Source organism: Nycticebus coucang, chromosome 12 (assembly GCF_027406575.1).
Source record: "Nycticebus coucang isolate mNycCou1 chromosome 12, mNycCou1.pri, whole genome shotgun sequence".
Taxonomy (NCBI): domain Eukaryota; kingdom Metazoa; phylum Chordata; class Mammalia; order Primates; family Lorisidae; genus Nycticebus; species Nycticebus coucang.
In genome coordinates, this window is record NC_069791.1 from 90,648,039 (window position 1) to 90,708,986 (window position 60,948).

Sequence of the window (60,948 nt, forward strand, 5' to 3'; positions counted from 1 at the left end):
ACTGAGTGGGACAGAGGTGCAAGGTGGGGAAGGAGTCATCAAGCTTCCCAGACTAATCTATTTGCTGGGTGGGTCCTCATGACCTCATGGAGCACGGGAGCAAGTTATATTTGAGTTGTCAGCAGACCTGTGAGATCTAGTTACCAGAGACCTTGTCCCACCTGAGACAGGTGCTGACTGAGACAATTGATTTGGACCTTTTGAACTCAGCCAATCGCCCAAGAATGATCCAAGTGGTGCCCTGGGTGTGTGGTTGTAGGAAGGTTTGAATTTCCTTTTCCAATTGTTACCTGTGGTGGGCGGGGTGACTTAATTGCTGGTATTTCTCCACAGCTGAGACTTTAACCCAGAGTAACAGTTTCTAGGGTCAGACAGAGACCAGCTGAAAACTAGACAAAGCCACTTAGCCCCACCACACCAAACAAGTCCCCAGCTTCTTAGGCCGTAGCACTGTACAGGTCCTCGACAAACCTCCAGGGTAAAAGTCAAACGGTGTAAAAGAATTATGGGGCAGAATCAGCGTAAAAACTCTGGTAACATGAATAACCAGAATAGATCAACCCCCCCCCAACCCAAGGAAAGATATGGCAGATGTAACTGAAGATCCCATTCATAAACAGTTGGCCAGGAAGTCAGAAATCGAATTCAGAATTTGGATTGCAAACAAGATTAATAGAATGGAGGAAAATCTGGAATTAGAAATTCTAGGAGCAATTCAAAAGTTGGAATTAGAAATTCGAGGAGAAATTCAAAAATTGTCTCAAGAATTCAATGAATTTAAAGAAAAAACCACCAAAGATTTTGACACATAGAAGCAAGAATTTGCAACCCTCAAAGATCTGAAAAATACAGTAGAATCCCTCAGTAACAGAGTGGAGCAAGCAGAAGAAAGGATTTCTGACATTGAAGACAAAGCTTTTGAATGCTCTGAAACTCTCAAAGAGGAAGAGAAATGGAGGGCAAAAATGGATCATTCTCTCAGAGAGCTCTGGGATAATTCAAAGAAGGCTAATATCCATGTCATTGGAATCCCTGAAAGCAATGAAGTGGCTTCGCAAGGCTCAAAGGCACTTCTCCATGAAATTATGAAAGAGAATTTTCCAGACATGCCTAGAGATTCTGAAATTAAGATAGCAGACAATTTCAGAACCCCAGCATGATGCAACCCAAATAAGACATCCCCCAGGCACATCATAATTAACTTCAATAAAGTTAATATTAAGGAGAAAATTCTGAAAGCAGCCAGATGTAACAAAACCATAACCTACAAAGGGAAGAATATTAGAATGACTGCGGATGACTTTGCTGAAACCTTTTGAGCCAGAAGAGGGCGGTCATTGAATTTTAATCTCCTAAAACAAAATAACTGTCAACGAAGGATCCTGTATTCAGCTAAACTGAGTTTCATTTATGATGGAGAAATTAAATACTTTAATTCACATGTTGAAGAAATTTGCCATAACCAAACCAGCTCTTCAGGATATTCTCAGACCTATCCTCCATAATGACCAGCACAATCCTCTACCACAAAAGTAAACTCACTCAGAAACTTTTGATCAAACTCCAACTTCCACAGTGGCGAAAGGATTAAAAATGTCCACTGGACTTTCGAAAAACTCAATACCTAAAATTTTACCAGACTTATCATATTCTCCATTAATGTGAACGGCATAAACTGTCCTCTAAAGAGGCACAGGTTAGCTGACTGGATACAAAAACTCAGGCCAGACATTTGTTGCATACAAGAGTCACATCTTACCTTAAAAGATAAATATAGCCTCAGGGTGAAAGGATGGTCATCCATATTTCAGGCAAATGGTAATCAGAAAAAAGCAGGTGTTACAATTCTATTTGCAGACCCAATAGGCTTTAAACCAACAAAACGAAGGAAGGATAAGAATGGTCACTTCATATTTGTTAAGGGTAATACTCAATATGATGAGATTTCAATTATCAATATTTATGTACCCAACCAGAATGTGCCTTAATTTACAAGAGAAACTCTAAAAGACATGAGCAACTTGATTTCCTCCATCTCCATAATGGTAGGGGATTTCAACACTCCTGTGGCAGTGTTGGATAGATCCTCCAATAAGAAGTTCAGCAAAGAAATTTTAGATTTAAACCTAACCACCCAACATTTGGATTTAGCAGACATCTACAGAACATTTCATCCTAACAAAACTGAATACACATACTTCTCATCAGCCCACAGAACATACTCCAAAATCAATCACATCTTAGGTCACAAGTCTAACCTCAGTAAATTTAAAGGAATAGAAATTATTCCTTGCATCTTCTCGGACCACCATGGAATAAAAGTTGAACTCAGTAACAACAGGAATCTACATAATCATACAAAAACATGAAAGTTAAATAACCTTATGCTGAATGATAGCTGGGTCACAGATGAGATTAAGAAGAAAATTGCCAAATTTTTGTAACAAAATGATAAAGAAGACACGAATTAACAGAATCTCTGGGATACCGCAAGGGCGGTCCTAAGAGGGAAATTTATAGCACTGCAAGCCTTCCTCAAGAGAACGGAAAGAGAGGAAGTTAACAACTTAATGGGACATCTCAAGCAACTGGAAAAGGAAGAACATTCCAACCCCAAACCCAGTAGAAGAAAAGAAATAACCAAAATTAGAGCAGAATTAAATGAAATTGAAAACAAAAAAATTATACAACAGATCAATAAATCAGAAAGTTGGTTTTTTGAAAAGGTCAATAAAATAAACCTTTGCCTAACCTAACCAGGAAAAAAGAGCAAAATCTCTAATTTCATCAATTAGAAATGACAAAGAATAAATAACAACAGACTCTTCAGAAATTCAAAAAATCCTTAATGAATATTACAAGAAACTTTATTGTCAGAAATATGAAAATCTGAAGGAAATTGACCAATACTTGGAAGCACGTCACTTTCCAAGACTTAGCCAGAATCAAGTGGAAATGTTGAACAGGCCAATATCAAGTTCTGAAATAGCATCATCCATACAAAATCTCCCTAAAAAGAAAAGCCCAGGACCAGATAGAATCACATCAGAATTCTACCAAACCTTTAAAGAGGAATTAGTACCTATATTACTCAACCTGTTCCAAAATACAGAAAAAGAACAAAGACTACCCAACACGTTCTATGAAGCTAACATCACCCTTATCCCCAAACTAGGAAAAGACCCAACAAGGAAAGAAAATTATAGACCGATATCACTAATGAATATAGATGCAAAAATATTCAACAAGATCCTAACAAACAGAATCCAGCAACACATCAAACAAGTTATACATCATGACCAAGTCAGTTTTATTCCAGGGTCTCAAGGCTGGTTCAATATAGATAAATCTATAAGCATAATTCAGCACATAAACAAATTAGAAAACAAAGACCATATGATTCTCTCTATTGATGCAGAAAAAGCTTTTGATAATATCCAGCATCCCTTCATGATCAGAACACTCAAGAAAATTGGTATAGAAGGCACATTTCTTAAACTGATACAGGCCATCTACAGCAAACCCACAGTAAATATCATATTGAATAGAGTTAAATTGAAATCATTTCCACTCAGATCAGGAACCAGACAAGGTTGCCCATTGTCTCCACTGTCCTTTAACATTGCAATGGAAGTTTTAGCCATCACAATTAGGGAAGAAAAGGCGATCAAGGGTATCCATACAGGGTCACAAGAGATCAAACTTTCGCTCTTCGCAGATGATATGGTTGTATTTCTGGAAAACACCAGGGATTCTACTACAAAACTCTTAGAGGTGATCAAGGAATACAGCAGCATCTCAGGTTACAAAATCAACATTCATAAATCTTAGCCTTTATATATACCAACAATACTCAAGCTGAAAAAACAGTCAAGGACTCTATTCCATTCACAGTAGTGCCAAAGAAGATGAAATATTTGGGAGTTTATCTAACAGAGCCTTGAAAGATCTCTATAAGGAGAACTATGAAACTCTAAGAAAAGAGATAGCTGAAAATGTTAACAAATGGAAAAACATACCATGCTCATGGCTGGGAAGAATCAACATTGTTAAAATGTCCATACTACCCTAAGCAATATACAATTTTAATGCAATCCCTATTAAAGCTCCACTGTCATACTTTAAAGATCTTGAAAAAATAATACTTCGCTTTACATGGAATCAGAAAAAACCTCGAATAGCCAAGACATTACTCAGAAATAAAAACAAAGCAGGAGGAATCATGCTACCGGACCTCAGACTATACTGTAAATCAACAGTGATCAAAACAGCATGGTACTGGCACAAAAACAGAAAGGTAGATGTATGGAACAGAATAGAGAACCAAGAGATGAACCCAGCTACTTACCGTTATTTGATCTTTGACAAGCCAATTTAAAACATTCAGTGGGGAAAAGATTCCCTTTTTAACAAATGGTGCTGGGTGAACTGGCTGGCAACCTGCAGAAGACTGAAACTGGACCCACACTTTTCACCATTAACTAAGATAGACTCTCACTGGATTAAAGATTTAAACTTAAGACATGAAACTATAAAAATACTAGAAGAAACTGCAACAACAAAAAAAATAGCCGGGTGTTGTGGCGGGCGCTTGTAGTCCCAGCTACTCGGGAGGCTGAGGCAAGAGAATCGCTTAAGCCCAGGATTTGGAGGTTGCTGTGAACTGTGTGATGCCATGGCACTCTACGGAGGTCCATAAAATGAAACTCTGTCTCTACGAAAAAAAAAAAATACTAGAAGAGAGTGCATGGAAAACCCTTGAAGAAATTGGTCTGGGAGAGTATTTTATGAGGAGGAACCCTCCCCCAGGCAATTGAAGCAGCTTCAAAAATACAGTACTGGGACTTGATCAAACTAAAAAGCTTCTGCACAGCCAAGAACACAGTAAGTAAAGCAAGCAAACAGCCCTCAGAATGTGAGAAGATATTTGCAGGTTATGTCTCTGACAAAGATTTAATAACCAGAATCCACAGAGAACTCAAACATATAAGCAAGGAAAGGACAAGTGATCCCATCGCAGGCTGGACAAGGGACTTAAAGAGAAATTTCTCTGAAGAAGACAGGCGCACAGCCTACAGACATATGAAAAATGCTCATCATCCTTAATCATCAGAGAAATGCAAATCAAAACTACTTTGAGATATCATCTAACTCCAGTAAGATTAGCCCATATCACAAAATCCAAAGACCAGACATGTTAGCGTGGATGTGGAGAAAAGGGAACACTTATACACAGCTGGTGGGAATGCAAATTAATACATTCCTTTTGGAAAGATGTTTGGAGAACACTTAGAGATCTAAAAATAGATCTGCCATTCAATCCTATAATTCCTCTACTAGGTATATACCCAGAAGACCAAAAATCACATTATAACAAAGATATTTGTACCAGAATGTTTATTGCAGCCCAATTCATAATTGCTAATTCATGGGAAAAGCCCAAGTGCCCATTGATCCACGAATGGATTAATAAATTGTGGTATATGTACACCATGGAATATTATGCAGCCTTAAAGAAAGATGGAGACCTTACCTCTTTCATGTTTACATGGATAGAGCTGGATCATATTCTTCTTAGTAAAGTATCTCAACAATGGAAGAAAAAGTATCCAATGTACTCAGCCCTACTATGAAACTAATTTATGGTTTTCATATGAAAGCTATAACCCAGTTATAACCTAAGAATATGGGGAGAGGGAGGGAAGGGAGAGGGAAGGATGGGCGGAGGGAGGGTGATTGTTAGGATTATACCTGCGGTGCATCTTACAAGGGTACATGTGAAACTTAGTAAATGTAGAATATAAATGTCGTAACACAATAACTAAGAAAATGCCAGGAAGGCTATGTTAACCAGTGTGATGAAAATGTGTCAAATGGTCTATAAAACCAGTGTATGGTGCCCCATGATTGCATTAATGTACACAGCTATGATTTAATAATAAAAAAAAAATCTAGCACATCACCTTAAGAACTTTGATACTTAATACATATATTTTATATTCTATCAACCAAAAAGAGTATGCTACATTGCTAAGGAAACCTTTTCTCCCTAGCAACTTACCTACAGAGTTATTTGTGTTATCATTCATATATAAATGAGGTTTTATTTAGAACTTCTGTGCCTTCTCATGCATTTATCAAGTCATCCCGCTCTTACATTTATAGATTGATAAAACCTTTGCCCTAGTTATCTCTGAATGCATTACTATTAGAGGCTCATTCAACTGGACTGGTCTAAAGGTCCAAAGGAGAAAACACCATTAACATAGTATAGTTAGATTGTTAAAGGAACTATGGTATGATGTTCAAGAACATTCTCATTGACATCATCCTACCTTATTTTTCCAAGTTAAATTCATATTTGACATTTGAACACTATTTTAAGGCTGTATTAGCATAACTGGTAGACATTTTTCAATTTTTTATTTATCTTATACTGCTAAATTCTAATTAATGTCATCTGGTATTTTTAAAGCTAAGTGCACGGAATGAGAAATACAGTTTTAAAACACCCCCTCATGTGTGCAGCAAGCAAACACAGAGAAAATCAAATTGAATTAGAAAGGGCAGGTTGGAAGCAGGGAGTGCCATTAGGAGACAAAGTTTCTCAGTGAGCTCTGTCTGCTACTAACTTGGTAAATGACCTTAAACAAGTCACTAAGCCTCTTTAGACTTAATATCTTCATTTTTACAATAGGGAGTTGGACTTTGTTTGGAAGCCTAATGCTCAAAATGTGTAACACTTGGGTGTTATACATTTATACCATTGAGTTTTGATCCTTGAGTCTTTGATTCTATAGCTTATATAGATTACTTAGGAATCAGATTTGTTGTTGTCAATGTTATTACTGTAACAATTCAATCAAAATAGAAATGAATAAAGGCAAAAAAAGCAGGAATCATCCATTCTCCTGTAAGAATAAAGAGAGAAATCTCCCCTCTTCACCCTCTGAAGGTTTGCTGAAAATAAACTGACAAAAGACAGATTAATAAGAGAAAATGCATACAAATTTATTAATGTGCATAAAGGAAAGGAGGGAATCACTCTGATTCTTTCCCCTTCCCTCCCCTAGAGTGGTGCAGAAGCTTATATACCCTTTTTCATAAGGGAGGAAGAAGATGGGTATTGTAGACACTTCTCCTAAGGAGCAGTAAATGATTATTTGGGAGAATTAATTAACCTGGGAGACAGAAGTCACCTTGTAAATGATTCTCTCTTTGAAATTCAAATGAGCTAAAGGGGCAGACATTATCTTTTGAAAAAGTGCATCCAGGTGTGATTGAATTCCTCAGTGTGTTCTCTTCTGTGATAGGCAAGGAGATTTCAGTGCTAGGGAAATGACTGAACTCCAACACTTCTGTCTTCTCATTCCTATTTCCAGAGATAATTGAGAAGGAACACTAAGAAAAGGGCTTGAAAGAGACCTGGAGGAAAGTCCGGCCTACTGAACTAGGGAGTCTGGAGGGTTCCTAAGAATGAGGGTCTGAAATAACCTAGGTAACCAATGGCCAGTAGAAAAGGGCAATACTGCCTGTGTGCTATAGAGGCCAATGAAAGACCTGCAGCCTATTTCAGATGGAGAAAAAGAGTATTTACACCCCCGCAGATCTTTGTGTCTCAGTCTCTCTCACTGTCTCTCCTTCATGAGAGGGCCCCTTTGAAAGTGTTCTAAACTTTCTCTTTGTTACCCTGAAACTTGTGCAGGTTAATTTTGCTTTCTATCCACATTGCCCGTGCTGCTCCACTTTTATTTACAGTTTCTATTTATTTTTACTTTCAATTACCACCATTCCTCTGTTGAACTTTCCAGCTCAGTTGAATAATCAAACCAGGTCAACTGCATTCAGGAAACCGGGACCCATGACCCACAACAATAATATTAAATATATTTAATACCCATAAGGAACACAAATGAATTACAATGAACAATAGACTGCCTAGACACTGGTGCTCTGTCTTTCCCTGGGTGACACTGTTACCTCTCTGGGATATTCTTCTACATATGTAATGCAAATATACATTTGTATACCCACATGCAGACACAAATATATAGACACACACATACGTTTAAGAAAAAAAAAAACCTAAAGAATACAATTCTCTTTAAAATGTCAGGCATAGAGAGGCAATGAAATGTGATAGAGGTCAATTCTTATTCCCACCTTCAGCTTAGTAATTATTCTTGAGGCCACTTATATGTAAACTGTAGACTGACTGACTCTAAGCAGCCATAAAACTATCCCAACCATTCCAGACATTGTAACTTATACCCTATAATTCAACAATGTACAGCCCATTACTAATCAGTGGTAATTCTGTAAACCAATGAGAATTTGCCATTGTTTGAATGAGAATTCTAATAACTTTGTAGCCATTCACTCCTTGTTCGGTTTTGAAAGCCTGTTTGTAACAAAGGGTAAATGGAGCACTCCCCAAGGCAAAGTGGGGAGTGTTTCCCAGGCAGCTGTCCTCACTTTGACACCAGTAAACTCTTTAAAATTATATTCTGTGCCTCATCTTCTTCCTTTGGGTAAATGGGTTTTTCATTTTTCTTTCAAAGCAAAATATGAAAATATAGGAATTATACAGCTCTGAAATTCCAATTTTATTACATCTTTCACATCAGCATTCATGGATCTGAATGAATCCATACAATCCATACGCTGGTTTCCAGTCACTGAAGTCCTGTAGTTTGTCTAACCATCTTCAGATGATGATATTTAGGTTATCCTCAGTAAATATTTTTATAATTATATAAAAAGACAACATATTCTGAATTTAAGAGTTCTAAACTGTTGTTTATAGGAAGTACACTTCAAAGAGGAAGGCACCAGCCCAAATGAGGCAACAAGGGAACTACTGGGCTTTTTTTTAACACCTAAGAGCAACCTAAAATTCCCTTGAAGAATGGTCTTGCGATTAGCAGCAGAAAATTGGCCTCATGATACTCAGGTAGGAAGACCTGGATAGTGGAGAGGAGAGGAAACACCTTGTGCTCATAAACTAGCAAACTTAGAAAGGTGCATTGAAAAAAGTGTGGAAAACACACGTTTGCAAGAGCTTTCACTGTTTACTTAGTGAAATATTAAGACTGTCTTTTTTTTTTAAAGACTTTAGTTTTTTCTACCTCTTGATATAAAGCACTGTCCTAGTACTGAGTAGCCATTTCCTGTTTTTAAAGCCAGGTGCACTGAAAACATCTGTGTCCTTGTGCACTTACACTGAGCTTTTCTAGAGCAGAATCTGAGACATTGGTTCCTATTGGCCTGGAGCCGATTGTTTGGTAACTATTTCTCAAACACCATAGGCCTGGTTTAGGTGAGGCAAAGGAAATTAATCTCTGGGGCACTTACCACATTCATAAGGGACCTTCTTCTCTCCATGTCCCCTTAACTCCCCAGAAGGCTCCAATTTGGATCCAGTCTGACTCAAGTTGCTCTTTTAAGGCAAAACCTCCCACTCGAGTAAAAGGCACAGCCTGGGAGGAGGAGTGAGCCTGGGGAGGGGGTACCAGGGGTGGCTGAACAAACACATTAATCTATTATCTCTCTGACTACTCCCTTAGTAGGTCTCTGAATTTTGCATCCATGCTCCTTCCTCCAAAGTCCTCTCATCATAGTCTTAACCATTGTGGTAACAAATTACCTTCATATTTGTATAAAAGAAGGCCACTTTTTGGAAATACACGTAGAAGGAGAAACTATTGCTATCATGCTTCTGCTGTAAAATGAAATTTTTTACCATCTTACAAATTAAAAATAAAATCCTAAGGCCCCCTTTAAATGGAAGGGACCCCACCCTTGGCCCCAGAAAAATCTTAAAACTGAGTTTCTGACCTTGAGGAGAAGGAAGGTCAGACAGACTTCATTATACTCTCTCCTTTTTGGAGTTTAGATACAATTGACCAACATTAATGTTAAAACAGAAACCATAAAACTGACAATAGATTTTTGTGGCAATAAAGTACTAAGTTATTAACAAGACCTAAAGCCATGCAGGGCAAAAGTTAAATCACACCTACAGAGCATCAATTTGCTTAACACATCACTTGAATCTATGGTGTGTCTCTGATTAACAGACTTCCCTAACTTAAAACGTTCCAAACCTTTATACAAGGCTTTATTTCTTTAGCCAGTTACAATGCAAAGAATCTTTGAACCCACCTGTAAACTCCCACTATGACATCTCCCGCCTTTTCAGGCCAAACCAACATATATTTTCCATGTATTATTTTACTTTCACTTTCTGTCTCCCTAAAATGTATGAAACCAAAGTGTAAACCAACTTCTTTGGAGCCACTTACTCAAGTTTTGGGGGGTATGGCTCTCAGACTCATGGTCACTCCTGAAGTTCAGCTCAGAATAAACTTCTTTAAATTTTTTTATATAGTTTAGGTTTTTCCTGTTAACAATCACTATACCCCCCAAACCCGCTTATTTGTATTTATTCTCTCTCCCCAATTTCACTGGGACATAATCTAATTAATTAGGTCCGGTAAATCACCAGCAACCATTCATTTTCTTGCCTCCCTCCCTCCAGGTATTTGCCAAGTTTTCGTGATCATAAGAATCACATGTGGTGCTTGTTGAGCTGACATTACCCAGGTCCCTCCTCTAGAAAGTCTGAACCAGCAGCTCCTGGGTGAAACCCAGGAATCTGTGATATTAGCAAGAGCCCCATTTGATTCTTTTTGATGAAGAAAGTCAGGAAAATACTAACCTACAATAGTATTTCAGACACCTCAAGTTTCACCACAAAGGCAACATATAAATCAACACTATTTGTAAATGCCAACTGATGCTACTTGTGCAGAGTTTGAGCAGTATATTCACCTGTTATGGAACATGGACTGCAGATGTCTAGGTGTCTCAAATGCCCATGACAGAAAAGATACATTGATCAGGTCTCAGGAAATCTAAGTTCTCATCCTGGTCTTGACATTCACTTTTCAAAGCTCTGGCAAGTTGCTTTGCCTTTGTTTCCCCATAGGTAAACTCCCAAGTATGACAATATGACATTCTCATTTAGATCCGTACTCCATCTGACTCAGAAATTCTATTTCTAGAAATGTATTCTTTGTTAACCAAGAAAATGTATAAGAAATCTCATTATATGATCTTTTATACTGATAAAAAAATTAAAAGCTGCCTTAACGCCCATTATTAAGGAACAGTTAAATAGACACTGACTTATCTCAACATTGAATACTATGCCCCCTTAAAAATGAAGAGCTTTATGTTTGATATAGAAATGTCCATAACATGTAATAGAAGATTACAAAACAGACTTAAAACTTTGCTCTCAAAGTTTTTTTTCTTTTAATTGTATGTGGTATTTGTAGAAAATGTCTATAAAGTACCTAAATACTAATAGTGGCAAGATTATGGGTGAACTTTTAGCTTTTTTCTGTTATCTTTTTTTACTTGTCTGCATTTTTTTTTCTGCAGTAAGCTTAAACTTTTATTCTTGGGGTCAACAATTCTTCATTTATTTTTTTAGAAATACTTATGCACATTACTAGGACAACAGCCACAATAGCCAAGAGACTAGAGGTTACTGTATAAAAAGGTTTAATGATGTGAACAAGACATGTTCTTTTCTTAATAAAGCCCATCATCCACTTCACTCTACATTGGAGTTGTAAATAGTGTGTCCAAAAGAGCCTAATTTTTCCCAAAGTTATGGGAAAACACCAATTCCCTCACCTGGAGTCAATTTCAGGGAATGCTGATTTCATTCCTGGACCACAGAAGCAGCTGGCAGAACACCCAAGGCAGGTGTTAGGAAGGAGAGATGCTATTTCCTTCCCAAATCCCTCCCTCTCAGCTGGGAGGGTAGAAGATTCAGGTGCCCCTACGGGGAGAGGGTGAAGTCACAGCTGACTTCCTGCTATAAAAACATAGAACAGCCTACCTTCTACCCAGGTGGTTTGGTAGTCCCTTCTACCATGGTGTGCAGACAGAGAGGAGCTTCTGGGATTCCTTTAAGCTGGTTCAGTGCAGGCTGGAGGTACTTACCATTCTGGGACCGAAGGGGAGTGGACATGGTGGGTCATGTTCACTTAGTTTATTATTCTTTTTAACTGTTCCTTAATTATGGACATTAAGGTAGCTTTTAATTTTTCACCAGCATCTCCTGGTCAATTTCTCTCTTCTTCACCCTTGTGACTTCAGTGAACTCAGCAGATGTCTCTCAGTCGGTGGATCCTGTCTTCCCAGGTATGTCTCCTGGGTGCAAGAAGTCCCCTTAACTGAAAGAATGGGTTGTAATGAGAATGCCTAAATGGCTATGAAACATACTCCTGGCTCAGACAACCTCCAGTCACTCAACCTCCACTTATTTACCTTCATCAAGTCACTGGACAGTCCCAATGTCTGCCTATGGGCTTACTATGGCAGTTAAATGAAAGAATTAAAAAAGACAAACTGATTTGGGCTAGGATTACATACACTGTGGGAGGCTGAGATGGGCAGAATGCTTGCCTTCAGGAGTTTGAGACAAGCCTGAACAAAAGTGAGACCCTGTGTCTACTTTGGAAAAAAAAAAATTAGCTAGGTGTGGTGGTAGGCACCTGTAGTCCCAGCTATTCCCGAGGCTAAGGCAGAAGGATCACTTGAGCCCAGAAGTTCGAGGTTATGAGGAACTAAAATGATGCCACTGCACTCTACCCAGGGCAACAGAGTGAAACTTTTACTGAACAGCCAACCACAATAATAACCTCTCCCCCATCTCTAGGACTAGTAGTTTCTAATCACAAATTCATGACTTTTTAAAAAGGTATCAATGTAACAGGCAAAACTAGAACTACTGCTACCTGAGCTAGAGGCTGTGAAGTGTCAGATCATGTACAAAACTTGATCTGGGGCTTACCCAGGACTTTCAACTTTAACTTGCAACACCTGTTTCAAAGCTTTTGTTCCATTTTTCATAGACGTAACTTCATCAGTTCCACTGTCAAGGTTCTGAGCTGGTGTCTACAGATGTGCTTGTTTTGCCCTAATCTAGGCTTCTCCCTGGTGTGCTTCAGAAAGCCCTGAGTGCTTGGTACCTCCTTACAGTTCTTGGTATACTGCATGGTAGTTGTCTGCATTTCTCACCCATCTGTGGGATCCTGGAGGATAGGGAACAATTCTTGCCTTGTTCACTTGGCATCCTTCCCTGATACCCACTGGAGAGGAGAGGTCTCCTCTACCTCTCTAGGAGTTGCATCTCATGTCGCTCAAAGGCCCGACATGCTGCTTTTGCTCTCCAGGAACTATCATTTGTGATGAAAATGGAATAATAGTGAAGTTTTCACATGGTCTTGACACTGAGAAATGGAATGCATCTGTGGTGGGTAGGTAATGTGTATTATCTTAATTCTGACAAAGTAGACCACCCCTAGTTCAGGGCCAGTCCCATTTGCCTGGTAAGCAGAGCTCAACTCTGGCATCAACTGACATCCAATTCCCACAGCCCCATGGGAGCGGGTGGTCCCTGATTTGCATGATGCCACCAAGAGTGGGAGATCTGTTTCCTTGAAAGTGTATAAGGATCTCTGGGAAACTCACAGCTATAAGTCATGGCATCTTAAAGTTTGAGCCATATCACACAGTTGAATAAACTGAAGCGATAGAAGTGCCTTGGAAACAGATTGGCAGTCTTGGTGCTATGGCTGTCACAGGTGTGTGCATCTCAGCCATCCTGTCTAATCTGATCTGGTTTCTGTAGATCCCTTTGCTGTTGAAATGCTGAACTGTACTTATATCCTGGACCCAGAGAAGCTCACCCTGAGTGCCCCATATGATGACTGTACCATGAGAGTGGTAAGTAATTGCTTTGAGGAGTGCCCTGGGAAGCATATCGTAACCTAATAGTTACTTGTCTTAGTCCTGGTAGTTAAGAACTTACTCTTTGGATATAGCAGCATTTCTCAAATGGGGTGAAGGAGGGGTTTTTCTCCTCCTTAACCTGTCCAGAGGACATTTGATAAAGTCTGGAGCAACTTTTGGTTATCACAACTGAGAAGCGGGAACTACTACTGGCACCAGGGAACAAGCCAAGAGTGCTGCCAGAGAGCCACCATTGCCCAGGGCAACCCCATAACACGGAACTATCAGGATTGCAATGTCAGTGTTGATGTTAAACCCTCATGTTCAAATGCTTGAGCCCTGACTGCCAGTATGTATGTGTGAACTCAAACAAGTTAAGCTCTTTGAGCCTCTATTTGCTCATTGGGAAATGAGGATAATGGTACCCTCTCTACTGGGTAACTAAAGAAGAGTCTTACATGGATGAAGACTTGTGTCCAGTTTCTGTGCCAAGTGCCCAAACATAATTTGTAAACCCTATGTGAGATGTAAGACCATTTTGCTACCAGCAAATAGAAAATGTCCATCCTGCCTAAACAGCTGTTAGAAGGCAAATAGTAGCTAAGCAGTAATAGTAGTGCCCAATCAAGGTTATTAGGAACAATAAAAGCAACCTGCCTAAGCAAAAATTCACAGCCTTTACTGTGCCAAAGAATCACCTGAAAACTAAGTTTGGTTTTAACTAGTTGATAACATAGGTCTGGGGTGATCTCTGGGAACCTGCAGAGTTAACAGGCTACACCATATGATTCTGAAGCAAATCTATGGTCTGAGCTTTGAGAAAATACTTTCTACAGGGTCTACTGCTCTGCAAAGAGGTTTGAACTATAAGTGATATGGTCTGAGGCCGTCTGTGATTGACCAATGGAGTAATCACATGCCCTTTTTGATTCTTCAGTAATTAAACTCTCCCTTTCTAAAGACTTTCCCGATTCAAAGGGCTTTAGAGTTACATTCCCTTAGACTGAGGATCTGTATACCACAAGCTGTGGATGGTTAAATCCAGTTCATGCCCTCCTTTAATGGTCCTTGAATTATGAATGGCTTGTACACTTCTATAGTTGTCTTATAGAAATGTTACTAATACTTAATATAGAAAAACTGGCTGACCCCTGCTTTAGACTGAATTTCCTGAGGTAAGGTCGGAGGTAACAGTGAAGATGGCTCTAGCCAGCTCGATGGCGGTTACTCTAGTGCTCAGTAACTATTTGAATAACCTGGGTGGAAGCCCCATATTAACCCCCATTCAACCAGGACCATGATATCCAGACACAAAGTAGATATGAGATACAAACTAAACTCTAATTCCTGATGCTAGAATGGTTCTGTCAATACTAGTCTTTGCTATGTTTTCACAAAGGGCTATCTGGAGTCTCCCACTATAGGAATGAGGTACCTTTTAGCACTTAGTTACTTGAGTGGGTCGTATGGTATTCTGGCATCACCTTTCCCACCGAGGTGCCAGCACTTACTGTTCTTACTATGCTATTTACCCACAGCATGGTGGGCACCAGATGACCATCAGATTCATTAACAACAGTGCTGATCTAAAACCTGGGGCTAACATATACCAGTTCTTCTGCCCAGCTATGCAAGTAGAAGATACCCATGGGGCTGCAACGTCTATAATCTGCAAGAAGGACTCTATGTCTGTGAGTGCAATAGGCTGTTTACTTGGAGAATATGGCTACTATGGGGCAATATAGTACTCCAAACAGAGCTAGGCTTAAAAATCAGACCACAATGCAATCCTGTATTCACTATCTGCTCTATGGGTTAATTTCTTACTACCCTAAGGCTTTGTTTCCAAGTCCATAAGTGATGAAACAGTACTTCATAGGTGTCTCTAAGAATTGACTGTGAGGGTATATACTGTACTTAGCACATCATGCCTGGTAATAGAAAGGGTTCTGTTGGTAGCTACAATCACATTAATAATGGACAGACTGACTACCACATTCTAGGCCCCATTCCAGATGCCAAGTTCTAATTGAGCAAAACAGATCAATCACATCTTCATGAAATTTAGTTTAACACAGCTAATGTTGACATTAGATAACTAAAAGTAACAGATATCAAAATAACACCACACCAATGATGGAATTCCGTAGTTTTACATGTACTTCTATAGACATGGTAACATCATACATTTAAGAACCTACAACTAGAAGGGACATCAGAACTTCAAAGAGGTGAAATAACATCTAAAGGTATAGTTAAGATTCATGACTAGTGCTATGCTTTTCCTATTGAATCCACAACCAGCCTTCTTGGTGTCAGAACCACATAGCAACTTCTGTCTTCCACATATATAAGCAGGTGGCATGATTTTAGAAACTTTCTCCTTCAGATCATAAGCCTAACATCATGATTTACTTTTCTTCCAGTTTTCCTTGCCACGGATGTTCTCCAGTTTAGCTGATGACAGTGAGGTATAAAAGTAACTATTAAAGTTACATACCTTATTAATCTTTAATTCTGTTAAAGGTGATATTACCTTTAACCAATAAAACATTAGACTACAATAGACTTGATTGTATTTGCACTAGCCCTCTAATTAAAGCTTTTGACTTTAGGAGTCCAGTATGAAGATGGGATGGAGCATTGAGGTTGGTGATGGTCTAGAAGCCAAAACCCTCTCCTTATCAGAGGCCATGAATCAAGGCTTTAATCTCCTGATTGACAACCACAAGATGATCTTCCATGTGCCATTCAGTGGTACTGGAGTGACTCGCTATGTGGTAAGTGTAAAAGTGCTTTGTACCACCTACCACCAAGGCATGGGCCAATGTCCCTAAATCCAAACATGCTTTCAACTATGTCTCTAAACTCATGACTCAATATCTTAATGCTTACCATGTGCCAAGTACTTAAAAGGGTACTAAAGATATAATGGTAAACTAAGGTAAATTAAATAAACATGGTCTTCACCTCAACCTGTTCTTTTCCATAGACTTAAATCTATGCCATACAAAACAAGTATAATCTTAAAAATCTTAAGATGGTTGGGTCATTGTTCCATATTTTGCCTCACAGTAGATATTGGTGTTTTCCAGGTCAACAGTCAAGACACTACATCAAACTAATGTGTTAAAGTACTTAGGACAGGTCCTGGTACATAGGTGCTCAAACATCAGCCTCTTTAAGGATGGTTCTATTCCATGTTACTCAGATTAATTCTCATAAACATTCTCTATAACTATAAAATGTTATGGCATACAACCAACTATTTATGCTTAGAAATGATCAACTACAGGTGATATCCACAGACAACATTAGTCCTCCAAGTCTTACAGAACGGACAAGGTTGAGACTAGAACACCTCTAGGACCGTCTAGAACAAAATGGTTCTGCTTGCCAAAATGCTGGCCAATATTTGAATCTACACTTGCCTGAAAATTCTCAGTGGTTCAAGATTCAAGTAAATCAATGTCTCTGAAAATGCTTTCCCCCAGCAAGGTAACAGTCATCTTTACATGGTGTTTCTGAAGCTTACATTTGAATCTCCTGGGCAGAAGGTGGTCTTCTCATCACAAGGTATCTGTGTGTCAGGTAAGGCCCCAGGTAGCTGCATCTTCAGTTGTTGGAGATATTATTTAAGGTGTTTAATTAAGGCTGGTAATGGGTATTGTGTCAATCATTCCTTCCAGATCCTGTGACCTGTAATGCCACACACATGACTCTTACCATACCTCAGTTTCCTGGGAAGCTGAAGTCTGTGAGCTTGGAAAACAAGAACATTCCTGCGAGCAAGCTGCATGACAATGGGATTGATATAGAAGCAACAAATGGCTTGAGATTACATTTCAGCAAAACTCTTCTCAAAACAAAAGTAAGTGCCATTGTCGACCACTAAACTCTATAAAATCTTGACTTAAAGTATACTCTTGTGGGTAATCCTAATACAACTGGTGACTTGCTCATAAACACCAATCCTGGGGTAACAGATTCAAATTTTAGAAGGTCTCATTTGATCATCTTGCACAAGTGAATTTTTCAAGGAATGAAGTTTATTCTCAAACACTGAGCCTCTTTAACGTCTGCAATGGAAACTTAAGTTTTATTCACTGAAGTGTAATTGTCAAATACCTAGTGACGAACCTCTGTTGTACTCCAAAAACAAGACAGCTTGATCTAAACAAGAATCCTATACTATCCTCATTGAGGGTAATTCTTGATTGGAATTGCCAGGGACCCCAGAGTGTTGAGTGTTAAAATAGCATTTTATAATAACATCTGTAGAATCCTTTAGACTTCGATTTGGCTTGGCAGGATGTTCCACTATCCTTTGGAATTTGATCTGTTAACCCACACTGTAGTGCCTACAACAAACAGTATACAGTGCTGGGTACTTTAGGACATGAGTTTATAGCAATAAATTTCCTGCCTGGGGAGACATCCTGCTCCAGAGAAGTGATAGGAGCTCACTTGTCTGGTTTCTCTTTAAGCTAGAACAAGTCTGCAGTAAGCCCTCCAAGTGTTCAATAGACTTCCTTCCTGCCTCCTGTGACCAAGCCTCAGATAGGCTGTGGCTACTAATTGACATTCTTATTTCAGTTCTCTGAAAAATGCCTACTTGATAAGTTCTACTTAGCATCACTCATGCTGACCTTCTACCTTCGACTAGAGACCGTATCCATGGTGATCTCTCCTGAGTGTCTCTGTGAGTCACCAGTTTATATAGGTAAAGATATCTTATTAATCACTTTTTTTTCTACCTGGGGTCTTGCACATGTGGGAAAACAAGAGTTATGATTCTAATGTATTGCTTTGTGGCTTGAAGAAATTAAAGACTTTTCATATCAGAGCTCCGTAATACTTACAAAACAATCACTATAACTATTACACGTTCAAGTAACCTGGAAATATTGGGTTACGGGCCTGAGCCTATCACCTAAGAATGCTAAAACTGTTAATCAAAGGGAATATGAAAACTTCAAGGACTTCCCCCTCCCTAAACTCCTATGAATTTCCAAAAAGGAATAAGGAATAAGCATTTCTTCATTGCATCTCCCCTGTGTTACTGATTATTCTCTAATTTGCATCAAGTCAGACCAAATAAACATTACTTTCTACCTCAGTTTCCTCTCAAACCCCTCAGGATTTGTGAGTATTAAAACAAGGTAAATAATAATGCAGACACTATGCTTAAAACCACATTAAGTCTGATATTAAGTTACTTCAACCCCTCATCAATGTTTCTGACCAGGTTTTTACCCTATATGGCCCTTTTCATGTCTCCTAATTCTTCCTTGGGGAAGAAAAGTCCTTCTGTTCCCATACAGAGCAGCTTAACTGTTTCAGCTTCCCTTGTAACTCAAGCTATTTATCAGGGTATTTTCCCAAACAAAAACTTAAGACATATTTTAGTGCCTTTTTTAGAATTTTCCAACCTTCAAGGTTGACTGACAGTATCAGATGGCAGACAAATTTGTCTTAACCTTTACTGCTGTCTAGTTACAGATGAGCTGTGCACCCGAGATGGGTTTATGGACTTCGAGGTCTACAGCCACCAAACAAAACCAGCTCTCAACCTGAGCACCCTCAGGGTTGGAAATTCATCCTGCAGGCCTATCTTTAAGGCTCAGTCTCAAGAGCTGGTACGGTTTCACATACCTCTGAATGGATGTGGAACGAGACATAAGGTCAGTACTAGTAGGTGTTAAGAGTTTGAGACTCATCTTTAAAGTAATTGGCTGTTGACCAATTTTCTGATATTTTTTAGTTTGAAAATGACAGAGTTATCTATGAAAATGAAATACATGCTCTTTGGACAGATCTTCCTCCAAGCAAAATATCCAGGGATAGTGAGTTCAGGTGTGATACAACTGCTACTTAAATACTTAAGCTGTAGTTTAAATTCAAGCAATGTACCTAAAATTCTTTGCATTTCTCTTACAGAATGACAGTGAAGTGCTCGTATAGCAGGGATGACATGCTACTAAACTTCAGTGTCAAAAGTCTTCCTTATCCAGTGGCCTCAGTGAAGCCAGGTCCACTTACCTTAATCCTGCAGACCTACCCAGGTGAGATGTTGCAGCTTAAATAACTCTTGGAGAAGAGTTAAGTGTCTTCTTAGCCAGTGTCTTTCCCTGAAATGAGCTTTCTGATGCTACTAGACTAATGGAACAATAGCAACCTGTTAGCCATCAACTACATGAATACTAAAGAAGCATTCATTCCATTTCAGATAGCTCCTACCAACAACCTTATGGGAACGATGAATACCCTCTAGTGAAATACCTCCGCCAACCAATTTACATGGAAGTGAGAATTCTTAACAGGGATGACCCCAACATCAAGCTGGTCTTAGATGACTGCTGGGCAACATCTACTGCAGACCCAGAGTCTCTTCCCCAGTGGAATATTGTCATGGATGGGTAGGTATCTTCTATACTATAAGGTTGTCCAGTTAATACGTCAGAACCTGCCTATGATAGAAAAAATCCTCTTGGGCTTTAGAATATAGTCACACAAAAGCACTAAGTGGTAACACTGGTATTAGATGTTCACTTGAGCCATTTAACATAGAACCCAAGCACTATAAGGCTCTGAGATTAACTAAACACTTGTAGAAACTCAAGTGCCCAGCTCATCCATGAGGTCTATTCTGACCCTCCTTAGCCCTTAACCTAGTCCATCTTTTTTTTACCCTTGATACATACCACCCAGGCTATCTATGTTCTTCATAGCATCAACCCCCTTATGTCATATTAAACTAGAAAATGACAGGGAGTCTTCTTCTGTGACCAACAAATACTGCCTGAGACATAACAGGAACTCATGTAGAAAGAAGCCAGTGTCTTCTGTAGTGATACATAGAAGTTACATTTCCTTGACGAGTATAGTTGGCAAACAAATGGGTACTTTTCTACATCATACAAAAATACAAGTGTAGAACCTATGACTTTATGGGTATTAGATAAGTCAAGAAGTACAAAGTCAAAGAAAGGTACTAGAAGGTAGATATAGCAATAGTACAGAGGGTTTTACACGTGACTTGTATGTGTGTGTGGGGGGTCAATGTCAGTGCTTATCTCCAGAATGCATGTGACTGACATCCTTCTCTGATATCTGGTATGTGCCTTCTAGCTGTGTGTACAACATGGACAACTACCAAACCACCTTCCACCCTGTTGGTTCCACTGTGACCCATCCTGGTCTCTATCAAAGGTTTGATGTGAAGACCTTTGCCTTTGTCTCAGAAGCCCAGGAGCTCTTTAGCCTAGTAAGTGACTAAGAAGTCACCTGGGACAGGTTGAATTTTAGTACATAGGTTCCACCTAAGTCTTCTGTTTGTAGGTCTACTTCCACTGCAGTGCCTTAATCTGCAATCAACTCTCTGCTGACTCCTCTCTGTGTTCTGTGACTTGCCCTATATCTTCTAGGCACAGGCGAGGTAAAACCTTCAAATCCTTGAGTCTTAAAGCAAGATTCAACTTTTCAAAACTAAATATCTCATGGATAGGGTCAATTCTTCATCTCAAGAGCCCAAGAAACCCCTTGTTGGACCAGTCTGCCTTGCCCATACATATCTGAGGGATGGGCAGGTATTTTAGTGCCATAGACATGTTCTTTGATAATCCATCCCAGTTTTGTAGTAACACATGACCCCTCCTGCAAATGCAGGCAGAACTACATAAAAGAATGAGATAGCCCATGGAGCTTTTCCTTCTAAATATTCTATTGCCATACCTCTCAAACTCATATTCCAGAGGTCAAACAGAAACTTATGTCTCCAGCCACAGGGATCACTGAAGAGAAAGTTACAGTTAGCCTCCCAGGATCCATTCTCCTGTTATCAGATGGCTCTTCATTCAAAGGTATGGACTTTAAAGGCTGAGGTACTTCCTGAATTCAAATTCTTAGCTTTTTATGCCAACAGTTTAATGCTTACATATACTAATACATGCTTATGGTAAATCTGAATAAGAGTCTCCTCTCTGAGATGAGCTTCTGTCAAGTCTCCTATGCATCTTTCCAGAAATCACTAACATAACATCACATATTCCACCTACTGATCTGTTAACTTACTGTTTTAGCCACCTTATCTATACAAAGAGACCTACCTTACAGTTAACAGCTATGTGGGGTTCCACATGGCTCTGTCATGACCTTCATTTGTAGACATCTAGGTTACTTCTAGTTTTGTCCTTAATACCATAGTAGACGCCTCTAAAATATGACTATTCAAGAAATTCAGGAAGCATTTCTAACAGTATTCAGAAGACCTGTGCATCTAACTTGCTGTTGCCAAACTTAAATCTGCATTAGATCATATTCCTGTTATCCCACATTGTTAACCCAGATAGCCTTAATCTGAGATCACATGCTCAGATGGTTAACCATATCTGTTAGCATCAGAATGTTGCATTAAACAGGCTGAGATTAAGGTCCTTTTCAAATGCCAGCCTACTTGATCTTGAACAGGTAAAAGCAAGTGGCAATATTAAGGAAAAGAGTGGGAGGGAAAAAGGTTGGCCTATGAGGTGAGGCTATTCCCCGCAAACTAAGTTTGAGACTTAACTTCATCTCCTCTGGAGAGCCAATGTGTAAGACTTCAGCTTACCCTTATGATTTAAATGTCAGCTAATCCTAAGACTTAAATGTCTGTTTCCTTTCCAGATGTTGTAGACACCAAAGGCCATTGGGCTGCAGGAGATGTTATTTCTAAAGTAGTAGCTGCTATGGCCACATTAGCAGGTGTGGTGGCAACTGTTGGCTTCATCAGTTATATACTCAAGAGAACTGTGTCAAATCACTAAGAGGACTTCTAAATAAAGTCGTTGACATGAGCTTCTTGTCTGTTCTCATTAAGATTCGATGGCATGGAAGAACTGTTTCTCAGTCATTCTGTGGAGTAGATGCAATATCTATTCACAATCCTGGGCAGGCTTTGGTCTATATGGACACTGACACACACAGACAGGGAGATTTGATCTCATTGCTCCCTGTTACTTGGCCTCTTCTGACCCCCCTCACCCCTGTGCCTGAATCCTCTGGCGCTCACAATGAAGTAGTGAATGTAGTAGAGCTAGCTACAGCCTACCTCTGGAGGGACACTTAGATGAGTCTAATGTCTTTTATCCCTTTCACTCACACAGGATAGGGGCAGGAAGTTGGCTTCTGATCACTGGCATACTGTAATTTCCCTTATAGGAAGGGAAACCAAGTGTGTTCCCAAGAAAGTAATCTACCCTGCTTCAAAGTACAAGTAATTTTTAATTCAAATTATTCAAGTACACAACTTTCCTGAAAGCTTCAAAGAATTTAGTACTATTTTTTCTTTAGTGTTAATCTAATTAAAGGCCAGTTATCCTCTCTTGGGGAGGGAAAGGAATACCATCAGCCAGTTTCTTAAAGTACAATTATAACATTCCTAGTGTCAAGATTTCACAGTTGAAGCTGAACCTGGAGTTACTTTCCACTATCTGCACTTACTCATTACCACCTCCTAAGGCTCTTTCTGAGGGTGTCCAGTCTTACCTGAGGCTGCAATTACATCATAAGCATCATTCATGATATAATTACAGTCTCACACTGGACCACTAACAGACCATCTTTAAGACATCTAGTATAGAAACAAATTCGCTTATATTCATATTCTGTCTCCCATCTTGAAAGCATTTAACAGTCCACAAAATGGGAAAATTCCATTATTACCCTACGGCCATAAGCATACAGATTAGACCCAGACTTAATATACTGCTACATTCCCACCACAGCTTATTACGATAATTTTGTTTGTAAATTATTCAAAGTGAAGAATTTCAGATATGGATCTGAAATATATTTTTTGCAAGAAAAATGATTTTAAATCTCTATACATGGTGTGAGGTAGAGAACTATGAAAGTCTCCAGTGTTAGGACTTTCACCTCGCCTTGAAGCACAGGAGAGAACTACGGTGTCTACTTGATCGTGTTGGTATACTATCTTGTTGGTATACTACAGGTCTCTACTCTTGAGTTCAAACCTTTCACATAGCTCTTTCTAAATCCTGCTAGATTTTTATGCGGGTAAAACTCAACTCTGTGGGAAGAGAAACTGTACTTATGTTGTGTGGAAGGGAAGGTCTGGAATTTCTAGAATCAGGGTCAAGGCCATTCTTTAGATTTTGATTTATGAGGGTATAAGGCATTATTCTAATGAAATGAGAAATGGTCTCAGATTCAAACTTTTCTCTGTAATTTTATCATGTTGTTGGACATTAGAATTGTGAGTAAAACTCTGTACTATAGTACAGGTATTTTAAAAAATGGCTATTTAGATGACTTCCTGATCCTATGTAGTAGGCTGAATGATACCTATCCCTATGTCCATATATACATAATCCCTGTAGTCTATGAATATTGTTACCTTTACATGATTACATGAACTCTGTAAATGTGATTAAGGGTGAGATCATCCAAGTGGGCCCAATTACACGGGTCCTTATAAAGCAGGCAGGAAGGTCAGTCAGATTTATTGGTGGAAACAGAAATTGGTATAATATGTGTAGGGCCACAAGCCAAGGAACACAGGCGACCTCTGATAGAGGACCAGGCAAAGAAACCAATTCTTCCCTAGATCCTCCAGAAGAAACAGATCTGCTGCACCCATTTGGACTCTGAACTCCAGAATTATAAGATTATCTGTTTTATCATTAAGTTTGTATTAATTTTACAGTAGCAATAAGAAACGAATACACTAATGGGTCACTACTCACAATTTTAAAAACACTTTCCTCATCTATAAAGCAAGCATTTTTAACAACTCAAGCCCTAGAGAGGTTGTCCCAGGTATCAGAAGCCTTTGATCATGAACCTAAAATCTCTCATATGCAAGTTGGTCCATTTGTGTAGTCACAGGTCAAAATCAAAGTCACCTCAGCCTTGAGCCTGCCCCACAGTGTGGCTTGGTTTTGATGCGCTTGCCACAAATGCTAAAGCAGTGCTTTAAGATTAGAAAGCCAAACTGGCATGGAGCAGCTTCTGGGGTGAACACTTGTTGCCATGGTATCCTGGAACAAGTATAATAAGCAGTTGATTAAAGCCGTGTTTGAAACTTCCGAAAGTACACATCCACTTCTGTGGAGGAGGCAGCCTACTCAGGCAGGAACTGTGTGGGAACAGAGTTAAGCTCAAATCCTAAAGGGCTCTGCTTCATCAATACCGGTGCTTGTAATCTCACTTATCAGGTAGTGATGCACTGTAATTGTAACACAGGTATCAGGTGTAAACAAAAGGACTGTGGAATTCTAACACTCCTTTGAGCAGTCCTGATGGTGGAGGTTGTAAGAAATGGGAATGGATTTGTGTGCCCTGGAAGCCACCTATTCTTCCCTGCCCTGTTCTACTGCTTCAGCAGTTCTGTGGCATAGGTAGGGCTCTAGAACAAGAACTGGGTTGGATTCTGCATCTATACCCTCCTAGCTGTGTGACCTTGGCTAGACAGAACAACCTGAGCCTGTTCCCATGTCTGGAAAATGGGAATACAGCCTACTTCAGAAGCATGTGAGGCTTCAATGAGATAATCCTTATATTGCTGTATGTGCTTCATTGTAGCATGTAAACACTGAGGTAATAGCACCATTCTAAGAATTCTGTATAAAATCTCATAATATTATGAACAATAACTGGTTTTGGAACCTCTGGTATAGCACATATCATTATATTCATTAGGCACATAATTTGTAACATGCCCTGATCCCACCTACTAAACTAGAATCTTTAAGGAGTAGTGTCTAAGCATGTTTAGACTCTGTGAGAAGCCAAATTATGTCCCAAAAGATATTCATGTGCTAATCCCTGGGACCTGTGTATGTTTTCTGTATGGCAAAAGGGTCTTGGAAGACATGTTTAAGTTAAGGATGTTGAGATGGGGAGATTACCTAGAGCATACAGAAGGACCATAAATATAATCACGCATCTTCTTGTAAAAGGGAGTTTGGACTATATGGAGGAGAAGGCAGTGTGATGATGGACGCAGAGATGGAAATGATGTACTTTCATAGTTCTCTTCTATAGTTCTGGAAGAAAGGACATAAGCCATGGATTGTAGGAGATACTAGAAGCTTGCTATAGTTTGGTTATTTGACTCTCCAAACCTCAGGTTGAAATTTGATTCCCAAATGGAGGTGGGGCGTAATGAGAGGTATTTGAGTCATGGGGGCAGATCCCTTATGAATGGCTTGGTGTGACCCTCTGAGCAATGAGTGAATTCTTGTTCTATTAGTTCCCATGAGAGCTGGTTGTCAAAAAGAGCCTGGCACCTCCTCGCCTCACCAAGCGATTTACATATGCTGACTCTCCTTTGCCTTCTGCCATAAGTGAAAGCAGCCTGACGCCCTCATCACAAGCAGATGCTGATGCCTGGCTCTTTGTATAGCCTGTACAACATGAGCAAATAAACCTACTTTTATAAATTACCCAGCCTGAGGTGTTGAAAAAGGCAAAAAAAAAAAAAAAAGCATTCTCTCCCAGATCCTCCAGAAGAAGACATTCCCACTGATACCTTGACCTTGGCCCAGTGAAAGTGATTTTCAACTTCTGACCTCTAGTCTCAAAGACTGAAAGAGAATGAACTCCAAGGAGTTCTGTTTCTGGTTTCAAGGTGGTGGTACATGATGTGGGAAGGAAACTCATCCTAGACAGGGCAGGGGACAGTGGCAATGCAGTACCTGGGTTTGTCATATCTAAGGTGTTATGAGCTGCTTTGTGCCCCCCCACTTCAAAATTGAAGTTTTACCCTCATTGTGATATACTTGGAGATGGGGCTTTTTGGCAGCAATGAGATCGTAAGGGTGACCTTAGGAAAGGCATAAGTGTCCTTATAAGAAGGAATAGAGATTAGGCATGGCAGCTCACACCTGTAATCCTAGCACTTTGGGAGGCTGAGGTGGGAGGATCACTTGGTTCCAGAAATTTGAGACTGGCCTGAGCAAGAGTATCATCTCTACAAAATAATTGAAAAATTGTCCAGGCATAGTGGCACGATCCTATTGTCCTAGCTACTCAGGAGGCTTTGGCAGGAGGGTTGCTTTAGCCCAGAAACTTGATGTTGCAGTGTGAGCTATTATGATGCCACTGCACTTCAGCCCAGTGATAGAGCAAGACCTTGTCTCCAAAACAAAGACATTAGAGAGCTCTCTGCCTTCTTGCTGTGTGAGGATGTAAGGAAGCTCTAAGATGGCCATCTGTGAACCAGCAAGTAGGCATTTTCTCTGAATTATCTGTTTATATCCTTTGTCTAATTTATACCAAATTTTAAAAATCCTTTTAATTTTTAGGACCTCTATATAATCTGAGTTCTGACTCAGGACTGTTAAATAACTAGAAATCTATCAATATATTACATCACAGAAATAGATCAAAAAATATCCCCTATAATTATATCAATAGATACCAAAAAGACATTAGATAGAACCTGTGATCACTCCTGATAAAAAGCTCTTGCAAATTTAGGACTAGAAGCATGCTAAAAGTACCTCTTTTAAGACAAGGTAGGTACACATTAGACTTGCAGATGAAATGTCAGCTACATTCCTAGAGACTGAAATAGAGGACTAAATTTTGTCTCCCCCCACCTCTAATTAATATGTTGAAGTCTTAATATCCAGTACCTTGGAATGTGACTATTGATAGTGTCTTTTAGGAAGTCATTTAGTTAAAATGAGGTGGTTAGGATGGGCCCTAACCCACTCTGACTTACATCCTTAAAAGAAGAGGAAATTCAGACACAGAAGAGAGCCATCTAGGGGCCTCAGGAGAAACCAAAACACACTGACTCCTGGATTTTGAACTTCTTAGCTTCCAAAATTGTGAGAAAATAAATTTCCCTTGTTTAAGCCACCCAGTCTATAGTACTTCATAGGGCAGGCCTGGAAAATGACATCTAGGTTATAGCAAGTTCCATCTGATGAGTCAATGGACTCTGGTGTGCATACACTGGGCTTTTAGCCTCCTAACCGAGGTTCCAGATTTAAGTAAATCCTCCTTGGCCCTGCCCTTTGCTCACGCAGAACATAAAGATACTTATTTTGTGAACCAACACAACTAAAACACAAGTGCACTGGATAGATAGTATAGGGCTTAATCAAAAGAGATCTCCTTGCCGTTCCCCTCCCCCCCTATCCCTTTCTTTGCTGTCTAGAGAAGAAGACAAGCATACCCCTAGGGGATGTACCCTGATTTGCCTAAGATAATCGAGATGAATCCCTATTTTTCTTACCTAAATTTTGTCAAAAGGTGGCCATGTGATATAGTTCTGTTCGATGAGATTTAAGTGGAAATTAGAAGGAGGAACTGCTTTTTCTTCATTTCAAAAAAAAAGTATCTACAACCATCCTCTTTTCTACCTGCTTTTGGATGAGGTTACATGACATAGTGATTTCTCAACCTGTGGCTGCCACTTTGTGACTGTGAGGAAACAAACCTAAATATACCATGAGAAAGATGGAGCAAAATAATGGAAAGCATAAATCCTTGGTGATTTCATTGTGTTCCCTGAGTCAGGCCCGGAACCACTTGGCTCTGGATTTCATATTTAGTGAGAGGATAAAGGCATTTTATTTCTTGTACGTGAAAGCATCCAAACTGATTCAAGCTTAAAGAAACTTCAGCTTTAAGATCTATGGCTATAATTTGCATCTGTAAAAACATACTAAGTTACATGTAAGCTTTTCTTTGAATAGCAGAATTTTGTGTAAACCAAAAATAAAAGTACCTTTGTCTGAGAACTTTACTTTGCTTTGGCTCTCTCAGAACCCAAGAGGACCCAAGTATGATTGTGTTCATCTTTAAATTCCCACTGGTACTTCTGCAAGGGAAGTGACTTGACTGGACTTGTAGGATGAAGAAACTTGATTCAAAGCAGATTGTATGGTCTCTTATTTCTCACTCACACTTGGGGATACTCTCCCTTGAATTCTGTTTCAGGGTTAGAGAGGCAAGGAAGATGCCAGGAAGTGAGCAGAGATGAAGCAGACATGGATTCTAGCCTGGGCACCGTGGGCTTACCGGGTGGCCTTGAGTAAGCGATTTTCCCTTTCTAGGCCTCAAGTTCGCCATCTACAGGAGGAGAGGATTGGAGAATATACCTCTTTCTTTGTTACTCAAGTTAAGGTTGATGGAAAGCTTCTCCTGGGAGCTGGTAAACGATACAGAAACTCAGGTCCTGCTACAGAACTATGGGCCCAGAATCTGCCTCTCCCATGTGCCCCTGTGTGTATGCCCGTTCAAATTAAGAAGCCGGATGCTTCTTCCAGCCCTCTGTGCTGAAGCGTCGCTACTGCGCCGGCTTTAGATGGCCTGCACGTGAGCGCCCTCTATTGGCTCAGAGATAAAATGCTTTCTTTAGGTCACGCTTTGATTTCCTTCTGGTGGTTAAGTTACCACAAGGGGCTTGAAGTCCCCGGTACAGGAGCTCCAAACAGGGCCTAGGGACTGCTAGTGCATGGGACTGGCCCTTGAGTCTCCTCCTGAATTTACATGAATGATTTCCACACCTGGAAAAGAAACCTACACGTGGAGAGGGCCCTGTCCAGCCCGCATGGCCAACTCCCAGGTGCCATGGGACGCAGAAGTCCACCCTCCCAATGTCTTACCCTTGTCACTTCTGCTTTAACAAAAAAACGCTGCATGAGGGGAGGACTCATGCCTGGCCTGGGAGGCTGATAACCAGTGGCTTGGTCACTAGCTAGCTCTAACGTGGACAGGTGACTCACCTGCTTAGCTATATTTCCCTCTTCTTTCAACTGAAGAGAAGGGAATGTGAGTGAGAGCAAATTAACTTCTCTGATGATTAGGAAAGGTCAAGAATGGTAACTGGTATGAAAGCTCTTTAGAAACTTGAGCTGTTTTTGTAAACACGAAGGTGTGTGTTTCCCTGATGCCACTAGCAGAACTGGCCACTGTGGCGCAGACCTGGCCAATTTTGGTCCGACCCCAAACCAGCTCTGGCATTGCCAAGACCAATTCTGTTACATTTCATTATTTGTCAAGATCAGGATTTTTTTTAGCACTGACACTATTGACATTTGAGCCCTGATAATTCCTGATTGTGGGGGGGCTGTCCTGTGCTTGGTAAGGCCAGTATCTCTGACCTCTACCCATTAGATGCCAGGAGCAGCCCTCATAAGCATGCACAGTTGTGATAATCAACAATGCTCCAAACATACCAATGTCAATGCCAAATGAGGGTGGATGGGGGTGGATGGGGGAGGCAATTACCCCCCAACTGAGAACTGCTGCTCTCGATTTAATCTTCTCCAACTTTCTAATCAGCAAAAATATTGTTCAGGGGCTTCTATCCATGAGGTTTGGGCTACCTGAAGTGGAAGATACAGATATTGTCTCCATCCCCAGAGCATTAGCAAGAGATGGGGCTGGGTGGGAGGGGAGGAAGGACCAATGTAAGAGACCAACACAAACAAAAGATCTAGCCAAGCAAAGGTATAATCTTGGATAATGTGAAGATCACTTGCCTCAGTATCCCAGTGGCCAAGAGGTTGGGTGGCATTCTCATTACAGACTGAAGAAGTCAAAGGACAGATAGATCATTCCCTGCTCAGCAGAGAAACAGTGTACATGAGCAAGGCATGACTTCATGGAGGGAGGAACCTTGAGTTGGGTTGTGGGAGATGGGAGGTGTGGAAAGAGGACTGTTTCAGCATCACTGATTTTCAATTTTTCCACCATGAATGATGGGTGGTATTCACCATAATGACACATTCAAGAGCAATACTCAGCTGGATATATTCCCCCCTCCCTTCCTTTCCCTCAGAAAAGCAAAGAAAGCCCTTTAAAAATACATAATTGTCACAAGTCTTAGCAAGCATTCAGGGAGTGTGTGTGTTTGTGTGTGTGTGTGCAATCCCTAAAGGTATGTGTATGCATGTGTACATATATTTTTCAGGGTGGCAGAGCACACAGGTTATTCTCAAATTCTACCTCCTCTCTCTAGCTCCACCTTTTCTACTCAAAGAAGTAGATCAGAATATAAATGAAAGTACTGTTAGTCATCCTCAACCTTGTGTGAACTCACACTTGATCTTGCCATGCCTGAGTGCATGACTTCTGGACTGGGCCCTGCTATGCTATGCAAAGCAAGACAATAGAAGCCACACAGAGAAAGTGGCAGAGACCATACTATTCTGGGCACAACTCACCAACCGTTTGCATTTCAGTCCACACAACTGGTGATCCCTAGAGTTATTCCACACAACAGCAAAGGTCACAGGTACTATCCCCACAACATGTTGGAGAATGGGACCAAACAACACAGTGTCTCAGAGGTAAGTAAAAAAATTAACATTTGATAGCATACTGGTTGCTAGGGTGGCTTTTGCAATCAGACAATCCTGCTTCTGATTCTATGTGCCTTAGGCAATTTAATTTTTCAATCTTTCTGATTCCTTTCTGATACCCATTTCTCTAAAATGGGTAGTAGTGTGGATTTACTGAAAACATGATGTGTACAGGGCTTAAAATTGCATCCAGCACATGGCAAATGCTCAAAAATAAGCAAAAACCCTGGACCTAGTGGTGAATTACCATTATGACTGTATAAGGTCAGTATTTGCATGCTCTGAGGATTAACTGCCTATCCACGAAGCCACACATTGGCTGTGATGCCTTTTTAGTAACCTGCCCTTAAGTCCTTAATGATCCTCCACAGCTGGGTTAATAACAATAGGCCTTTTACACATCCCTGTTTCACTCAGTTTTAAAATGATTCTTGTGGCCATACATTTGGGGCTTATTCTGTGTCAGGCACTGTGCTGGGATTCTTGCATTATTTCACTTCATTTTGAGAAAGGATACGGAGAAAGATGAAGTCTAGGAGAACAGGTCTTCTCAAGGAGACCACAAGGATACACGGGCAGGGTTCTCTCCCTGGTGACTCAGCTCTGGGGAATTTATAAACTTAACTTCCTGGAACTAGGAAATTTCCAAGTTCTGTGAAATCCTGTAGTTCTGTAGGGGCTAGAATAGCATCTCCTGCTAGATTTAAATTGGCCAATGAGAAGGGTACCTGTGGGGTGGAACTTTTTGACTGTCAATAAAAAGGGAAAGACCAAGCCAGTTGGGGAGCACAGCCATTTGCAATTCTGAATTCTTCTATGCCAGTAAGCTCGGCTGGTGAATAAAGCCCTTCCTCTTATAAACGTAGTGTTTGAGTGCTCTTTCTCTCCATCGGGCCTTGTCTTCCTGCAACAATTTCATTGGCCTTTGCCCATGCAGTGTAAAGAACAGAGCCTGAATTAATAACCTCATTGCAAAGCCTTCCTTTGGATACTGCGTTTCTTGGCTGAATTGGGTGAGTCATTTTAAGTTTTTAAACCTTGGTTTCATCTCTAAAATCCAGAGACTGGGGCGGCACCTGTGGCTCAGTGAGTAGGGCGCCGGCCCCATATGCCGAGGGTGGCGGGTTCAAACCCAGCCCCAGCCAAACTGCAACAAAAAAATAGCCGGGCGTTGTGGTGGGCGCCTATAGTCCCAGCTACTCGGGAGGCTGAGGCAAGAGAATCGCGTAAGCCCAAGAGTTAGAGGTTGCTGTGAGCCGTGTGACGCCACGGCACTCTACCCGAGGGCGGTACAGTGAGACTCCGTCTCTACAAAAAAAAATCCAGAGACTGATGGAACATAAAAAATGAGAAGCAGGCAAGGGAAGTTTGTGATTGGTCTTTGATTATGGATTGATTCATGAAAGAGTTAGCACTTGTAAGTGCCATGGGAAAGCACTTCGTACTTGTCAGAGTTTGAAGCCAGAATGTTTATGTGATAAGAAAAATATTTTAAAACAATCTCTTAGCCACTCTCCAAAGCATCCCATAAGAGAGTTGTGTAAAGCTCTCAGTGCAGAAAATATTTCCAGACCCCAGCCCAGACCTACTCTCTGAGCCAACTGTCCACTTGACACATCCTCTGGGTATGAAGGAGGCTTTTATGACTTTGGATTTTCACACACCTCCCATCTCAGAAAACAGTGTTTGGGCATAGAGGACAAGTATGGTGCTTTGACATGCTCAGCATTTTTGAATTACAGAAAATAGGAAGACCTACCTGGGTAGATGGCATATATGTTATAGCTAATGTCAGAAACTTGCATGAAGAAACATTCAATAAACAGTAATTCTTAATATTAATACCCCCATGGTATTAGCAGAAACAAGCAGTTCTTGTTCTCTAATGGAGATGACTCCATCTTTGGGTCAGTATAGGAATGACATGGGATGCAGAAAAGTTTGTACCAAATTAAAGCTTTAGGCTTCTTTGTGGCAAGTAGCAGCCGTTTGTTTGTGTCTGTCATGCATACATCTCATTTTCTTCTCACACTCCTTTGGAAGCCTGATCCTGTCTCTCTGCACCCCGGCATCCCCTATCATGAGGAACTGTGGGGCTGAGCTCTTCCCTCCTAGGGTCTGGAATGAACACAGCCCCGTCCATCATCCTAGCCACTGTGATTAATTCAGGGTAGCTTACATGACCCAAGTCTGTCCAATTAGAACTAAACCCAGAATACTTGTTGGAAAACAGCAGCTTTCTTGGCCAATCTGGAGCTGCTGGGACCTCCACAATGGGGCAGGCCTGCCTGATAAGGCAGCTCACAAAAACAACAACAAAAAAAAGAAAACGAGCTGAGAGATGCCTAATGACATCACCTGAGCTCCTGGATCCAACAGTGCCTAAAGATCTACCTACCAGGGCAGCGCCTGTGGCTCAATCGGTAAGGCGCCGGCCCCATATACTGAGGGTGGCGGGTTCAAACCCGGCCCCGGCCAAACTGCAACCAAAAAATAGCCAGGCGTTGTGGCGGGTGCCTGTAGTCCCAGCTACTCGGGAGGCTGAGGCAAGAGAATCGCTTAAGCCCAGGAGTTGGAGGTTGCTGTGAGCTGTGTAAGGCCACGGCACTCTACCGAGGGCCATAAAGTGAGACTCTGTCTCTACAAAAAAAAAAAAAAAAGAAATCTACCTACCCCTTGGCTTTCTAGTTGAGTGAATATAATCCCTCCCAACACCACCTTGCCTTTTTTAAAGCAACTTTGAATTGAGTGTCAGGCACTAGCATCTAAAAAGGCCATATTATTTATCATCTGCCATAAAACTGACAGAGAAGCAATAGGCAGGTCTGATGTAATTAGGGGATGGGTAGTGGTGTGTGTGTGGGGGGGGAGTAAAGAAAAAACGCCCACCCAAATAAATAATTAACAAAATGCCACAGCAAATAAGCCACTGAAGAATTCCACTGAAAAATCCCACAGGATGTTTTATTTTTACTTTGTAGTGCTTTAGTTATTTTTTTCTTTTTTCTTTCTTTTTATTTTTTTTGAAGAAATATCTTAATAGGACAAATTCTTTAAAATGATACAAAAGCATCAAGTGTAAATATTCAAATATTTAAAAGATTAGCAGCAATTAACAGTGGAAACTATACCTTTAGACTTTTTCAAAAAGAGTGTTGGCCAAAGTTATACTTGGACTCTATCTTCCAACTTCAAGGGCCTATTATTTCCAAATGCTGCTGTTCTTTCTGATAAAAAACAAATAGGATGGAAGAAATGGTTCTATTCTGGATTTTTTTTTTCTAATTCTTGTTTTGAATAAGTGAAAAAAAAAAAAGTTTTCCTCATTTCTAAAAACAAAACACTAAAAACAATACACTTTTGCCACCAACTGGGCCCTTGGACATAGCCTTTGTGGGAAGCAGGGGGAAAATCTCTAGACGCCCAGGACCCTGCCAAATCAAGTCAGCATACTACTTGGGGAAGTGGGGAGAACAGTCAGGGCCAGCTGCTGAGCCATCACATTTCTTGGCTGATTTGCTCTGAGAGTGTGGGTCAGCCAACAGAACCAAAATGAGAGCAACATGATCCCTCACATTAGCCACTGCAGGGTACCATAAACAGTGAAAAAGCTAGCGGACACAGCCAAGGAGTGCTTGACTACTCAGCCCCCTTCTCTGAGTCATAATCCCAACGGGCGAGTAGGATTCAACAGCGTTTCAGAGATGCTTGAAAGAAGCTCCGATTCTGTTCAGCAGGTTATTCCTGGTAGAGCCCCTCAAAGTCTGCAGACTTCATAGCCAGCTGACATTCACCACTGGGGTTTTGCTGTATCAGTGGTCTGCTTGGTAACAAGAAAAAAGGGTTAGTTCCAGGGCTTCCTTCAAAGAGCAACACTAAGTGTGTGTACAGCTAAATACCTGACATCCTTTGCCAGTTTGTTTTTAGCTGCTTCTTTGAAACACACCAAACTGGGGGGGGGGGGTGCTCTATCCATTTTATAGATGAGGAAACACAGAACACAGGAGGTTGGAATGACTGGGTTAGGGGGAGAGTTATGACCCTTTTCCCCTCTTCTAATTCGGATGTTGTATTTTCCCATTCTGTCTGTGTCCTCACAATTCACTGAGAAAGGTAAAGCAAGGAGTAGCTACTTTAGCAATGGAAACAAAGAAATCAGAGAAGTTAAACAGGATGTTCAAGATCACACAGTTTTAAAAAAGCAGAGCTGGGATTCACACCCATATCTTTGGATTCCATTTAGTTTTTTGATACCTTCAATGGAGAGGAGTTTAGGGATGAAAGAAGAGAAATAGATCTGTCTTTTCAGTCCTGGTGACTGAAGGTTTCAGAAGGCTGTCAGAGGAGTGGGGTGGCACTACTAGTATTAACTTAATTGGATCTATAGATTATCTTTGAATTTCAAGTAGCCTTGATGCCCCACTATGAAAAACCACAGCGTATATCAGAGTTTGGCTGACCAGCATGCATTCCCAACACCCTTCTCCTTAGGAGTTCATGCTATGGAAGTTGTGAAAGTTTAATACTCCCAGCTTGGAGTGGTGGCCATCTGACAGAGTTGTAGCCAGTGATGTCTGCCAAGGGAGCATAGGGAGAGGTCCTGGGAAAAATTCACTTACTTAATAAAAAGGGTCAGACTTACTTGGTGGACATTCATTTTTTTTCTCCTTTCATCCTGTCTTGAACGTACCTGGTGTTCCCAGAGCTGTAGGCAGCTATCTTGTGGCTGTGAGGTGGCAAACCAATGGGTTAAGGGTGGCCCACACAGAAAGGCAGAAGGTGCCTGATATGTCGGTGATACCACAGAGCAGCCACATCAGCCTGGGGCTGTCTCCAGCTTTTTGTTAAGCAGTAAAAATCTCTGTTTGTTTAAGCTGGGCTCTGCTTTGGCTTTTTTCCCATTACTTGCCACCTAAAGCATTCCTACCTGATAACAAAACCTAAGAAAGAAGCCTTTTCTCTTCCTAAACTGTGAAGAGTCTAGGCATGCTCTGGCTGCTTAGAGAGTGGGGGGCAAAGAACTTGGGGGCGGCTCTACAAATAAACACAGGCTTCCCTGGCTCCCCACTTCTCCTCAACTTCAGGCCCTAGCAGGTCTTGCTGCTTCTATAACAAAACAGCATGGTCTATTCTCCTCAGAGGCTAGTTATCTAATAGAGGCAGCTACAATGTATTCCATCAAAGACTATTTAGCTGACTTACCTAAGTAAGGACAGCTTTTTCTTTTCTTTTGAAGAAATTTTAATTTTATTATCTGTTAGGGTTTAGAATCAAAATCCCATTAAATCATGTAATAAATTGGATATCCTCTTCCCTGCCCTATCCCATGCTTTGGATCATTTAAGGAAGAAGTTATCTTTCCTTGAGTTTTAAAGAATTTACTGATGCAGCAGTTCTCAGATGACAACTATGTTAGTAGTAACAAAACATACATCTTTATTATCCACCTTCTCTCAAAAGGGAACTGCAGTTTTTGACAATATATTTGGAAGATTTGCATAACTCAGCAAATCAATATTCTCCAAATGATCAATGCATGAAGTTGTAAAATTATGCATGGTAAAGATACATTGAAAGTATAAGGTAGATCAGCATATTTTAGTATAAAAGAGTACAAAAATTTTAACTGTCATTTACAAAACTACTGCTTAAGGAAGCTTTTGTATATTATCATAGAAGAATATCCACAGTCATCTGGAAAAGCTTTTCCTCCCTTCCCCAATTGCACATTTGTGAGGCTGAGTTTTCTTCATATACTTCAACCAGAACAACGTATCACAACAGAATGAACGCAGACCCAAATAAGAACCCAGCTCACTTCTGTTATGGCAGACATTAGATTTATAAAATGTAAAACAATGCCACTTGAGAATTTCATTCTGTTTTGGAAAATATAGTTACTTTTCATTAAAATATGTTATTTATATCAACAGGTAATATTGTTCCTTTTAAATGAATACATTTTTAAAATTTCTGCATAATTTCTAACCCACACAAACAAAAACGTTTTGGACACCTCAATAATTCTTAAGAAGGTAAAAATGTGTCCTAAGAACAAAAAGCTTGAGAATCTCTGCCCAGGTGAAAATAACTGAATGGGAGGAGTAGAGAGGATACGGAGATTAAGAACAAATCCTGGATATCTTTTTCAATCTCTTATGGATAAATAGGCATTCCAATTGCTACTTCCTATGGTATAATTTCTAAGAAGTTATCCTATTACAGCAGGGTTCAGGGACAGGGAGGGATTTGAGTTCAAAAGCATCACCCTCAATAAGCCACATAGGGCAATATTTCTCCTTTTATCTCATCTCCTTTAAGACTGAGAGTGATAAAAACAATTTAGGAAGAGCTGCACGTGATTCCAAGGATACCAATGAAGCAACCCAGGGAGAAGCACCTATCTCTGTGAGAACGATTTCAAATTATATATAACGATTTCAAATTTATTTTTCGACATATTGAAAACAACAGGATAACCACTTAGTAAGAATTTCAAGGGCTATTTTGCAGAGAAAGCAAAAATCAGGATATAGGTTCTTTTAGACCAAGTGTTAGCAAACATTGGATAGCCCTTGGGCCAAATTTAGCCAGCCGCCTATTCTTGTAAATAAATTTTACTAGAACATAGCCATGCCCCATTCATTTCTTTACTATCCGTGCTGCTTTCCTGCCAACAGTAGTGGAGTTGGTTAGTGGTAATAGAGACTGTGTGGCCTGCAAAGCCTGAAATATTAACTAGCTAGCTCTTTCTAAAAATTGTTTGCTGACCCCTATTTTAGAAGGTCACGCTGTATCTTAGCTAAGAAAGGAATTAACTGAACTGGATTTAAGTCTTTTCTGTGCTACTCTCAGCTTTGGGAGTTGGCATCATTTTCTTTATCACAGAATGGAGCTAGTTATGAGGATTACTTGAGATAGGCCTGAAGAGTATTCAAAAGAGGCCTTGGCACAGAGCAAGTGCTTAATAGCCACTATCATGCCTTTAGCAAGTGCGTAAACAAAGTACGGTGGAATTTGGACTTAGGTTCTAAAATCAACACATAAGACAAAATCTAAAATCAACACATAACACAAAAATCAAACATTAAAAAAAATCACTGTTGCAAATCCCCTAGGAGGGTGGCATATTATAGACACACACAGTGTCTCCCAGCAATGTCAACACAGCTAGGTTTCCCTCCAGCATCTACATAGATCGCTGTTTTCTGCACTCGAGTCCCCAAATGAAGCAGCTGGCATTTAGGAGCCATACCATAGGAATAGAATCAATGTATTCAAACACAGGCTCACACTCAATTGGTGAGAAAGTCACACTCTGAAAAGCAGAGGGGATCAAGGCAGAGTTTGGGAGTAGAAGATTCACAGCTCTCACAGCACTCTGGGGATAGGTATATTAAAGAGAATGGCGGGTCATTTTTCTTCCATTATTCTCCTCTCTTCCCTACTCCATCCTCCAAAAAATAAAAAATACCTTAATTTGACTTTCATAAATTAAATGGGCATGTTTTTAAAGGAATCAATAATAACTACCTTGCAGAGTTGCTCTGACAATGAGATCAGTGTATCACAGAAAAGGGAAGCAACAGCTTTTGTTTGAAACCCCATCAAAAATTCCCATCTGAAGTCTGATGTGTATGGGAGCTATGAGAAATATCCAGCTCTTATGATTTTGCTTCTGGACATCCATAGGGGTTAGGGTTTTATTGGCAAAAATCCCTCCAAATGGCAAAGGTTAAATTATTCCCCAACATGTATTTACCTGGAAGAAAACCAGTAGTTGATAAGGCTGGAGATCACCACATAGGACACCATGATGGTCCCTGACACGGCAAGTGACACAAAGCCCAAGCCACAGAGGACACAAAGCAGTGACAGGCCGCCCACAGAGATGACCAGGCCTAGGAGGAAAACATGGTTAGGAAGAGCCTTCATCTAAAACAGGTTGAAAACTGGCAGACCCTGGGCCAGTTTGTATAAAATAATGACAAGTAACTCACATTTTTTTCAAGTGAGGAGGTTTCCCATTAAAAATACAGACTTCTGGCATTAGGAAAAGTAGGTGAGTGGGCATGATGGCATGGTAACAACTGCCTGGCTCTCCTGTCGCCTTCTGTCCCAACCATTTCCAAATCGTATTACACACACTTGTGCCAGTTCACTCATTTTGTCTTGCTCACAGGTGTTTGAGTTTGAGAGCCCCTCATCATCGAGGTCAGAGATGGGCTCCCAGTATATCCCAGGAGGAGTCAGCCAAGGCAGTATCCCCAGTGTCTCAGACTGCCTGGAGAATACTATTATTGACACTTACCTACAAGCTACAGGTATAAAGGCTGTGCAGGCTAAAGAAAGCAAAATCTAAATGTAGCTTTTGATGTTATCCTTCACAACCCAGCCTGACAACTATCACATTTTAATCCTAAGGTGTGATTGGTCATTTTTACCTACAATTGGATACTTTTAAATAGGAATATTAATAAATTACCATATAATAAGTAGAAGGAAAATATATTTTCCTAACATGGGGGTCTATGGGGCAACAAGAGCAAAAGGTACGAGGGAAAGAACATGTAGAACGAGTAGCCTGGCACATGTTGTGTGGCAAATATCCTTCCCTTCACCCCCGGAGCAGTCAACAGCCCAGTCCTCCATGCCCACAGCCACAGTGAAGGGTTCAGGATGGACCCTGAAAAGGCAGGAAGGCAGAAAACATAAACAGATCTGCTGCCTTTCTCTAAATATTTTAAAAATCCTAAGTCAGTGTTTTTCAATGTATGGCCATCAACCATACTTTGAATCAGAATCAGATGCACCAGGGAAGCTTGCTAAAAAGTTCAGATTTCTAAACCCCACTCCAGACCTAGTGAAAGAATACTTGCTGGATGAGGCTTGAAAGTCTGCATTTTCAAAAAGGAAGTAAAATTTAGAAATATTCAAGTTCAAGAACCACTGCTGTAAAGGCTTTGCACATGTTAGTCCCCTGTCCAAAAATCCCTTCCCTGCCTACCCCAAGACAAAGTTGTTATCCATCTTTAAAATCATGTCTGTTATAAAGTTTTGCATACAGCCAAAATATAATGGCTCCCTTCTTTCTCTCCAAATTTCTTTTGTTATGGTACCATTCCTCTACACATTCATTCATTTTCCCATCTATTTATCAATATTTACTGAAAAAACACTGCCAATCTGTATTTGGCTCATTTGCCTGCCATGCTCACCTTCTCCTTTGAGTATAAACTGTCCAGAGTGTCCTGGACAAGGAAACAAGCCTGGGTGCTCTTAGCTCTGGAAAACCAAGAAATGAACAGAAGTAATCACCTAACCCTCTGAAAACCATCATCTCTTTGACCATTATCCTATGGTATCTGATCTGATTTGAAAAGGCAAACTGAGCCAATCAGATTTGCTCTCCCAGTAATTTTAACTAGTAACATAAAGGGAAGTTGACAGCCGGCCGTGGTACTTCAGGCAAAAGGTGGAGAAGGTGGATTCCAGTACCTGCCAAAGTACCTGGGATGCAACAGGTGCTCAGTAACTACCTGTGGAATGAATGGTCTCTCTAATAATACTAGTTAGCTTTAACTGAGAAGCTACTCTGTGCCATGTATAATGTTAAGGATTTTATGGAAGTACAAGTTTCAATCCTTAAAACAAGCCCTTGAGATATTAATATTATATCCCTATTTTACATAAGAAAAATCAGAGGCTCAAAGAGGGAAAATAAGTTGTCCAAAATCACAGTGGTGTGGGTGGAATTCTAATGCAGTCTCCAGTGTCTTTGTTTTAACTACTCTACCAAGCTCCCTTGTTTGATGTGATTTTGAGAATAGGAAACTCTCACAGCAATGGCAGATGCCCGAAAATATTGTCCCCCCAATTGAGTCGTTTTCCAGGGGGGTGAATAACTGAGCAGGCTACCTTCCAGTAGTATGACCCCCACAAGAGCCGCCAGGGAGGTAAGCACCACGAGGAGCAGGAAAAAACCAACAGGAACAGCTGACGCAGCAATGAATACCACCAAGGTAAGGGCTAGGAAAGGATGCCTGTCCAAGTACTGGCCCACTGGAGACTTCATAAAGGCAACCACCTGTAAGCAAAGGACAAAGAGCAAGGATTAAGTGCTATGTCTGAACCCCAGGTTGAATGGATCCACCCAAGCTGATGGGAAGTACAACCAGGATCATAAAGTTGGAGGTTCATCTGCAAAAGGTCACTATAACAAGCATGAGTCAGCCAAAGAATTTCAAGGCAGCTGTGGACAGGTGGCGAGTTTGAGGGCCTCATCTAAGTCAGGTCTTGTGAAAGGAGGAAAGACCTTGTCATGGCTCTCCTGCTAAACATATGCCCTCTCAGAGGACCTCTCCAGCACACGTGTGCACTGATGTCATGAACATACAGTTTGCCTCCTTTGCTTTATAGCTGAGGTTCACATGGTTAAAGCCACTCAGGCACAAAGAAGTAAAGTCTTAGCTATTTGGCATCACCTAGGATCTTGTCAGAAATGCAGGATCTCAGGCCCTACCCCAGTCTTGCTGCATCAGATTTTGCTTTTTAAATAAGATCCCTATTTAAGGGATTGAAGTTTGAGAAGCAATAGATTAAATGATTGCCTAGAGTCACATGGCTTCCAATGGCAAAATCTAGACATTCAAAGCTAAGGTTTTTTACTCAAAATGTCATTTGCTTGCAATCGCAGCTACCTAATTAGGTAAAAGTGATTTTACATCATCAACCTACCCTAGTTGGCCACAGCCTAATGACTAGTGAAACTCTATGCTACGTTTATAAATGTCACCTTCCTTCACCAGGCAAAAGGAATTTTGGATCTGGCTCAACGGCAGAAGGCTAATGCAGAGCTGGCCAAGGCTTCCCCCATGTTTCTTAGGCCTAGGCCTTTTCTCTCCTCAGCACTGGCCTTCTGGGCTCTATTCTCTTGTGCATTTCCATCATTCCACAACCTTCTTCCATCATAACTAGTCTTTCCTACGTCTCATTCCTTAGGGCTTTGCAGGCCAGCAGCTGAAATGAAGACATAGTTGAATTCCTCAAAAATACATGTGCTTCCTAGAAATAGTTTACACAATGATTCAAACAGGAATTTCAGGGCAAGCTGGAAGGCAGGAGGGTTTTGTAGTTCATGCTGATGGCAAGCAAACTGCTAAGGCTCACCCTACCTAAACAGAAAAGGCCATGCTAAGAAGCCACAGCCATCTGCCTTGGGGTTTCGGCATTGCCTCCTACGGAGAACTCTCAAGGCATGGCAAAATTCACTTCCTGCCAGGCCAGAAATTGGTATAACACCCACTGGCCATCCTGTCTCCTGCTACCTCATTCTAACAAAAGCCAGCAAACACCCTGCTGTTCACCTTCTCTAGCCAGAGGTGCCCAGCTCAGATCCTCCATTATCAGAGCTTTCCTGAGATGCTAATGAGATGAGATCCTTCCAGAGCTGGAGCAGCTGAAGGGGAAAGAGAGGCGGAGGGACTGTGGGAGTCAACACATAGAGTGGGGCTGGTCCCTCACACTGTTTCAGGTATTGAGCACTTTTCTAGTTCTAACCCATGTGCATCCTTAGTCAATGGCCCCTATGTCACCTGGCAGACTGAACTGTTCTCTCTGATCTTTATAATCCAAAAAGCCCCAGGAACCATGGTGGGGAAGAGCAGCTGGGCTGTCCAGGAGAGGGAAGCGGCAGTGCACAGTGAGTTTTCCATGCCAGCAAGGGGAGCATTACAGAGTGGGAGGTGCCAGTGAGGAAGGGACACCAGGACTCCAGGCTTACAGGCTCCCATTTGAAATGTTCTTTGTGTGACTGTTGGCCTGGATGTCTACCTGAATTTAACTTATATTTGAAAGCTAATATTTGACTCAGCCATGGGAAAATATTTAAGTATGTTTCAAATAGGTTGGATGGGTGGAATCTATTTTGTTCAACTACTAAATTTTATAATATCTAAATAGAAGTATCTCCAACAGAAATCTGGCATCTGAATTGAGATGTGCTCTAAGCATATAAAAAAAAAGAGTGTAATATATCTCATTAATGATTTTTATATTAATTACATGCTGAAATTAGAGTGTTTGGGATATATTGGATTAAATAAAATATTTTATTTTCATGAATTTCACTTGTTTCATATTATGTTTTTAATAAAATGAAACTTAGAAAACTTACATACGTGGCTTACACAATATTTCTGTTGGACAGCGCTTGTTTCAACCTTTTTATCTAGGAAAAAAATCATCATGGAGCAAGATGAAGTTAGCAGTCCTAAGCAAGAAAGATTCACAGAAAATCAAACAAGATATACTGATGGCCAAATCTAGGCTGACGGCAGAGTAGGGGGAGATGTAATATAGCAAAGTGGAATGACAAAAGAAAAATCAACAGGACTTAGTGTGGCACAAGGGATCCAAAAGGAAAAGGGAAGACTGTTCTCCTTGTAGTTTTCATAGAATCTACTTTTTTTATTGTCTCCTTTTCTGTGCCTGAGTTCTACAACCAAAAAATAAGAAGTCATTCAGATAGCCAAGAGGCCATTTTAAGACTCAGACAGTTAAATCCAACAATTATTTTCTCCTGGGCAGAATGGCTGGGTTCGGGCCAGTCTGAAACAGGAGGGAGGACACATTCCAGCCATGCCTAACAGTAACAGAGAACATTCAGTAAACGTTCAGGTACCAGGCAGTTTTAAGCATTCTCCCTGTATTTCATTTCTTTCTCCCTACAATACTTCAAGATAGATAACGAAGAACAACTTAACACTATTTAAACCCAGGGGTTTATTAGAACTTAGCAATTAACTTTTCATGCTAATGACAATGGGGGATGCAATGGGAAGATGGAAAGTGGAAGAGATTATCCAGTAACACACACTGCACTTTTCCGTCCCCATCCTGGAGACAGATAGGAGTTACCCAACCCAGGTTTTACAGGCAACATGCTGCACTTGAAGAACCCAGGAAGGCCAGCCTGGGACAGAATGGCACCATTACGTGCCAGGCTCTGTGCTGAAGCCTTTTCAAAAGCATCTCAGATAACCCTCACAACAAATCTATGAGCCTGGCAGTGCTTATTTTAGAAAAGAGGAGATCGAAATTCAATGAGTCTAAGTGACTTGCCCAAGGTCAGACAAAGGTGATTTATTTTTTAATACACTCCTAGGCATGAGAGGTTTTAAACTAGGGACAAAGTGGCCAGAGGACACAAAGCCTCCACCTGGGACTATTCAGGAGCCAGGCTGAACATTGGCTGGTGTCAGAGTGAAAAAGATACTCAGTGATCCACTGTCTCTTGCTACCAGAAAGGAGAAAGGCAAGAGGTATCAGGACCATTTAAAACCTCTGGCAATGACAAGTCAAGGGTGCTGCGATAGTTTCTCTCAGATTACTGTCCCTGGGTGCCCACTGGTATGCAATACAGGGTTAGCACATTGGTGCCTGAGAGGTTGTTCAAAAATGTCTTTTGTAATAGGAAACCTCCAGCATGGGAGCAAAATTATTTTGTCACAAATATTCCATATAAGGACACACCATCTGTGGTTATCAGCCCAGCCTATCTCCCACCTCTCCTCCTCTTCCCTGGAAATGGCTCTTTTAGGGGTCACATTACATCAATAGAACAAAATGCCACCCACCCAACTGCCACCCCCTTTGCCACAGGTGACTGGGCCAACCAGATTCTTGTTCCTAGCAATCAGGTGCTGAGATGCCCAAACCAGGTCCCTTAGAGGGCTTTAGCTGAGAGACGTGGGGAATTGAAGATGCCAGCCTGCACAACATTTGCCCATGTGAATGGAAAAGCCAAGGGAGCCAGGCTGCAGAGAAGGGAGAATGAAGCACATACACAAGAAAAGCTAAGATGAGAAGCTGCACAGCCCAAGAGAGGATACTGAGAGTTTCTTTGACCCCAGTGACCTGCCAAATCCTGGTTCCAATTCCTTCTAAGGCTCAGCCTGGGCTTCACTTCCTACCCTTGCTTTCTAAGACTGCCTTCAATTCCTGAAAACTCGGCAGGTCCCACCTGTTGATTTGCTTGTTTGCTTAAACTATTTTGAGCAGGTTTCTGTCCTTCTCAGTCTAAAAGTAAGATATCATAATAATAATCACCACAACTGCACTTGTAGTTTAAAAGGAATTTGCTCTCCTTTTTCCTCCACTATCACTCTACTGAGTTGTTAATACAATTAATATTACTTAATAAATTGATACAATAAAAAGCTTGGAAGATACTACTCTACCTCAGGACTACTGTCTGAAGAACATCAGAATTAGATAACCAATAATTTTTCTAATCCTCCTGGGAGTCACCTGGCCTGGTTGTTATTTAGCCCAAACCTATTCCAGTGAATAGGGCTGAGGATCTGATGTGAAGGAATGAGAAAGTTTCAAGAAGCAAGTTCACCTGCTGCAAAATGCCTACTTCAGAAGGTGGAAATGACTTTTAACTAGGTGAAGGCCTGCCGACTGCCTGGCATAGTACTTGGCATAGAGTCAGTGCTCAAAAAATATATAGCCAACCCTATGATTAGCAGATTCCATATCTGTGAATTCATCTACTCACTAAAATTTATTTGTAACTTCAAAATCAATACTTGCAGCACTGTCGAGGTATTTAGTGGACACATAACAGTGAAAAATTAAGTCACCTGACAGGTATATTCCCAGCTGAAGTCAAACAAGATGGCATTCTGCCTTTTTATTTCAGCTCTTTAAACAAGTGTCCTTACTGTGATCTATTTAGTGTCATATTTTTGTGTTTTGTGTTGGTGATTTCACTGTTTAAAATGGTCCCCAAAGGTTGTGCTTAAGTGTTGTCTAGTGTTTCTAAACACAAGAAGGCTGTGATGTACCTTATGGAGGAAATACATGCTGTGCACAGTGGCTCATGCCTATAACCCTAGCAGTCTGGGAGGTCAAGGCAGGAGGATCACTTAAGCTCATGAATTCAAGACCAGCCTGAGCAAGAATGAGAACCCCATCTCTACTAAAAATAGAAACATTACCCAGGTATCATGCAGCATGTCTGTAGTTCCAGCTACTCAGGAAGCTGAGGCAAGAGGATTACTTAAATCCAAGAGTTTGAGATTACTGTAAGATATGACACCAGGCACTCAACCCAGGATGAAAGAATGAGACTCTGTCGAAAGAAGAGAAAGAAAAGAAAGAAAGAAAGAAAGAAAACACATGTGTTAAATAAGCTTTGCTCAAGGTTGAGTCACAGTGCTACTGGCCTAAGTTCAATGTAAATGATCACCAATATACTGTAGAAGTTGACCACCCAAGGGACTGTAACAAACTGGTCAACATATGGAGGTGGTCAACATAAGGAACTAGGCCTACTGTACTGATAAATACAGGTGGGACATGGCCCAGTCTAAGGAGGTGGTCAATATAGTGAGATGTCAACTAGAGTAGTAGGAGAATCTACTATATATTTGATAAAGTATCTTTAAACAGAAATATACATAAAACAAGGGTCTTTACTGATCAATTGATGAAAATGTTGTAACCAAAGGCCTGAAACAACTGAATCCACTATTTCCCCTAGAAGCAATCAGTATTTGCTAATTTGTTATCTGCAGTGACTTTATAGAATTTAAGTATCAGGAGTCATAAGAATCAACTATAAATGTGAAAAAAGCATGAGGACCTTCTGTACTGAGGAGACTTTTAAATAAGAGTTTCAGAGAGAACAATCCAAGATCGCGGCTGAGTAACAGCTTCACTGCAACAGGGCATGGTGAGTCTGGGGAGATAAGACTCCAGGTATCTCTGGCTGGTGGGATCTGCCTATAATCATCCCTTTGAGGATACAGGAAGTCAGCAAGGGACTTCTGGACCCCAAGAGGAGGACAAAAACAGTGGAGAACTGGCAAGTGGTTGCATGTGCTCATTCAACCTAATCCCGCAGGCCACTGTAAGTATAAGCAGTAGTGAGACTGCAAACCGGAAAGGCCTTACCTGTAAACTGTTTCAGTGTTTTTGGACTTGGCACTCAGTTGAACTGCCTTGGGGAGAGCTTGAACAGTAGTGTGGAGAACTTTGGGCATTGTCTGGGGCCCCAGACTGAGCCACTGAGCTGGCCGCAGGGAGCCATTGTGAGAGAACTGCCCTGGTGAGCTCCGCCCTCAGGATCGCAGAGCAAAGATTGGGCGGGAACTAGTAACCTAGTGACTGAGCAGCCTGAAGTCAGGACTGAGCTGCCTTATAGCCTTAACCCTCAAGGGCAGAGTGAGACCGGTTTGGGCACACTGGAGCCTCAGGCTGTTGCCCTGGGTAGAGTGCTGTGGTGTCACAGCTTATAACAACCTCAAACTCCTGGGCTTGGCACCTCCAGGACCTCCGTAAGAGCTGCACCACAACCCCCGACCCATGACCCACACCTGCCGGGCCTCCACATGCCCTGACCAGTATCTGTGGGAGCTGCACAGCCCTGCGTCCTCCCTCCTGTACCCTCATGCCTCCACACCAGCCCGCTTGTCTGGCCAGGGACTCTGGTACCCTCAGGAGCCCTCCCTGCCTCTGCACAGAACCCTTCTCCTGGCCAGAGACTGCTGGAGCCTTGGGCTCTCTGTGCCAAAGTCACTGGGCGCCAGACACTCCCAGAACCGTGCGCACCACCTCCCACCCTGTTGCTGGATCCGGGTGTGTCACACTCCGGAGCTGCTTCCACAACCAGAACTCCCTGGCTGGGACAGCCCCAGAGGAACTACACAGGGTCACTCCCTACAAAGATCCAGCAACAACAGAGTGATCCTGCTGGGATCTAATCTTGGAGAGACACCTCCCCAACTCTGAGGACGGCCAGAAGCAATGGTGAAAAACATTCATGAGGCAAAATCAACAGAAAACCTCTGGCAATATGAATAATCAGAGGAGATCAACTTCCCCAAGGATCAATGGGGCAGACACAGCACAAGATCCCATGCACAAACAAATAGCTGAGATGTCAGAAATCGAATTCAGAATCTGGATGGCAAATAAGATCGACTTAGAATCCCAAGCAGTAACCCAAAAGATATCTCAACAAGTAAACCAATTCAAAGACCAAATGACCAAAGATTTTGACTCATTGAGACAAGAAGTTGCAGCCCTCAAAGATCTAGAAACACAGTAGAATCCCTCAGTAACAGAATAGAGCAAGCAGAAAAAAGGATTTCTCACACTGAAGACAAAGCTTTCAAACGCTCCCAAACTCTCAAAGAGTAAGATAAATGGAGGGCAAAAACAGATCATTCTCTCAGAGAGCTCTGGGATAATTCGAAGAAAACCAATGTTTGTCTTACAGGGATCCCTGAAAGTGATGAAGTGGCTTCACAAGGCACACAGTCTCTTCTCCATGAGATTATGAAGAACTTTCCAGATATGCCAAGAGATCCTGAAATTCAGACAGCAGACAGTTTCAGAACTCCAGCATGAGTCAACCCGAATAAGACATCCCCCAGACACATCATAATCAATTTCACTACAGTTAATATGAAGGAGAAAATTCTGAAAGCTGGACATGAAAGAAAACCATCACCTACAAGGGCAAGAATATTAGAATAACCGCAGATCTCTCTGCTGAAACCTTTCAAGCTAGAAGAAGATGGTCATCGACTTTTAATCTCCCAAAACAAAATAACTTTCAACCCAGGATCCTGAACCCAGCTAAACTGAGTTTCATTTATGATGGAGAAATTAAATACTTCAATGCCATTCACATGTTGAAGAAATTTGCCATAACTAAACTAGCTCTCCACAATATTCTCAGACCTATCCTCCATAAAAACCAGTGTAATCCTCCACCACAAAAGTAAACCCACCCAGAAAATTTTGATCAAATTCCAACTTCCACAGTCGCAAAAGGATTAAAAATGTCCACCGGACTCTCGAAAGGCTTATCAATATTCTCAATTAATGTGAATTAATGTTTAAATTGTCCTCTAAAGAGGCACAGGTTGGCTGACTGGATACAAAAACTCAAGCCAGATATCTGCTGCATACAAGAATAGCATCTTACATTAAAAGACAAATATAGACTTAAGGTAAAGGGATGGTCAACTATACTCCAGGCAAATGGAAAGCAGAAAAAAGCAGGCATTGCAATCCTATTCGCAGATGTAGTAGGCTTTAAACAACAGAAATAAGGAAGGATAAGGATGGACACTTCATATTTGTTAAAGGTAACACTCCATATGATGAGATTTCAATTACTAATATTTATGCACACAACCAAAACACACCTGAATTTATAACAGAAACTCTAACAGACATGAGCAACTTGATTTCCTCCAGTTCCATAGTAGTTGGAGATTTTAACACCCCTTTAGCAGTGCTGGATAGATCCTCCAAAAAGAACCTAGGCAAAAATTTTTGGATTTAAACTTAACCATTCAACATCTGGACGTAACAGACATCTACAGAACATTTCATCCCAACAAAACTGAATACACATTCTTCTCATCAGCCCATGGAACATACTCCAAAATCGACCACATATTAGGCCACAAATCTAACCTCAGCAAATTTTTAAAAATAGAAATTATTCCTTGCATCTTCTCATACCATCATGGAATAAAAGTTGAACTCAATAACAATAGGAACCTGCATATCCATACAAAAACATGGAAGCTTAAACAACCTTATGCTGAAGGATAGATGGGTTATAGACAAGATTAAGAAGGAAATCACCAAATTTTTGGAACAAAACAACAATCAACTGTCTGGGGGCAAGACATGATTGCAAGAGGGACTTTACCTAACAAATGCAATCAGTGTAACCTGGCTTATTGTACCCTCAATGAACCCCCAACAATAAAAAAAAAAAAATTGGAAAAAAACAACAACAACAATCAAGACACGAATTACCAGAACCTCTGGGATACTGCAAAGGCAGTCCTAAAAGGGAAATTTATAGCACTGCAAGCCTTCCTCAAGAAAACGGAAAGAGAGGAAGTCAATAACTTAATGGAACATCTCAAGCAACTGGAGAAAGAAGAACACTTCAACTCCAAACGCAGCAGAAGAAAAGAAATAACCAATATCAGAGCAGAATTAAATGAAATTAAAAACAAAAGAGGGCGGCGCCTGTGGCTCAGTGAGTAGGGCGCCGGCCCCATATGCCGAGGGTGGCGGGTTCAAACCCAGCCCCGGCCAAACTGCAACAAAAAAATAGCCGGGCGTTGTGGCGGGCGCCTGAAGTCCCAGCTGCTCAGGAGGCTGAGGCAAGAGAATCGCGTAAGCCCAAGAGTTAGAGGTTGCTGTGAGCCGTGTGACGCCACGGCACTCTACCCGAGGGCGGTACAGTGAGACTCTGTCTCTACAAAAAAAAAAAAAAGAATTATACAACAGATCAATAAATCCAAAAGTTGGTTTTTTGAAAAGATCAACAAAATAGATAAACCTTTGGCCAACCTAACCAGGAAAAAAAAGAGTAAAATCTCTCATTTCATCAATCAGAAATGGTAACGATGAAATAACAACAGACCCCTCAGAGATTAAAAAAATCCTTAACGAATACTACAAGAAACTCTACTCTCAGAACCATGAAAATATGAAAGAAATCGACCAATACCTGGAAGTACACCACCTACCAAGACTTAGCCAGAATGAAGTGGAAATGTTGAATAGGCCTATATCAAGTTCTGAAATAGCATCAACTATACAAAGTCTCCCTAAAAAGAAAAGCCCAGGACCAGATGGTTTTACGTCAGAATTCCACCAAACCTTTAAAGAAGAACTAGTACCTATATTACTACACCTCTTCCAAAATATAGAAAAAGAAGGAATATTACCCAACACATTCTACAAAGCAAACATCACCTTGACCCCCAAACCAGGGAAAGACCCAACAAGAAAAGAAAATTATAGACCAATATCACTAATGAATATTGATGCTAAAATACTCAATAAGATCCTAACAAACAAAATCCAACAACACATCAAAAAAATTATACACCACGACCAAGTGGGATTTATCCCAGGGTCTCAAGGCTGGTTCAATATACGTAAATCTGTAAATGTAAATCAGCACATAAACAAACTAAAAAATACGGACCATATGATTCTTTCAATTGATGCAGAAAAAGCTTTTGATAATATCCAGCATCCTTTCATAATCAGAACACTTAAGAAAATTGGTATAGAAGGGACATTTCTTAAACTAATAGAGGCCATCTACAGCAAACCCACAGCCAATATTGTATTGAATGGAGTTAAATTGAAATCATTTCCACTTAGATCAGGAACCAGGCAAGGTTGCCCATTGTCTCCATTGCTCTTTAACATTGTAATGGAAGTTTTACCCATCGCAATTAGGGAAGAAAAGGCGATCAAGGGTATCCACATAGGGTCAGAAGAGATCAAACTTTCACTCTTCGCAGATGATATGATCGTATATCTGGAAAACACTAGGGATTCTACTACAAAACTTTTAGAAGTGATCAAAGAATATAGCAATGTCTCAGGCTACAAAATCAACACCCACAAATCTGTAGCCTTTATATATACCAACAATAAGCAAGCTGAACAAACAGTCAAGGACTCTATTCCTTTCACAGTAGTGCCAAAGAAGATGAAATATTTGGGAGTATACCTAACAAAGGACGTGAAAGATCTCTACAAAGAGAACTATGAAACTTTCAGAAAAGAAATAGCTGAAGATGTTAACAGATGGAAAAACATACCATGCTCACGGTTGGGAAGAATCAACATTGTTAAAATGTCTATACTACCCAAAGCAATATATAATTTTAATGCAATTCCTATCAAAGCTCCATTGTCATATTTTAAAGATCTTGAAAAAATAATACTTCATTTTATATGGAATTAGAAATAACTTCAAATAGCCACAACATTACTGAGCAATAAAAACACAGCAGGAGGATTCACCCTACCAGACTTGAGACTGTACTATAAACCGAAAGTGATCAAAATAGCATGGTATTGGCACAAAAACAGAGAAGTAGATGTCTGGAACAGAATAGAGAACCAAGAGATGAATCTAGCTACTTACCGTTATTTGATCTTTGACAAGCCAATTTAAAAAATTCAGTGGGGAAAAGATTTCCTATTTAACAAATGGTGCTGGGTGAACTGGCTGGCAACCTGTAGAAGATTGAAACTGGACCCACACCTTTCACCATTAACTAAGATAGACTCTCACTGGATAAAAGACTTAAACTTAAGACATGAAACTATAAAAATACTTGAAGAAAGTGCAGGGAACACTCTTGAAGGAATCGGCCTGGGTGAATATTTTATGAGGAGGACTCCCCAGGCAATTGAAGCAGTATCAAAAATACACTACTGGGACCTGATCAAACTAAAAAGCTTCTGCACAGCCAAGAACATAGTAAGTAAAGCAAACAGACAGCCCTCAGAATGGGAGAAAATATTTGTAGGTTATACCTCCGATAAAGGTCTAATAAGCAGAATCCACAGAGAACTCAAACATATTAGCAAGAAAAGAACACGTGATCCCATCTCAGGGTGGGCAAGGGTCTTGAAGAGAAACTTCTCCAAAGAAGACAGATGCACGATCTACAAACACATGAAACAAAGCTCATCATCCTTAATCATCAGAGAAATGCAAATCAAAACTACTTTGAGATATCACCTAACCCCAGTAAGAGTAGCCCACATAACAAAATCCCAAAACCAGAGATGTTGGCGTGGATGTGGAGAAAAGGGCACACTTCTACACTGCTGGTGGGAATGCACACCAATATGTTCCTTCTGGAAGGATGTTTGGAGAATACTTAGAGACCTAAAAATAGACCTGCATTCGATCCTATAATTCCTTTACTTAGTTTATACCCAGAGACCAAAAACACAATGTAACAAAGACATCTGTACCAGAATGTTTATTGCAGCCCAATTCATAATTGCTAAGTCATGGAAGAAGTCCAAGTGCCCATCGACCCACAAATGGACTAGCAAATTGTGGTACATATACACCATGGAATATTATGCAGCCTTAAAGAAAGATGGAGACTTGGGTGGTGCCTGTGGCTCAGTTGGTGAGGTGCCGGCCCCATATACCGAGGGTGGCGGGTTCAAACCCGGCCCCGGCTGAACTGCAACCAAAAAATAGCTGGGCGTTGTGGCGGGCGCCTGTAGTCCCAGCTACTCCGGAGGCTGAGGCAAGAGAATCGCTTAAGCCCGGGAGTTGGAGGTTGCTGTGAGCTGTGTGATGCCATGGCACTCCACCGAGGGCCATAAAGTGAGACTCTGTCTCTACAAAAAAAAAAAAGAAAGATGGAGACTTTACCTCTTTCATGTTTACATGGATGGAGCTGGAACATATTCTTCGACACTTGATCTTAGCCAAAAGGCCAAGAAGCGATGTAACATATTCTTCTTAGCAAAGTATCTCAGGAATGAAAGACAAAGTATCCAATGTACTCAGGCCTACTATGAAGCTAAATTATAGCTTTCACATGAAGGCTCTAACCCAACTATAGCATAAGACTATGAGGAAAGGGCCAAGGAAGGGGAAGGAAGTGGGGAGGTTAGAGTAGAGGGAGGGTATGGGTGGGAGGTTAGAGGAGAGGGAGGGCATGGGTGGGGCCACACCTACCGTGCATCTTAGAATGGGTACAGGCGAAACTTACTAAAGGCAGAATACAAATGTCTTCATACAATAACTAAGAAAATGCCATGAAGGCTACGTTGAACAGTTTGATGAGAATATTTCAGATTGTATATCAAACCAGCATTTTGTACCCCTTGATTGCACTAATGTACACAGCTATGATTTAACAATAAAAAAAATTAAAAAAAAAAGTTTCAGCCAGCTGATTACAAAGCTATTTTGCTAATATAAAAATAGCTTGGTAAATCCACAAAGAGAGCCAGAAACATTCTGGAGTGAGTCCAGTAAAAATCTCTATATATTGTTCTAGAACTCAAAGAAGTATCTCCTCAGATAGACCCTAGTGGAAACGTGCTATGCAATACAAAAATAGATCACAAAACAGTTCATTTTGTTACATATACACATGTATTTTTATGGGTATACCACATTTTTTAATAGTCTAGAAAGACATTCAACAAAATGTTAATAGTACTATCTCTGAAAGCTGCCTTTTCCTTCTGACAAAATGCTGAAAGATACATAAAAGAAATCAATAAAGATAACCATGCAAGAAAGGGGACTATGTCAAGTCCCATTGCCACTGATTGACGACCAAACATCTGAAAAGCAACTAACTCAAACTGAAATATGCTGTAAGTGCACACTGAATTTCAATGAGTTAGTACAAAGAAAGAGGTAAGACATATCAAGAACTTTTTTCATTAATAATATTTTATTTAATGATTAAATGTGCAAATGATTTTTTGATATATTAAATAAAACACTGTAACATTAATTTCACCAGCTTCTTTTTAGTTTTTAAAGACATTAAAAAGACTAGAAAATCTTAAATTACACATGTGGTTCATATAAAATTTCTCTTAGACACCAGATTTCTAGTGGAACACTGGACTCAAATCTTAAAGTAGGCTTTGGTTCCGTATTTTCAGGGTAACAGGTAAGCTAAACTTAAAATCAATACAAAACAAAAGGAGGATATAGACTGTTCCTTATTCAGCTAAAGAATTGTATTTGCCACTAGGGGCAAATTAAATTGTGGCCTATGAAATGTAATTGAAAGTATCATGTGGGACTTCCAGGAAGTTTCCTTAATTAGGAGGTGGCTTGCAAATCTCTCTCTTGCACTCTCTTCTAATCCTATTGCCTGGACTACGAATGCAGTAGCTAGTGGTGTCATAGCCATCTTGGACAATGAATGTGAAGGTCACAACCTTGACACGGCAGAGTGATGAGCTAGAAAAATTCCTGGCTTACCTCCGCATTTCTTCTACTTGAGAAAGAAATAACTTCCTATATTGTTTATGCTAGTGTTATTTGGGGATTTTCCACTATACATAGTGATTGGAAACTGACCTTTGAGTTATTCTGGAAGGACTCTATCAGCAAAGATAGCTTCTTCTGCAACTCCTGCAAGTCCCTTGTGGTACTCGGGGGCTCCTCTTTCGCCATCCTACAACTCACTTCAGTCTCTTTGGGAAGTAATTCTCCTACCAGTAATTTCTCCAGTGTAGCATGCAATCCAATTTCTCATGTCTCCCTGTTGCTTGCAGGCACTGGAGGAAACAAAAACCATTAGTAGTATCCCTTCGGTTGGTTCAACAAGAGCTTCTATTATCCTTATACATTAATGGTGGGCATGCAAATTGAAGATACCTTGGCATTATTTATCAAAACTTCAAATTACACACACTTCAATCCAGCAAAGTTATTTTCCAGGAACCCAGAGAAATAATTAAACAGGTCTCAAAATAGACCAAAAGGGTGTGGCATGTTCCTGTTGATAATACAGGGTGACCATAAAGTTCATGTGCAATTTAAATAGTTACAAACTTCATGGCCACCCTGTCTATAATTACTAGCAAAACAATGGAAAGAAACTAACTGTACATTAGGACAAAATTGGTTAAATAAAGATAAATTCACAGCCATTAAAGCGATGTGTGGAAGCTTATTTAGGGACATGAAAAGATGTCCATGATTTTTTTAAAAAAAGATTACCAAAAACTTCATTGTGTTACATATATATTTTTTACATGTACTGCATAGCAAAATATCTGTAACAACATACAACAAAATGTTAACAGTATTATCTCTGAGATTTTATGCTCATTTTTTTTACCCTTACAAAATGCTAAAAAGAACATACAGAAAGCAAGAAAGCTGAATATACTGTTTCAAGTCTCATTGCCCCTTTTCTCCCCTATGAAGCCTTTCTCCTACAACAGTGACCTTGGCCAATTTCATCTTCCTTACTACTAATGGACAGGTTGGCTCCCAATTACATTATGCCATAAATCATCTCTCTATTTACTTGTGGGTCAATCTCTTCCTCCTAACAAAAGGCGCCACCTTAGAGTCAGATCTCGCCACAATAATTATACTGTGTCTAAACAGTTTGGAATTTCCAGGACTGTCTCAATCTCATACAATTTTTATTTATGTTTTAAAAAGGCAAGTTGCTAAATTAGATATTTTTTTAACCCTTGTTGAGTTTTCAAATAAAAAAAGCTACAGCTGTCTTTTGTTTGTTTGTTTGTTTTTTCTTTTTGAGACAGAGTCTCACTATGTCACCCTCGGTAGAGTGCTCTGGCATCACAGCTCACAACAACTTCAAACTCTTGGGCTTAAGCAATTCTCTTGCTTCGGCCTCCCGAGTAGGTGTGACTTAGCTGTGACTACAGGCCACCACAACGCCCGGCTATTTTTTTGTTGTAGTTGTCATTGCTGTTTGACAATTGCAGGGCAGTCTTGAACCCTCCAGCTGAGGTGTATGTGGCTGGCCGGTGCCCTAACCACCGAGCTACGGGCGCCAAGCCCAAAAACCCATACCTTTCTCATTTCGTATTTCCCAGAACTGTCAGGTGGGGCACAGAGATATCTTTTCCATTTCTCCCTTACAATTAACCTCCTGATCATTAAGCACAAATGCTTAAAACTGAGAGATCCTCACATCTATTTACCATATTGAATATTCCACAAGCTAAATATGTGAGTTGGGGGGATATGAATGGGGACAATTTATCTACTGAGATCTAAGAGTCTAGCTTGCTAAACTAAAGCACATTTTAATCGCCCCAGCTAGAGGTCCTCAGCTACTTCCTTTTTGTAAAACAGGAAACCCACTCCACATTCTCTTTAAGCTGCAGGGGACACAGGCATTGAACTGTTCACCCAGCGCTAATCTCTGATCAACAGGAGGCAGAAACAAGCCCAGTTTCCCGCACAGCTCTCCGTTGGCCGGAGAAACTCAGTGCCAGCCATACCGGTTTGGGAAGTCTGACCCGGGCCAGCGTGGGAGAGCGCCACCAGCCACAGCCGTCAAATGAGTCTACCTTTGGCTGCCAATTCCCAACATCCCCTATTCACTCACTCACACCTCGGAGGGGACTCCCAAGCACAGAGCAGACTCCCAAGAAGAGAAGCAATGGCCCGCGCAGCCTAGAGGTGCCCCGCCTTCTCCACGCCCCGGGGTTGAGCCAAGCCAACTCCAGCCAAGCTGTCCCTCCTTTCCAAGGCTCCAAATAAATCTCCCGGCTTACTCACCCCCGCGCGTGCTGGGGCAAACGGCTACCCCGAAGGTTCGGGACGGGAGGGGGAGGGGGATGGCGGAGGAGTCGCATCTTCGGTTGGGGGAAGGGAGTGGCAGGACTCCTGCAACCTACTTCATCCGCCCGCTCCCCATCTACGCCCACTCTTTCATTCTTCAAGGCCCGGGGAATCCAAGGGGAGGAGGGGAGGTGTGTAAAGCAGGTGGCGAGAGGGCTCCGCGCCCGAGAGGGGACAGAGGCTGAGAAATGGGGAACTTCAAGGGGAGTCTAGTACCTTGTCATTAATTTAGAGAGAATCGCCTTTGGTTCTTGCACCTCTTCTCTCCGCAGAGACGGGAGGAGGAACCTGGGCAGAAAAGGACTGGCTGGAGAGGAGGGCACCCATTTTTCAATAATCCTAGGGAGGTGTTTTGACACAACGTTTTCCAGCCAGGTTTCCCAAGAAGTGGCCTGGGGCTGGCTACCCTTTCTCTAAATCTAGTGTGTGTTAGGGGGAATAAGTACGCGTTTGGGGATGGAGATAATCCTGCCTCCTCGTCCGCGCCCGGCCGCGTCCCAGTGAATCACAGGCATGAGCACCCCCACCATTACTAACCCCGGGACATAAAGCTGCAGGCGGCAGCCTCCGATTGTGCTCTCGAGCCCCAGCGCTCCTCCCCTTCCCCCGCCGGGCGAAGAGGGCCTAGCTAGCCCAGGAACGCCGACCCCCAGCCAGGAGCTCTCACCTGGTAGTAGCGGCCCAGCGACCCCCACCATCTCTGGAGGCGGAGCTAAGGAGGCAGGAGGCGGAGCAAGACGTGGAAGAAAGGCTCCGCCTGGGAAGGAGGCGGAGCAGCTTCCTCCGCTCCCAGCACCGCGCCCTCCCCGGTAGGCTCCGCCCCGCCCCCGCCCCGCCTTCGGCTACTCCTGGCTCCGCCCGTTCTCTCTCTACCCGGCGTCCAAAAGATTGGGCGGAGGCAAGCCAACCCTCTCCACCACAGCCTTTGCAAAGGGCTCTCGCTTCCACAGACTTTTGGCGCCACCTGGACAAGCCCCGAGAAGTTTACGCTGAAAGCACACGGGCCACCTCGGAAATAGGTGGACAGGCGACTGAGAATGGTTTTTGAAAGGTCTTAGGCGCAGGCGTCCTCAACCTGCGGCCCGCGGGCCACATGAAACGGTGTGAATTGTATTTGTTCCCGTTTTGTTTTTTAGTTCAAAATAAGATATGTGCAGTGTGCACAGGAATTTGTTCATAGTTCTTTTTTTTTTTAACTACAATCCGGCCCTCCAACGGTCTGGGGGACAGTGAATTGGCCCCCTGTTTAAAAAGTTTGAAGACGCCTGTCTTAGGGTTTCCCCTTGTGAATACCCAAAGCCAGCTCCTTCAGAAGCATCGCTGGAGCTCGAGACACTCAAATGATGAGGTTCCTCCCTGACTGGAAGTTTTTAGCCATTACTCCCCAAATGCAGGTGCCATAAACCAGCGAGATCCTTAGAGATGGATCAGATTAGTATCTCCATTGTGTGTGAGCAAGGGAGACAAGATAAACTCTAATCCCTCAGTTTGCCAGGATCCAAGTCAGAGCAGGAATCCATGTTTCCTGGCCCCAATTCCAGCACATAAGCAAGACTTTGAAGTAACAGCTCTGTTGAGATTTAGGGCAGGAAAACTGTATTTCTGGCTTGTCCTGTGCGTTGTAAGATGTTTAGCAGCATCCTGATTTCTACCCATTAGATGCTAGTAACAAGCGTCCACTCCACCCCCAGTTATGACAACCCAAAATGTCTCAAAACATTGTCAAATGTCCCCTGGGAGGTGCAATCATCTCCCGATGAAAACCACTGACACAGAACTTACTAGTGAAGACCATTGGCTGGTGTCAGACAGTCTTGGGGCCCAGCTCTGACTCTTAACTGTAATAGAATAACCTCTCTGAGCATGGCTTCATCCATAAAATGGGGAAAGAGCTAGGACCATGCGTTGGTCTGCTGCTGCACACTTCTCAGGCCCTTTCCAGCCAGGGACCTATGTAGCCTACTTCTTGTCTACGCCTGTGGATTTAGCAAGCTGGAGAATAACTCTTTAGATATAGAGAGAAGCCCTTAGGATTGTAGTGGCAACTGGTGGAATTATGGCGGTAAAGAAGCTATCGGACAGATAGTAGGAACTCAGAAATATTTTATGGTATTATTACTTCAACCTCCTAATACTTCTGGAAATAATCAGTCTGGAAATAGATACGCTCAGAGGTGATGGGTACGATAAACTAAAAGATCGTGTTCTAGCTCCTGCACAACAGAAAAGTGGAGCTAATGGTAGGGATCATATAACACAGAGAACTGTTCCTAAATCCTTAACTTTAGGTAACTTTGACTAGCTTTGTGCACTTTGCACAGCTGCAGTAGATGGGTTCCTCACCCAAGAAGATGTGGGGGACACTACAACTATCAGATGTTGCCTTGGAAAGCTGATGTGGGGCTTCCACTGGGATTTTTGTTTAAGGGTGCCATCTAGGGGCGCCTCTGTGAATCTTCTCATTTCTCCTACCTCTGGCATTTCTGTGGGCCCAGCCAGGTTTTGCTTGTCTTGTCCACCTCATCATGTATTCCCACATGGCTGGGATCCTAGCATCTCTCCATAGCAGCAGAACTTAGTATTCAATAAAAATTCAATAGATTGATAAAATAAATCCACATTTAGCCTCTCCTATGCCTTTCTGTAATTACTGAATGTTTGTGTTCCACCAAATTCATATGTTGAAATCCTAAACCCCAAAGTGATAAAATTAGGAGGTAATACTTTAGGAAGTTATTAGGTCATGAAGGTGAAGTCTTCACGAATTGGATTAGTGCTCTTATGAAGGGACTCCACCAGAGTTCTGTTGCTCTCTTTCTACCAGGTGAGAACACAATAAGAAGTTCTCTGTCTGCAACCTGGAAGAGGGCTATAGTTGGAACCCAACCATGCTGACTCCTTGATCTCAAACTTCCAGCCTCCAGAATAGTAAGAAATAAATGTCTGTTGTTTATAAGCCAGCTAGTCTCTGGTACTTTGTTATAGCAGCCCTAATTGACCTGCTCTCATTAAGCAATGATTTCAGGCCTCAGAAAAGCTCTTCTAGGAGCACTGGGCTTTGAATAGAAATGTGTGGGAATTTCCCAGCAAAAGATTGAGAACCTAAACTGCTAATACCACAGAGACAGGGACATCCTGGAACCTAGCTGACCTCTCCTCTCTACATTGCCAGATTTAGCAAATAAGATAACAGAATACTCAGTTAAACTGGAATTTCATGTAAACAACAGACAACATTTTAGTACAAGTATGTCCCAAATATTGAATGAGACATACTTACACTAAAAAAATTCTTTTATTTCAAATATTGTTTACCTGAAATTCCAATTTATTATAACTTCACAGCCTGGGTTTTATCTGGCAACCCTGTGCACTTGGAGTGAGAGGATTGAGGAATTTGAGACCCATGTCCTCTCTTAGGAATTATTGAACAGAAAGTTAAGTCAGACAACAAACAATTCTAGTGAAAATGAGGTGTCCTGGGAGAATGAAAGGTGCCTTCATTCCCTTTGGCAGCAATTTTATTTATTTTTTACTTTTTCTCAGACTACATATAGGTTTATTCTTAAAGACACATAACAATTCTAGAATCAAGTTCAAGTTCCATCTGCACCTTCAACCTAT

General features: G+C 41.1%; 2 protein-coding genes across 8 annotated transcripts; one reads left to right on the forward strand and one right to left on the reverse strand.

Annotated features, from left to right (window-relative positions):
- Window positions 1-11,948: 11,948 nt before the first annotated feature.
- Window positions 11,949-22,616, forward strand: ZP2 (zona pellucida glycoprotein 2). The gene is given in 19 exon segments (XM_053556152.1): window positions 11,949-12,010; window positions 12,131-12,219; window positions 13,254-13,337; window positions 13,712-13,806; window positions 15,351-15,503; window positions 16,239-16,283; window positions 16,428-16,592; window positions 17,307-17,403; window positions 17,502-17,683; window positions 18,409-18,535; window positions 19,309-19,496; window positions 19,577-19,668; window positions 19,753-19,877; window positions 20,042-20,231; window positions 20,944-21,079; window positions 21,154-21,250; window positions 21,567-21,689; window positions 22,289-22,312; window positions 22,441-22,616. Coding segments are annotated over 19 exon segments (2,250 nt in total).
- An 11,457-nt stretch (window positions 22,617-34,073) lies between these two features.
- LDAF1 (lipid droplet assembly factor 1) lies at window positions 34,074-58,099 on the reverse strand. 7 transcript variants are annotated; one of them, XM_053556161.1, is made up of 6 exons: window positions 57,262-57,363; window positions 55,072-55,271; window positions 41,055-41,223; window positions 38,899-39,037; window positions 35,779-35,862; window positions 34,074-34,956 (listed from the first exon to the last, which is right to left on the reverse strand). In XM_053556161.1, the coding sequence occupies exons 2-5, from the start codon at window positions 55,165-55,167 to the stop codon at window positions 35,790-35,792; spliced, it is 477 nt and encodes a 158-aa protein (XP_053412136.1). In that variant the 5' UTR covers window positions 55,168-55,271; window positions 57,262-57,363; the 3' UTR covers window positions 34,074-34,956; window positions 35,779-35,789. The 7 variants fall into 7 exon arrangements, with proteins under 7 accessions (XP_053412136.1, XP_053412135.1, XP_053412131.1 ...); XM_053556160.1 differs by having other exon boundaries at window positions 34,074-34,959; XM_053556156.1 differs by lacking the exons at window positions 35,779-35,862; window positions 57,262-57,363 and adding an exon at window positions 57,992-58,099 and having other exon boundaries at window positions 34,074-34,959.
- Window positions 58,100-60,948: the final 2,849 nt, after the last annotated feature.

Coding starts and splice junctions, on each gene's coding strand:
- LDAF1 (XM_053556156.1), bottom strand. CDS start 55,167: ATGGCGAAAGAGGAGCCCCCGAGTACCACAAGGGACTTGCAGGAGTTG. Junction 41,224..55,071: donor CCTTCCAGAATAACTCAAAG/GTCAGTTTCCAA, acceptor CTTTGCTTACAG/GTGGTTGCCTTTATGAAGTC. Junction 39,038..41,054: donor GGGGGTCATACTACTGGAAG/GTAGCCTGCTCA, acceptor TTTTCCTCCTAG/GCCTGGTCATCTCTGTGGGC.